The 72,089-nt window shown below is 38.1% G+C and overlaps 3 protein-coding genes across 3 annotated transcripts in view; all 3 read right to left on the reverse strand.

The window, feature by feature from the left end:
* Positions 1–17,351: 17,351 nt before the first annotated feature.
* On the reverse strand, positions 17,352–48,900 carry tmem8b (transmembrane protein 8B; the record flags this gene model as incomplete). Its single annotated transcript, XM_079251232.1, has 10 exons — positions 17,352–17,687; positions 23,552–23,668; positions 29,814–29,960; positions 31,402–31,580; positions 32,846–32,988; positions 35,718–35,841; positions 36,146–36,242; positions 42,765–43,147; positions 47,883–48,151; positions 48,896–48,900. The coding sequence occupies 10 exons, from the start codon at positions 48,898–48,900 to the stop codon at positions 17,352–17,354; spliced, it is 1,800 nt and encodes a 599-aa protein (XP_079107358.1).
* Positions 48,901–49,821: 921 nt separating this feature from the next.
* LOC306764194 (post-GPI attachment to proteins factor 6-like) lies at positions 49,822–53,599 on the reverse strand (the record flags this gene model as incomplete). Its single annotated transcript, XM_079251233.1, has 4 exons — positions 49,822–49,959; positions 52,437–52,644; positions 53,023–53,261; positions 53,582–53,599. 4 exons carry the CDS (start codon positions 53,597–53,599, stop codon positions 49,822–49,824), a joined length of 603 nt encoding a protein of 200 aa, XP_079107359.1.
* Positions 53,600–63,724: 10,125 nt separating this feature from the next.
* The window catches only part of mccc2 (methylcrotonyl-CoA carboxylase subunit 2), a 14,619-nt gene continuing 6,254 nt past the window's right edge, over positions 63,725–72,089 (reverse strand). Inside the window, exons 12-17 of the mRNA XM_079250724.1 lie at positions 71,949–72,025; positions 70,154–70,220; positions 69,776–69,932; positions 69,149–69,263; positions 66,125–66,210; positions 63,725–64,218 (exon numbers count right to left, since the gene is read on the reverse strand). Coding sequence (XP_079106850.1) covers positions 64,101–64,218; positions 66,125–66,210; positions 69,149–69,263; positions 69,776–69,932; positions 70,154–70,220; positions 71,949–72,025 — 620 coding nt within the window. The 3' untranslated portion in view covers positions 63,725–64,100. The remainder of the gene's footprint in view (positions 64,219–66,124; positions 66,211–69,148; positions 69,264–69,775; positions 69,933–70,153; positions 70,221–71,948; positions 72,026–72,089) is intronic.

A 72,089-nucleotide genomic window follows, 5' to 3' on the forward strand; every position in this document is an offset into this window, starting at 1 on the left:
CCACAGTTTATCAAAATTCTACAGTGGACTGGCTCTGTGCGCTAATGAGCAAAAAGGGACCCCTAATGAGATAAATAATAAGTTTGTCCTCCCCACACCAATATAGACTAGATAAATGTTTCCATTCCAACTGGACCCTTTGGGAGAGCAAATGTTACAGTGATAAATATTATTTAAATTTTGTGGAAGCAAATTTGCTTGAAGCATCTCTACCACTTGTTTTGGGTATATAATACTTCACAGTGTTTGTCAACCGATCTGTTTCCAGTTTGGACCATTTTACAATTGTCATAATTAACTTTCATCTCAACCATTTATTATAATGACTGGTTTTTTTTTTGGTTTTTTTTTATCACCGCCCCATTTTGATGCAATGGTATTCATCACCATTTTTAAATATGTTTTTTTTTTTTTTTTCATATGTGCATTAACAGTAATGGTGATAAAGATTATGTATCATATTGATGTCTGTTTGTGTCACATGTAATCGACTGCCTAAAGTTTGTTTTTTGTTCCGTGGAGATGTCTGATATTACGGCTGTTATTGACATTAAAATGCAATATCATAAATTATTGCTAACTTTTTAAAAATGAAATAACATTTTATTTATTAAACTCTTTAGCTGCCCTGCAATGGACTGGGGAGCTGTCCAGGGTGTGCCCTGCTTTTCACCCAAAGACTGCTGGAATAGGCTCCAGCTTCCCGGCGACCCTTAATCAGACTAAGCGGTTAGGATAATGAATGAATGAATGAATGAATGAATGGATGACTGAATGAATGAATGAATGAATGAATGAATGAATGAATGAAACTGTTTAGCTATGTCTGCTCTAACTCAAAATGATTAAATAAAACAGATGTCATGTGTAGTTTTCCAGATATTTTTGTTTTTTTGGCACAACTCGATCCAAAACTATCAGTATCAGTTATTATCGGTATCGGAAATTAAGAGTTGTACAAAATCACTTTGTTGGATATCAGAAAAAAAGCCAATATCTAATATATATTGGGCTCTATTTGAACCATTTTCTATTCCTGTTCTATTTCTTTTATTCTTTTAAGTTTTTTTTTATTTTTTATTATTCTTCCATTTTTAATGCACCTCTTAATGTTTCTTTTGCAAGCTGCTTTTAATGTAACACAAAAGATGATGTTTTATGTAAAGCACTTGTCTCAAAGGTGAGACAGGATATACAAATAAACATGCCATGCCTCAGCTCAATAAGCTGAAGTGCAACATGAAGACCAAAACTTACCCCAGTTTGACAAGGTAAGTGCATTAAAGTAACTGGGATCCCAGAGCACCAATTTTCAGGTTATGGGCAAACCGGATTATTTCTAACTAATGCTTACATTTAATATTTGATAAGAATTGCTTGAGAAATCTTAACTAAGGGAGAAAAAAAAAAAAAAACATGCTTGGGCAAAGAATTAGCTCAAATAGGTCAAATCCCACTCCAGCATTTTGAACTGAGCGAGAATGTGACTTGTCATAAAAACAAGACACTTACCCAAAACTCATCTGCCGTCCTCTTTATGTGCTGTTTAATAATGAAGCAGGGATTTTGATACCTGCAGCAGATGACATTTTAGTCTCCTGACAAAAAGCCAGATAAGATGGTTTGGGATCAGTTGGACTGCAAAGTGATAAACCTGCAGCAGGACGAAACGTCTTAAAATGTTGCCTTGTTTGATCATTAATGTAAAAAAGAAAAAAGAAATCAGTAGATAGTCTTGAACTATAAACAAAGTGCAATAAACTTGCATGGTGAAGTGCTGCTGCCAGTTTGGTCAGTGTGGGTGTAAAATTGTTTTTAACTGTGGTTCATGCTACTTGTACTTCAGTTTGCATTGCTCTTGCAGTAATAGCACCCCTGTGATGAGAGCGTAGCGATCAGCCTGTTTTCATGTTGGTTTTGCATCTGTGACCATCTCCCTATCATAGAGCCTAAATGGCAGCCACAGATGGCAACTGTGCCTCACAGCTGTTAAATGTGATGCTTTTACAACCTTGCCTATAAGCTTGCAGTCCTTATCAGCTCACTACTCTACAGCTACATGAAAATCTTAATTCTTAGTCTGGGCATTTTACTTTTTTTTTTTTTTTTTGTGCTCTGGAAAAACTCCTTTTACAGCAGCTGGACAGTGGTTATATTTGGGGTCATTGGATATTAGGAAAAAAAAGGGTTAAAGAAAACACCAAACCTTTACGACAAAGAGAGAAATTGTGCTCTGCTGTTTTCCTTTAAGGCTGGATTTATCGACTTCATTGTGGCAGCACTGAATCAATTTTATTTCCTCTTCACCACTCTGTGATTCACACAAACTCTACTCTGTGAAAAAGACTCACCATTATTCCGAATTTCCTCGATCAGTTTTGCTGCTTGCAAATTTAATGATGCGGTCCCCATCATATTTTGCAAAGCAGCCATGAGTGAAATGTGAATGTGGAAAAAGTGAACTAAGGATGCACCTCTGGTGTGCACTTGCATTCATTACCACTGCAGATAAAGTGAAATGATCTATTCTCTCTGCTTGTTCCTCCCCAGTATAAAAGGGTTACCAAATGTCTGCATACTGTGATGTACTGGCTGTATTTTAATGCAAGAGTTGGCTGGTAGTAACAGTTAATTACAAAATTATGTGTGACCTCTTATGCTGTCTCAGTCAGTTTTATCCTGAAGCTGTGCATCTCCAGAGAGCTAAAAACAGACTAAAAACATTGAGATGACTCTTCCTTTCTATTCACTAAGACAGTGCTTTTTAGATTTCTTCTACAGACTGAAGAATCTGTGTAAGAACACAAATTCTTCAGAAAAGATATTACTGAGGCACAAATATATACTTACCTAAGTTAATGTGCATTGAACTTTCTGAAAGCATGGCATTAAATAAAGAGAAAAAAAAAAGAAAAAACAAATATTTGTTCCATTTTTAATCATTCTGACTGATTCAACTATGCTTTTCTAAAATTGTATTTCAGCCATAAAGCAAAACCATCATTTCAAAAAGACGTGTAAGACTGTAAGGATGGATATTATCAAACTCGGTTTTGCTACAGAATACATCCCAGTTATGTCCCCAGCCTTTACTGGCTTTACCCCAGCCATTTGTGTTATAATAAAGGATTTAAACTTGCTATTTCACCTCACTTTATTCTCTGTGCTTGCAGGCACATTTGAATTACGCATAAGGTGAACTAACAAAAAGGGGACCGATGGTGTCAAAGACTGGAAGCCATTGCTTTAACAGAACGATAACATTTACCTCAAAAATACTCAAGAGATTCCAACAGAGAACAAAATATGTGAGGATGCTTTGGGACCTTATCATGGATGCACTAACTGGGAACCATGGACAAAGTAACAGATGCATGTTGGTTGTATGTTGTAACTCACAATATATCTTTCAATTCAATTCCATTCAACTTTATTTGTATAGCGCCACTTCACAACAATGTTGTCACAGGGCACTTTACATACGCATCATTTCAAGCCAATTCATACATATCCTATAACAGAAACCAACTGATTGCATCGAGTCATGACTTCGATCCAGTCCCCCATCCTGAGCTGCACACGGCGACAGTGGGAAGGAAAAACCTCCCCTTTAACAGGAAGAAAACCTCCGGCAGAACCCCGGCTCAGGGAGGGCAGCCATCTGCCTCCACTGGTTGGGGTGGAGAGGACAGAAAAGACAGATCAACATGTACAACTGCACTTATTCAGGAAGACCTGCAGAAAAGAGGAGAAATAAGTTAGGGACAGAAATACTGGCATATATTTATACATTAATATATTCGAGAAATAGAGCGAGGTACTTCTCAATGCATCAGGTAACATCCACATTGCTACATAAGTAAAGGTTGGCTAGACTACCCATAACTATAAGAGCAATAAGCATAACCTGGATAGTTGGGTCCCGTACATGCAGACTCCAACTCAGGAGACGCTCATATCCTAACTATAAGAATCATGGAAAAGGAAGGCTTTCAGCTCGATCTTAAAGGTGTGGAGGGAGTCTACCTCCTGATATAGCTAGCAAATGTTAAATATATAGTTTATTTGCTCTACTTTGTACGGTGTTCCTTGGAATGCTTTGAAAAGATCGCATAAGTCGAGCATCCTTCTCTTTTCTTTACAAATAAACTTAGATGCTGGTGAGCTGTTGAGTCTTGATGTGCAGAGCTGATGCTCTTATGTTGTCCGATTAACTGAGCAGTATTCTCAGCAATGATCAAATGTAGCTTGTCGCTGAGTCTACAGCAGGTAAACCACATTTCCGTTACATCGGAAAATAAACTCCATGTTCCGGATTTATTGGATTTATTTGACATTATGCACTTTGTGCTTATTGGTCCCCCTTGCAAACAAGACGGCACATCTCAAGGAATTTTCCATAAATAAATTTAAACTAAATTGAAAAATATTATATGTGTTTTTGGAGCCTTTACTACCAAGTGACACACGAGGCACAATACAACTTTTTTATCAAGGACATTTCAGCAAAGTTTTGTATCACGCAGCACATTACAAGCTAGCAAACAAATCTAAACACAGCGGCCATTTTAAATGCAAACCATGGCTAATATGGCAAAGAAACACAAAAAGATATTATAAAATGAAGAGAGGAAAAGAAAGAGAGAAAGGGATGAAACAAAGATAAGAGTCAAGATGAGACTGGTAGGTACAGGTTTTATGTAAGATGGATACAGAATTAGCCTTCAATGGAGGAGGCGAGTCTGCAAAAGTTTTGTAATGCGAAAAGATCGGGGCATGCGATAATCCTAACCCGAACTCTAACCCTAACCCTAACCTAACCCTGCATCTAGAAATGCTTCAGAACTGTGAGAGGTTTTAACTAATCTGGTTTGAACTCATAACTCACAATAATACATTGATTAAAGTGTGGCTTCGCTTTAAGGAGTCAGATGATTGAAGAAATGGTAGTTGCATTCAAAATAAAGATTTGAAAAAAAAAAAAAAGAGGACAAGAAAAGCGGAGTGTGTTGGCTGGTTGATCAAGCATGTAAAAGATTTCACAGCTTCCTTTACTGCTAACAGTTTCATGTCAGCGTTTGCATCGTCTCGATTAGCTGCTAATGAACTTGTTTTGGCTCTTCTTTTTTTTTCTACCACTTAACTTTTTTTTTATTTTTTTTTATGGCTCATTTCCAACATAATTTCCACCTGCTCATCCTAACCAGATGTCACACCCTCAGCAAACATCTTAGCTGCAAATCCTCCTCAATACCACAGAGAGCTCATTCTAAATGAGCACAGAAATGGAGGGGTGCATGGAAGATACTGTTACATGGAGCCAAATTTATATATCATTTTATTTAAAAGCCAAAAAGTTACATTTTGGCACTCAAGGCAACTTTGCTTCCAGCAAAGATTTGGAAAATTGCCAATGTGCGTACTCTCTTCGTGATTTAGAGGATAAAATTATGTTCCCAGCCACTCAGAAATAAGAATAAATTTGTAATGACAAAATACACCTTTTCCATTCATGAACCCACAGCAGCAGCAACAAGCTGTACAGAGCTGACCAGAATCAACCCAGTGATTGACCCAACCTCCTGGGCTCCCTGTCCCTCAACTCCCACTGCAATATTCTGAGCCCCTAATTGGGAAGTCTGTGGGCTTGCAGCAAAGACTGAGCCAATCAGGATGTCTTCCTCTCCACAGGAGTGGAACTGCATGCTGGTTGTGGAGCTTGTTAAGGCATAGTTACTGGTGGCATCATTGGAGCAGCAGCACACAAAGATACACACCAGACATACAGCACAGTTTCTAAAACCACCAGCTGTCTATATGCTATTAGAAAGCACAGGGTGGAAATTTTAGGTTGAACATTTGAGGAAAGTCCATAATATCATGTCAAGATGTTTTGTTGTTTAGATATATTTTTAACCTTACAAAATTGTGCAATGTTTAAATGAATCAAATGAAAATACCTGGTTCTGGAGCCTGTAGACCTAACCATGATGTTATTAATAATAAGCTCTTTGGCTCATATCAAAAGGACCATTTAATGGCTTTACTTAAATTAACTCCACCATGAGTAACTTCCCTCTGCAGTTTGATTAATTCAGCTCTTTTTCAGGTTTGGAATCTGACTGCAGTCAGGAGAAGTCATCAACCATCAGATGTCTTCTAAATGACTTTGCTTTGCATCCAAGTGGCATGATCTGTTGTGTATACACCGGGACAAGTGTGTGTGAGCTTGAGAAGGACTGATGCGCCACAAGAAAATTCTGAAAATGAATGTTTAATTGTCTTATTTTAAATGTCCAGTGAGGAAAGTCTCATAAGGAGACAACTCATCTGATCTTCTTGTGTTCTTTATGCACAGTTCTGTATGCAGAGTTTGTGGTCAGTGCGGCAGCAAAGCTAAAGCTCTAACACCCTGTAAAGGCATAAAGACATCGTGCCACTGGAGGATTGTTACAGTGTGATATTTCTGTGGGCCATACAGCCGTCTTTAGAAAGCCCCCAGACATGCCTTTTAAAAAATGGGAAGCTTTCAAATGTCAATTTCTTTCTCCTATGAATAAATCTGGACTAGTGTTTAAAGAGGCATTGGGGTCCATTCTTATTGTTTATTTACAGTATTCATTAAAACATAAATGAATGGACAAGTAAATAAATTACAAAAAAAGAAGAGATTTACAATATTTTGCTGCAGATGTTGTGTGGTTATTTGTTAGAGATTGCAGGTCAGTTTTAGCTTCACTTTGACTTACAGTTTTGACTTAAAAATCAATACTGTACCAGACAAGGCCATTTTCTGACTTTCCTAATAAATTCAGACAGTTAAAGAATTTTCTCTCTCTCTCTCTCTCTCTCTCTCTCTCACACACACACACACACACACACACACACACACACACACACACACACACACACACACACACACACACACACACACACACACGCACATATACACTTGCCTACCTTTGCCCCTCAGGCTCAGCAACAACAGACACATCATGCACAAAGTTAGGACTCATTTTTGTTTTTTATTTTTTCAGGGGTAATTAAAGGCACAAGTATTAGTGAACTGCAAGCTGCAAAGCTTTAGAGAGGAGTTGCAGTGATTCATTTAAATTCATTTTGGAAAACTCAGACCATATAAAAATGCATGTGCAACAGGGCTAAGTGTAAACATGCTGTGTCTACACTTTTTAGGGGCATCACCATTGGATCTTTCAGCTGCAGGTGTTTTAAAACCCCACATTTTTTCATACTGGCCTTTGTAGATTAACCTCACAGTCTTTTGTAACTAAATGAGTTAATTTTGGATGACACACAACCCCTCTGTAGAAGCATTACATGAAAAAAAAAAAGCTAAAATGTGTGAGAATGAGATATGCAATATGTTACCACCTAATAATTAACTAATAATACCAACATGATTTCAAGATGAGAAACATGTAGTATTGTTTTGCTGTACATGCTGAGCGTCATACTGTACTGCTATCTTGCCATATGTTGTGGTTATACACATTGTCATCTATGAAATGCACTTAAATCAGCTCCTTTAGTTGCACAGCTTAAGCTACAAACAGAAGGTAGAATAAGATGCATTTGACCCCACATTAAAAGTGAAATCCACACCCTGAGAAAGGATTTCCAAGTTCTTGCAAACATAGTTATCAAGTGGTCATAGTTCAACAATCTCGTTCCTTTGTGTTTGCACAATAATTTCTCCATTATAACCCAGTTACAGGTGAATAATATATCTAAAGAAGGTCAGACCAATAAAATGTTGCAAATAAAGATTCTGAAGTCAAAGGTTAGTGGATAACTTTATACCATCCAGTTGAGGACCCCGAGCTTGACTGAAGTTTTGTTTGTAACATTTTCACTTTATGAAAAGATTACAGCACAGGTCACATCAGTCCAACAGTAACAGCTGACAGCCAGAAGAAAAAAAACCTTGTCATGCTTCTTCTTTAACTGTAGGAGACATCGCAATCATCTGTAAGGCCAAATCATAGTAACTATGGTTGCTATGCAGTTTCAGACAGGTGGAGAAATGGAATCCTCTAAAACTGAATCAAATGATGCATTTTACAGGTAAAATGTTGCAAAAAAAGATTTTTTTTTCTTCTTTTACCTCAAGTATTAATTAAAGTTCGCCTGCAGACTTTACGTACTTAGTGAAATACGCAGAGGAATATCAACCTTGCAGATGCAAAGTTTGATAAATTTAGTTATTTTAATCATGTAATTTAGATGCATTTTTATAGCTTCACAACACACAGCAGCTGCTACAAGCCTGCGTGTTGTGTGCTGGTAGGTTGACTATTTAGCATAATGGATAACACCCCTGCAAGCAACGTGGAGGCCAGATGTCTCTCATGATGTGAAATAACGACCAAAGAGCAGGAGGATATGATCTGCTCTCCTGCAATTATAACACAGGAGACATTTAAGAAAAGCTCCACGCTAACAGACATATGGTTTAAAAATGGAAACGAACACAGTGGGCTGGATTTTATCACCGTGTGCAATAACTTGGTGCTAATGTGATGAGCATGTACAAAAACAGACCCCTTGAATTATTTCTCTAGGTCTTGAACAAATAAAATAAAAATGACACTAAATTATGGATTCAATTTAATTTAGTCATTGAAACAACTCAAACGCACCTGCCTTCAGAGCTCTTTCAAAAGCAATGGCCTCCAAATGTATTGGTCCATGTTGCTAAGACAACAAAAACTGGAAGCATGTAAAGCAGCTTGTCTTATTCAGGAGGTGGAGGAGGTGGATATCACCGTTGCATAAGATGAAACACAGTGACGTTAAACACAGGGATACATTCGCTGGTTTTGAACAGAGTACAATTAGATAATAATGATCTTTGTATTTTGACCAAATGAAGCTGGATGTTTTTTGGCAGCAGAAGATATTTATGAACAAACTTCAAAGTCAAATGTACACTCTAGTGTGAATTCTAACTGTAAATAGAATCCCTTTCATACCAGCTATTTCGATATGTAAAGATCTTCAATTTAAGTTTTCGGGTTCCTGTCAATGATTTGCATAAACTCTTGAGTCTATCTTTTCTTTAGCAGCCAATTCTGGACAAAAATACAGCTTTTTGAAATCTATTCTACCTGTAGTGTACTGTTTTTGTACCCTACCTGGGCTTAAATAGGAGAACATTTTTTATCTTTTTAAGTTCTTTACCAGACTCATGGGCTTCCAGTTTTCTTTTTTTTATTTCAGGACCTAAAGAGCTCTTTAGACTTGGCTTGATATCACTACACTTAAAAGTGCACGGAGCTTCCTTCCAGATGTTAGGAAATAATTTGGACAGACCACCTGTCGCACCCTGAAGGGATTCATTGGCAGCTAGTCTGGGAGTTTTGATTCTGATTTCATAAATCTGGAGGTATGATTACAACACCAGGTGCGTTTTTTGTTTTTTTGTTTTTTTTAACTGCTCTGCGTTTTTAAAATGTATTTACAATTAAAGGAAGTGTGAAAATTCAATCAGATGGGCTTTGGTGCATTTAATAATCACCATTTTAAAGAACATAGTGTTTTCTTGTACATATTTACCAAAATATCACTATCCTTGCCTAGAAATAGGGTTTAAATTTAATTAAAAAGAAAAGAAAAAACAAAGAAATAATCATTTCCAGTTTGAAGTGAGAAACAGGTGTGGGTTTCCTCATGTAGAATGATTCGTCAATCCATTCACTTCAGTCTTCTTTCTATGCAGCTGTGTTACAGTAATGCAGGATTTCATATCAAACCATTATAAATATAAGTAACAATAAATTATTTCATGAGTACAATTTAATCAAAATAAGCTTTCTTAATCTGTCACCTGAAATTTGAAGCTGGATAAAACTTCAGATTATTCTGATAATTCTCTAAAAGGTTGAAAACAGTTGTTGGGATGCTAATTATAACCACTTTAAATGAAAGATGTAAAACCCTTTCTGACCTCAATGAAATCATGCTGAATTGAAAGCATATCAGATATTACATGAATGTCTTTATTACTTAGAGTGTTCTGAGTTAGCCTGTAAAAAATGTGAATAATTATGAAACAAAATGAAAGACTCGACTTCCCACCAGTAGCATTTTTGACACTCTGCAGTTATAATTTAAGTCCCAGTCATTTTGCAGCCGGAGCCAAACCTGAGTCTATGTTTCTAGGACAAGCACACTTTGTTCACATCTCACAACATTATTGTATCTTAAACTTTGAGCATCATTTGCACTTTACAAATCTCCTCAGCTTTTTACTGTGTCAAAGCCACTCGTCGTTTTGCTGCATGTGACAGATGCCTGTGTGGGGGTTTACACATTGCATATACACGACATACTTTATTAAATCTCCCAGCTCTGACATTCAGCCAATCCCCCTCTACACAGAATCTGAAATGTAGCATGACCTTTGTGGTCTCATCAGACAGCCTGGCTGTCTGCTTGATGTGTTTGGGTGCCCAACGTGCTGACAGGAATCAGGAGGAGGAGGAGAGCAGAGTCTAAATCAGAGATGGAGCTACTTATTCAGATCTACCATGTTTAAAGTTTTTTTTTCTGCCTCTTCAAAACCCTTCTGTTTAGAAATCAATTCTATACATGTAAAAAAAAACCCAATCTAATATAATTCCTTCAGTATGGATGAATGTGGTGGATATGCTTCTAATGTCCATGCATGTTTGTCCTTAATGAGAATCTCCTGTTCCACCTCACCTCAAAGGTGCCTTGTTGGATGGGGACTTGGTGACTGAAGGCCGTTGGAGTACAATGAACTCACTGTCACGTTTGAGAAACCACTCTGAGATGATCTAAGCTTTGTGACATGTTTAAATATCCTGCTGCAAGTAACGTAGTACACTATGGTCATGATCGGCAACAACCCCACAGCATTTATAAAATGCTCAGATTCTCTCAAGGGGTCCAAAGTGTGCCAAGAATATATCCCTCACTGCATTATACCACCACCATCAACCTGTACCATAGATCCAAGGTACTATGGCTTCATGCTTTGATCTTGTTTACACTAAACTCTGACTTTACTATCTGAATTTTGCAGCTGTAATTTAGACTTATCTGGATGTTCCTTCTAGCTTTACTGTTAGTAAGGCTAAAATATAACTTCAAAGTGAAAAAAATCACTACAATTGCTAAATAATAACATTTAATACAGTTAGAACAAAACAAAAGCTACATTTAGGTTAAGGCTGATTTTAATGTGATCTTGACTGACTGAATATGGAGAGAAAATTTGAAGAGGTAGAACTTGTAACCAGGTCTGAGTATCTCCCACTCAGGATAAATTTATATACAATCCCCATCTGAGAGACTTGAAACTCAGATGGCTCTTTCCCTTCTTAAAGAATACTTTTACTTTTGGGTTTTGTGCTCAGCACAGTGTTTAACCTGCATCCCCGAGATAAAACACAAGAGTCTTTACTTTCCCTTCAGCCTCCAAGCTGCTTGTCTTTGCCCTCCAACTGATGAAGAAAGAGCTGCAAAAAAGTAAATTAATTACTGCTTTTCTCTCTTTTTCCTAACTCATAATGTCCCTCGTGGACATTAACCAATCTTTCATTAATATTTAAAGAACAGATTTTATGCCCTCACAGGGAAAATGAGACCTGCTACTGTCTGCAGCACGATTTTAGTTAACGATTCAGATGCAGGAAAGAATCAATGTTTTGCTCCTTCATGGTTACATTGGTGCTCTAAATTTGATGTCTTCATGAAAAAGTCAACAATAAAAAAGAAATAAGAGTGTTTTATTTTTTTTTTAGTTTGTCTTCTTTTTCCACTTATTGGATTGGTCTGCTCAACATGTAATTGGTTCTTTATTAACTCAATCCAGACAAACCTAGCATCATTATGGGCTGACATTTGTGCCCTGGGGTGCATCTGTTCTGATGAAATGGGTTCATATTTCCTGGTTACTATGCAATCATGCAGAACAAACAGTGGACTTGATGACTTTCACCAGATGGATGCCTAAACTATTGCAGACTGACCAGCATGTCTAACTGTGAGAAACAGACATTGTTGGTTAAATGCATCCGTTGGCTTCATTTTTTACAATTCCAACCCTTCTGGATCAAAAGAAGACTCATTACTTTACCATCCAAAAGTTTTTGACCCTTTTCTCCTTTGACCACATGGTGCATGTTTCTGTTGACCTTGCACAGCAACGTGCTAATGCTGCATTTCAGTCAGAGCTCCTTCTTTGGGATGTTAATGATGTGGCATTTTGCTGACGGTAGGTCATGGAAAGTTGCAGACTGAACTCTTCATACTGGGCACATTTTCCACATTTTGATTTAGTCGTTATCATTTTAAAGGCTGTTTGAGCTGTATTCAACAGTCCTTCTGCAAAATGAGTTTCTTCTTGTTTGCTTTTACAACTTCTCTACTGAATAGTGAAATGCTGAAATAGCAATGATGGGTCTGCATGACTGCTTCGTAATTTTGCCTTGCAATCAGTCCACAGTGATGAATTGGGCGTTGAACCTGACTGAAAGAAAAAATTTCAATTACCAGAGAAAAAGCAAAACTGATATGTTCACCTTTTTTCCCAGCATTCTGTGGCGTCTGTCACTAATTTGATCTGCATGAACCACTACCTTCAAAATCCTTTTAGTCAGGTCTGAGCGGATTCAAACTTGTCGTCACAAAGTTGTGCAAGTTTTATCTGGGCTCGTTTTACACATTTATGGGAGCCAACATATGCCTATATTCTTCCTGCATATCAGCAGAGCAAATGTCATTAGGAAGTATTTATTTGAGCAAGTCGCCAGTGAGGAAGGGAGAGCGTTCGTTGCCTTTGTGCAGCAGACTCCAACAGTTTCACTAGCTGTTCGCTGTAAGTATCACTACTTATATAAACTTCCTGGTGAACTCATGGCCTGCTTAGGTTTTGAAATTAAAACTGGTTACAGTTTAAAAGAAAAAATAGCACAGTTGTATCACAGAGCTGATTTTTAGTCCACCCTCGACACAAAAAGGTCTTTTATATCTACTTTTTCTGTGCCTGACCTGGAGTCATTCACATGTCCATTAGTGATTCATCTCCTCCATCGAAGGGGCTTCGTTTCAGCTGTCCAGAAAAGCATGTGTCATCAGGTGTTTCTTTGATCAAATTTTAATGTTTCAACTCATCCGTCTTACTTAGTGGTGGGTGTATTTCAACCACCTTTCTGCTGGTCATGCCTGTAAGCTTTTGTCATCTTGTACTTCTCATCAATCCAGGTAGATTACACTTCTGAAATACGGCTGGACTGTAGAAGAATCCGTACTTGTTGGCTTCAAATTTAGTTTTTCTAAAGTCTTTCATAGTATATTTGCAACATTTTTTTTTTCAAACTTTTTAACTAATAGTTAAGCAAATTTTGTGTGGCATCTAATTTGCGTTTTCTTTTAATGTTTTCTATGAGATAATTGTGCCTTTTCAATCATCTATCTATCCATCTACCACATTTCTATGACTTCTCTGAAGTTGGGTCACAGGAGCAGTTGTTCAAGCGGAGAAGCCCAGGCTTCCTTCTCCTTGGCTACTTCTTTCAGCATCAGGTAGATGTCCAGGAAGCATCTAAACCAGATGCACCTCATCCAGAGGAACAGTGGCTATAGAGCCCCTCCGTGATGATCAAGGATCACACAGCTCATGAACATCGTAAAGGATAGGAAGTTACACTGACTGTTAATCGAATATCTCTGCTTTTTAGTTCAGCTCCTTCTTTACCAGAACAGTCTGATGTAGAGCCAAAATCACTGCAGACACCACACCGATCCAGCTGTCAATCCCACTTCATTTTTCCCCACACTCATGAACAAGACCACAAGAAATTTGTACTCCTCTAGTCGGGACAGGATATCATTCCAGACCTGGAAAAGACACTTCATCCTCCTCAGTGGAGAATGAAAGGCTGAGCTTTTTTATTTTTATCAATAAAATGTTTCTTTGCTTAACTTTTGTTTTAATTTGAAATTAAACATGTACTAAGAATGATATAAAGCTTTTTCAAGGTGTTTAGCAGTTTACTTGAGGAGCAAATCCAGTAAACTATCAAGTCTATGTGTTCTACAGAATCTATCCTCCATTTATTTAGCTTTCTTTCTTTTTTTTTTTTTGTTATTGCTATGTTTCATCTAACTGAGAAATACATGGGTGGGCAGTGTGAGGGCTCAGCATCTTGCCCAAGGCTGTTTCCACATCTGAACTGAGGAAGTTGGGGATTGAATCAGCAATTTTCTGAATGAATGATGACCACTTTGCTTCCCAAACTACAGCCATCCACAAAGTAGACGCAAGAAAAGGTCTGAATCTACTCTTCCCAAATTCTTGTGCAAGTCTACCTCAATTCAGTTGCATATTTATTCTTTATAAGCATTTTGCTTTTGTTTACTCTCATCTGTCTCCAATACAAAAATCTGACATGGTATTCATGAGCACATTGCCTATTAGAAAGCAGTCTATTTGTGAAAAATGTTTTTTGCTAAATATATACACCTCAAACAAGAATCATAATCTGAGGCTTTAAGATAGGATAAAACAGACCAACATAAAGCAGGCAGTATGTGATAGCAAGAGCCAGGTGGGGGGAAAAGTCCAAAACATGGATTTTGGCACCATGCAGCTCATTACATTTCAGTCCAGAGCAGCATTTCTGCACTCAGACAGCAGAAGTAACCCAAGGAAAATATCCATGCAAATAAGCTGAGCACAGAACCCTACCATGCAGCAGGTTATGCCATTTCAGAGTAATAATCTTGTTATGTTAGTCAAGAATTCATGAATACAAAGAAGGTGCTTGCTTTGATTTTATGTGTGGTTGGAGTAAAGCAATAGCCAATGTTTGAAATTTCAATATCTAAGACCTTGTCATTTTGGTCTAATTTGTCTCCTTAAGTACACTCACAGGCCTTTTTAATCACTCCAAGAGGTGTACTCTGCACTTGGAATATTGATTCTCTTATAACATGAATTTCCATTACTTGGATTTTTATAGAAGTAACAACAGAGTTACTTTAATAATGTGTCGAAATGTGTGCAGCTCCACAAAGTTTTGCACTAAAACCAGAATCTCCCCTTATATAAATATATATATATATATATATATATATATATATATATATATATATATATATATATATATATATATATATATATATATATATATATATATATATATATATGGTTATTTTTCTTTCAGTATTGAAAAGATTCATCAAGATTAATGCCTATTGAATGTTTTTCAAGGATAAAAGGAAAAGAAACTGGGCCAACAAGGTCAATGTAACTTCCTATTTGCAGAGCTGAAGAGCACAACACTAAGAGTAGGTTGTGTGGGATGAACCGTGTTCACTTAGATAATCCTCTGTATAATGCAATAACTGATGCATGATTCAACAAAATCATTAATATGAGACCTATTCTGCTTGTGTTCTATTTAGTGACACCAACATCATCACACCACAGATATTGTGTCCACATTAAGAGCCTTTGACAAGAGAAGCAAATGCAAGGACTTTCTATGGCCTCCAATGGCCTCATTCCATCACAGTTTCAAAGCTGAAAGGACGCCATATGAATAAAAAAAAAAAAAAAAATAGAACATTTTATTTAAAAAAAAAAAAAAAAAAAAAAAGGAGACAATTATCTGTAAGAGGGTTAGCTTTTGAAAAATCAGCTGGAATGTTTTTTGCAAACAGAGAATAAAAAAGGATGCCAGTGTAACAGGTGATAAGTGTGCATGTTGCGTGGTTTATTAGCCTCAAATCTTATTCACATGTTTGTCGATCCTTATTGGAATGGATAAGAATTTCTGGGAAATGTGCCTTTCTGCTTTGTTGCCAAGGGAGATGAATACTAATCTCAGTTTTGTTTGTTAAATTCAAAGCCATGTCAACCCTGCACCTCCAAAGATTTTCATCTATTCAGTCTGAAAGGATCCCTGCGTCTGTTTTCAGACTTCTGTTCTCAGCCACATGTTTGATGGTCATGCTTAGTGTTTAGCATTAAGGAAAGCAACCATTTATTCAATACAAAAGAGTGAGTAAACAACACACTTCCCAAGCCGTCAATCCATACCTATGAGACCCACTGGCACTTTTCCAATGTATGATATTAAGCCCAAGTCCGATAACCACAAACCTTCGCACTGCAGTGTGTGCACTTGCTGAAATAATACATTTTTCTCATCTGTTCTGAAATAATCTCATAAAAGCAAAGAACTGGCTTGCACAAGGGATGATGGATCGCACCTAAAAGGAATATAGCAGAGAGTCATAAAACTCTCACAGCTCTGCTTTTTCTTCCAGAAGAAGAGAAAGGCCACATATCGACACCGTGCTCTGAAGCTGCCTTCATGCTGCTGCTGTGTAGGGGAATTATTTATTTCTTGCTCTATTCCTGAGAGGATGCTGTTGACAGCGTCTCATCTCACTGTCTGAGAATCACAAGCCTCCATTAAGGCCAGGAATTGCAATGTGATGTCTTTGTGAGAGATTTCACCAGTCGCACGGCATTTAAAAGCTCCAAATGCAGCAAAGTAACACCGAGGCAAAGAAAGAAAACATTTATTGTTCATGAATGTGGTATCACACAGGTCCTGCCAGAGAAGAAGGAGGAGGTGAAGTCTTGATTTGAGGTCTCTGAAGTGTTTCCCGCCTCCCCTCTTCTCTTTCAAGAACTTTGGGATTTCTCCTTCCACCAAAAAAAAAAAAAAAAAAAAACTGAGCGTATTCGTGTAAAAGTGATACATTGCAGTTGCAAAAGACAGTCTAACATTCCACATGACAACTAGGTTTTACATACGTGATGCCCACCGTTGTTTATATTGTTATAAAAATTTACAGAATAACATTTTGTTGTGTCTCAGTGCAAAAGGTATCTCTCAAAAGAATTTTCAGAAAAGCCGTGCCCTTGATGAATGTCTAGCCGTGCCATCCCCCGCCCCCTCCCCACAACCCCCGTTTACCTGTGCCCCCACATTAACGGTAATGGCCTGCTTACAAGACCAACAATAAATAACCAACAGAAGCAGTTTTACAGTCACCGTCAGATAGCAGCAGTGTTTCAGCTTTGACTTTAAATACATATTCACAAACAAGTGTGTCACTTACACCCACAATTCATCAGAACTTTAACTATAGATAATAATAATTACATACGGATCGTAATTACCATGACCATTACAACAGAAAAAAAATCCTGTGCGTCACATCAGGATTTCGATATTTACATTGTTGTTTTCAAGTTCTGTGGCTTAATTTCCCGTGTGTGAATTTTCCGAGTAAAAGAAGGCAATGGAGTGTCTCTAAGGTAAAAGGTCGGGCGTGGGAGTTCATCAGCTGGTGCAGATGCTGTTGATGGATATGATGGCTGGATCCACCAAACCCAGCTCCTCGTGCTCATTCACGCACAGCTGGTAGCCGCAGCCTCGCTTACGCTTCAGCGGGGTCACCTTGGCATCGGGCTTGGCTCGAGGTGGCAGGAGGAAACCCACGCTCCCAGCGATCAGCATGTGCCAGATGCTGTGGATGTAGAAGTAGTTCTCCTCAGTCTCCACAAAGGCGTACAACGCCACGGCGGATGTGGCGATCATGGTGCCCGGGAAAAGGAAGAACACCCATCGCTTCCAGGTGGGAGGGTAGCATCGCCGGCGACGGATAGTTCGCACCGTCTGATTGGACAATACACACACACACATAACGTTCTGCATCACTACAGACGTATGCACCTGCAGGTATCAAATGAATATTTACACTAACATGATATTAGGAGGGTACATATGATACGCTCCATCAGGCCCAGCATGCATTTATAAAATATGAACTGCAATATTTAATACTGTTTTACTAATGTAACAGCTGTTCTACTGACATCATCCCTTAGTTAAAAACCCCAGAGATCTGGATGCAGTTTAAACAGAATATGATGAAGAACAACAGCAGACTACTTCAGATCTTGCTTTACAGAACAATTCACAGTGTTTTCAAATAATAGTGTTCTCACTGAATATTTTCACAACAATGAAAATTCAGTCCCTGCTGTTTAATTTCTGTTTTAGACTTAAATCTGAGGATCTACCATGATGGGTTACAACGTTGGAACTTAGCACCATCTTACAAACAAGGAATTAATTGGATTACTAACCCTGGTACACTACTTCCACTCAGCATTCTGCACATTGAGACTATATTTTTGGACTGAGTGGGGGCTACAATTCCTAAGACGTTCACCCTTTGCAGTAACCTTTCATCTGCTAATTAGCATGCCAAAGTTGTGTTTCCTGTTAATATTTTTCTTTCTTTTTTTTATTTTTTAAATGTAATGCTGTGCAAAGCATGTAAGTCCCTGGATCAGAATTATGAGAATGTGTTATGTGGTGACAAAGGAAAAGATTTTTGAGCAGTTTAGCAGGAGTATCTTTGCAGCATGTGGGGGTGAATAAGTCCTTATTATGTGGACTTCTGGACTTAACTTTGCAGACCTTATACAGGATGTGTATATAATAAAAAGAAATCATCGAGACTAAATAAAAGTGGATTATCAAAAGAGAACAATAAAAGCACATTTGAATGTGCAGTTTCTTTTTTATTTAATGTACAATAGTTTTTTTTAGACATAGGTCATTGGAAGGGAAGCTTATACATAGACTCATTAAAAATAGAGATAAATGGCGTTCTAGTGAAGCACCATCAGGTGAACATTTTACTGAAGGAAATTTATAAATCCACTGTGCTTTTATTGTCTGGAATTTGTAAACACACCAAATGTTTCAAAAAAATCCATTACACTAACATAAGATGGATGTGTCTGGCCAGTCACCCCTTTATTCATTTATTTTTTCATCTCTGCACTTGTTTGGTTTTGGCAGTAACTGCATATTATGTCTCCTTTTGCTGAATGAAGAGACTATGCTCAGTCTTTCTTTATTTCAACATAGTCCACCTAGTCAATTTTTATCAGTTCATAAACACTGATTATCACCACACATAGCTGCAGGTATGTGTGTGAATTGTTGGAACAACAAATTCCTCCATTATCAAGGGAAATAAAAGCTGTTCACGAGTGACAAAGATAACGAGTGTTCACGAGTGTTCTTGCAAGTAATGGCTGTGATTAAGTTATTATGGTTAAGTTATTTCAGATTAACGACAAATAACCTGCGTGAAACCAAGTGAGGGAAAAACATAATTTGTTTTTTGCCGTTTAAGCCCCTTTGGAACAGCATTTTTTTTTTCCTCTCGTTAAAGCAAACAATTTCCGACCAGGATGGTCATTTCACGTTCAAGTCATGGACCTCATTTTGTGTGGAGTATTTGGATATTTGGCATTGACTGATCTGAAACTCTCCCCTTCCTCTTACTGCTAATGACACCCCTGCACAGCAGCAGACGCCGTGTGCCCTACGCTCCACTGATCTAATTCCGTTGTGTCTGGGAACATTCAGAATGCCGAGCTCTGCAGAAACATGACAAGCTCAAATAAAAGGGCTCTTGTAAAAATGCGTGGCGCTCAAACTGAGAGAAGCACTGTTGAAATGCAAACATTGAACGGCTTATATATTATTAACTGTCAAGCAAATCAAAGCATGAGCCCAGGTTTATCTTAAAAACTGTAACGGTGGCATGGGACCCAAGTGACTTTTTATGGGAAAGTTGCTGTAAGGAGCTCTTGCAGCAAAGATAGCTTGGTGTCATTAGGAAGATTACATTCTCAACAAAAGATGGAAAACCTCCAAAAGGCAACAAATTACAGATTAGACATTCTTCTAACATGTCAAAAATGTTTGATCCTATTTCCATCATTTAAACTTTCAAAGTAATAGAAAACAAAAAATGGATTAGGGAAAGAGAGGATGGCTTCTACAAATGGATAATCATCCTAAAAACAACCTTAAAATCCAGGGTGGATTACATCGAGAGGCGTAAACTGAAGGTTTTGCCATGGCCTTCACAATCTCCTGACCTCAACATAATTGAAAGTCTATGGATAGACCTTAAAAGAGCAGTGTGTCACAGACGGCCCAGAATCTGAAAGATCTGGAAGTCTTTTGCAAGGAAGAATGGGCGAAGATACCTCAAACAAGATTCGAAAGACTATTGGCTGGCTATAAAAAGTGTTTACAAACTGTCATAATTGGCAAAGGGCAAAGAAAGAGATAAAGAGAAAAAGAAAGAAGCTCAGTGTATCAGGAAATGTCCCTCAGCAGTCTAAACCTATAGCAGCATAACTAAGGGATGCTAACCATCCCTAGCTATAGGACTTATCAAAAAGATAAGTCTTCAGCCTAGTCTTAAAGGTGGGGAGGGTGTCTGCTTCCCTAACACTAACTGGGAGCTTATTCCATAAGAGAGGGGCCTGATAACCAAAGGCTCTGCCTCCTGCTCGGCTCTTTGAGACTCTAGGAACCACAAGTAAGCCTGCAGTCTGCGAACGAAGTACTCTACTTGGTATATAAGGAACAATGAGGTCTTTGATATATAGTGGTGCCTGGTTGTGGAGGGCTTTATATGTAAGGAGAAGGATTTTAAATTCTATTCTAGATTCAACAGGCAGCCAATGAAGAGAGGCTAAAACTGGAGAAATATGATCTCTCATGCTGGTTCTGGTCAGGACTCTGGCTGCAGAATTCTGGATCAGCTGAAGGCTTTTCAGGGCATATTTAGGACAGCCCAGTAATAGAGAGTTACAGTAATCTAGTCTCGAAGTAACAAAAGCGTGAACCAGTTTTTCTGCATCACTCCGAGACAGAATGTCCCTAATTTTGGCTATATTACGTAAATGAAAGAAGGCTGTTTTAGTAACCTGCTTAATATGTGGGCCAAAGGACAGGTCAGGGTCAAATATTACTCCAAGGTTTCTCACTGTAGCACTGGAAGCTAAAGTAATGCCATCCAGGTTCATTACAAAACCGGAAAATTTAGCTCTGAGTTTTTCAGATCCAACGAGAATTACTTCAGTCTTATCTGAGTTTAAGAGGAGAAAATTTCTAGACATCCAAGTCTTTATGTCTATGAGACAATTTTGTAGCCTATTGGGCTGATTTGTTTCATCTGGTTTAAAGGATAAGTATAGTTGAGTATCATCTGCATAACAATGAAAGTTTATTCCATGCTGTCTAATAATTTTGCCTAAAGGGAGCATATATAGCGTGAAGAGTATTGGTCCAAGTACAGAACCTTGAGGAACTCCATGACTTACTGTAGTTTGGGAGGAGGACTTGTCATTTACATGAACAAACTGAAGTCTATCAGATAAATATGATTTAAACCAGCTTAACGCTGTACCTGTAATTCCAATCACCTGTTCTAGTCTTTGTAACAGAATGTTATGATCAACTGTATCAAATGCAGCACTAAGATCAAGCAAGATAAGTACGGACACAAGTCCTTTGTCTGAGGCCATAAGAAGGTCATTAGTAACTTTCACCAATGCTGTCTCAGTACTATGATGAGCTCTAAATCCTGACTGAAACTCCTCGCATAAATTATTTCTGCTCAGGTGGGCATGTAGCTGAGCTGAAACTATTTTCTCCAGAATTTTGGACATAAACGGGAGGTTAGATATAGGTCTATAATTTGCTATCACCTCTGGATCCAGAGATTGCTTTTTAAGTAAAGGCTTGATTACAGCAGTTTTAAATGATTGTGGTACATATCCTGTCACTAAAGACATATTGATAAGATTTAGTAGTGATGTATTAATTAAAGGGAAAATGTCCTTAAAGAGGCTCGTTAGGAGAGGGTCTAAGATACAGGTGGATGGTTTAGATGAAGCTATTATTTTAGTTAATTCAGAGGGTTGGACAGGACAGAAACTATTTAGACACAAGTCAGATCCTGGTTCTAAGGATGCTTCGGAGACCACAACAGGCTCAACATTATAGGTAGAAGGAAGAGTATTGTGAATTTGATCTCTAATAGTGTCAATTTTATTCCTGAAAAAATACATGAAATCATCACAGCTAAGTGAGAAAGGAATACATGGCTCCACAGCGCTCCGGCTGTGGAGCCATGCTCCCCTCTAGGAAACCACAAACCTTGTTTTCAAACTCATGTCAGAGGTTTGGTCTTAAACGCTCCATTTTTTCCAACAACCCTGCCTGAAAGACTATTATTTTTTTATCTTCTCAGTTCAGGGAGCACATTATGACTCAAAGAGTCAGTGAAAGTACAAGCAGAGTTATAATGGAACTACAACCCATGACTAATGCCCAAAGCTGGAGAACTTTTTTAAGCCTCCTCTGCGCTGATGTAAAATAGCTTCACTGGTCAGAAACCAGCAGTTTTCAACCACGCACGTGTTCCAGCCATCTCTTAGCATAAATGACAGACTAAATGCTTTGACACAGACGGTCATGGGGGAACAATAGAGGGGGCCGCGCAGACATGTCTCATCTGCATGTTTGAACAAGCTTGACCACAAATGTTAAAACACACATTAAGTATTAAGTGTTTCATCCGGTGAGAAAATATCCCAGTAGAGCAATTCAGGGCCCATGTCAATATATAGAACGAGGGCTCATGGCCATCAGTGATAGATCGAAAACACCCACCCAACACTGCCAACCTCCAGATTATTAAAAAGCAGTGTGGGTATTATTCTTTCAGTTGTTCAAACTTCCAGTTTGGTGCATACGGGGAGAGGGTGCTGTTCAGGCTGACACGTTGTCACCATCCCATCCTGATGCCGACTAGTCGTTGTGTACACTGGTCAACAGGTGGGGCTGGAGCTGGAATGCATACCATTGATTAAGCTGTGAAAGCCTGTGTGTAATGATTTCCCTCCTCTTCTTTCTTTCCTCCCGACCAGAACCAGCCAGACCATGTGCTTGCAGAGCCAGCTCGACAACAGCTTTTAATATTTCCTCCATTTTCACTTTCCTTTCGTTTTGGTTTGATCTAGGTTAAACTGCTGGTTTTACATTAATGGATTAGTCCCTCATTAGAAGAGAGGCCCTGATCCAACAGTCCACTGCGGGGCTGGTTTGAGGCGTTGGCCCACTTTTGTTTCTGAAAAGGGTCTTTGGTTTGTTCATTAGTTCTTGGACTCTTATGAAAGAGTGCTTGCTGATTTAGGGGGTGTAACAAATTGTTAAATAATGAATATAAAATAGTTTAATCAATAAACTAATTAAATAAATGAGAGACGAAGCAAAAAGAATAAGAATACATGCATATAGGAAAAAGTAAAACTGGCTACATTTATAGATAAAAACGAATACAAATAACAAAAACCAAAGTAAGTTTTGCATATGTTGGTGTGTTTACATGTTAAAGTGGTGACATGTTAAAGACTGCTTCTGTCTGCACTCGCTAAATCAAGTTTCATAAAAACACAGTGTATGACAATGTAATAGTTAAGCGTTCCTCTTTTAGAAATGTAACTTGATTTATTACAAATATATAGCACATTATTCTAACAGATCAACTCAATTTTGTTTTTACAGATGCAATGGAGAATCATTATGAAATGACACCTATAAATGACCAGTATGCTGCCACTTTAGTGATCAGCGAATATATAAATTTTCCTTACCCACGCTACGGCCATGATGCCCAGAGCAAACAGACTGGGTCCCAGCAGGTTCCACAGACCGTGACGATCCAACTGCAAAGCCATGGACAAAGACATCGCCCCCAGAAGATACAGCACCTGAAGAAAATCCACATGGATCAATGCCGGCTTTTCATAAACACTGTGAACATCACGACATCACCGGGGGACTGGAGGATGATTGTATAGCCAACAGCTCATCTCTACTACTGCTTTGCCCAACCTGCAAACACGTCTGAGAAAATGGTTTTGCAGTTACTCATCTCATCTCTTCAAAATGATGAATGATTATGAAACCACCAAGCGTTGATTTCAGGAAGGGACATGCTTTTTAAGCTGCTGTTTATGTAGCAAATTTTACTCTCTCAGCTTTAGTTACTTGATAGTTATTTTTAGTCATCTTAATTTAAAACTTTATGATCATTTTGTTTCTTTTTGTTACATTCTTTTGCTTTTTTTGGGGTTGTATTGTTTTTCTTTGTAGCGTTTTGTGTGTTGTGATCATTTTGTGTATTTGAGTCTTGTGCATTTCTTTATTGTTATTTAGTTTCTTGCTGTGATCATGCCCTGCCTCTGTTTTTATTTTGTGTGTTATTGTCAACATTTTGCTACTTTTTTTGTGATTGACTGACTTGTTTGGCTTATTTTTCTCCCTTTTTTTGTCATTTTGTGTCTCCTTATTGTCACTTTATGCATTGTTTTGGGCATTTTGTTGCTCTTTTTTGGATTGTTTAGTGTCTGTTGGGTCATTTAGCTGTTTTCTTTTGAATTCTGCTTTTTCTAACAACTATGCTTTTTTTGTCATTTTGCACCAAGAGGAAATGTTAGTGTGTCAGCCTGAATCATTAACACATTCATTAATTTATTTATTTATTTATTTGATAGGGACAAATATGCTCCATGAATGATGTGACATACTGCAGCATTTTAGCCAAGGCTAATTTTCAATGCCCGTCCCTAGTTGGGCTTTTACACAATACAAAAAAATATATACACAGTACATTACATTGTAAAAATAAAAGTATATACACATATGTGTAATTACATATACATACAAAACACAAATATGTAAGTAAACACCAAAATGTAAAATTAAGTGAAACACATTCAAGGCTGTCAATAAAAATCTGTCAGAAATAAGAACATTGTCAATGTATTCAAACAAAACCACCTTCTTAACACCCACACAGAAAAATGACACACTAAAAGTGAGTACAGTCCTGATTTGTCTTTAGCCAGTTCTTAAGTCTGGAAGAAAAACATTTTAAAATCCAGTATGGTATTAAGGTCTGTTGGGAGTGAGTTTCATAACTCAGAACTCTTCACAGAGAAGAATGTCTGTCCAAAACTAGTCCTAAAATAAGGGATCAGGGACCACACATGTGGCTACTTTATATTTTGCTCAGTCAGGTCACAGCTTTATGGTCATTTGACTGACTACCCAGCTAACAATGCTGACAGGAGAGTTAAAAGCCTCCCATTATGTAAATATGCCAGCAGTTAAATCTACCAGTGGGGAAATATTTGCTATAGGACACTGGTGCATCAACTCAGCGATGCTGAAATGCCAATGGGTATTGTAAAGCACTTGCAGAGTAATGTGCTACACCATGGTATAACAATGAACACTAATACTTACAATAGACCCTATTAGAGAAAAAACATATTTTATTCTTTTTTGCCAAGTTCACATTTGGACATAAATTCAGAGGATAAAAGAGATAAACTGACAATGAAAGAAGCTAAATCAATACGCTGCACTCGCATAATTTGGAGAGAAAACCGTGATGTCTGCGGTGTGTATTCTTCTGGCTGGTGGGTGGTGTGAGGGGGAAATTGGAGATTTTGGAGCAGGGAGGGGATGACCTGCCTGCAGGAGAATATTACTAATTGGCACAGACCACAGAGGAGAGAAGCAGCGTGTTGCAGCCTGAGGACTCTCTGCAGCCACAGTCATCAGTCATACTGCGCTGCCAGATCATACACAGGCACCCAAACATGCATGCATTGTACACAGGCATGAACGCTCTGACACTCAAAGGCAGGTATTTTTACTGTAATGAATCATTGCATGTCATTGTGATGGACGAGCTTATAAAATTCTGGTGCAAGCCTATTTTTATCTGCCACATGTATTTTCATGCTCACCAGTATACAGTAACATGATCTTGGATGCTTTCTGGGTATGTGTGGGTTACAGCATTCCTAATGGCAGTGCCACATTAGCCTCAAATACTTCTGAAGTCATAAAAAAATGTAATTAGTATGAATATGGGTATCTCAACTTTTAAGCTAATCTCAGAGTCATTTATTAAATGACAGCTCATGTAGTCTATTAAGTATTTAATAGCATTGAAGTCTTATCTTAGCACCAGTCCTTTTATGGGTCCTTGCTGTGGTTTTATTGGTCTTTACACTCTTCTGACCTACTGCCTTTATTTACTGCTACTATGGCTAATAATACAAATAATTGTTTCTTTGCCGAGATCTTTGTTGATTGGAAAGTCTGTGTTGAAACCAAAAAAGGAGGGGAAAAAAGAAAGAAAAATAAATGTGTTCACTTCTATTTTCTAAAACTTGTGGAAAAAAATTCTAGTCAATTCTAGTAAATTCTAAAATTAAAAAAAATATCATGTTAAACAAGATTTCTAAATAATATTTCATGGACTTCAAATAGTAATTTTGGGCTTTTGTCATAAACGGGTCTATTTCGTTGTGATTATGGCTATAATTAGAGTCCAAGCTATACTTTGTATAGCTTAGGCATGAGGCTCAGACTCCCCATAGATGCCATGTGTGGCTTTAGTTTGTCTTTGTATTTATATCTAAAAAAAAACAAAAATAAAAATGGAAGGATTAGAAAACAGAAGAAGAAACAAGTTGTTTATCTGGTTAGTTTTGCAGGATTGATTCTGATGCAATAACCTTTGGCAGGTTGAGGCAACCAAATGACCTACAGCTTCTTTCTGCGCTCAGATGTCCTCACATGATACCGCACACTTATTTGTGAGGACTTGAAGGTCTTTCTGGGTCCAAAAGTCACATATGTTCTGCACACAAACACACACACCCACTATCAGATGATGTTGCCCCCTCTACCCTCTACAGCTACTCTGGCCATAGACATTAACAAATGTACACACCACATACACAATGTCTCGCTCAAGTACACAAACGCGCAGGTCCTCTTGCCAGTCCTGACATGTGCGATTTGATTAGTGACTGCATACTGCAGCACTAAGCAAAAATGAAAACCCTAGAGGACAGCAGATGTTCATATTCTCCCTCCCTCCACACTCTTCTCCTTCTCACCCTCCCAAGCACACACACACACCCTCTTGTGTGTGTGTGTGTGTGTGTGTCTCATTTATGGACAGGGACACAAATTTACACTTGCACACACACTCTTTCCCTCAGACTGCTCCATCTTGGTGTGCAGCCAGAGGGTGACCCAGGGAGAAGGTGCACCTGTTAGTGTTTATCCTGTGCAATATGTCAACAACCAGCGAATTTCCAGCCACGCGTCGCTGCTTCTACCACACTGATCTTTTCATTACAACGATGAATTTGAGGCATATGCATGAGAATTGTTTATGGAGACTTGTAATTTCTTTTTGTAAAAGGTTTGCTCAAAAAGGTCTAGTTCCTACAGTGGGAATTAGTGGTTGTCAAACAAATCAAACATTTGCAGAGCTCTCCTGAATGGCTGCTCTTCCATTTGGAGAAATAAGCCAATCAGAGCATTCCAGCGTTGGTGACCTCAGTTACTCTCCATGCAGTCAAACTGAAGTGCCAATTAGTTCTTGCCTGCAGCAATTTGGAAATATACTAAAAAGTTTGCAAAACACATTTGATGTTAAATCCATTGACAATGTGTTTGCCGCATCTTCAGTTATAATAATACTAATTTTAAATAAATTATTTTAACATAACAGTTTCTTTAAATGGCTCATTCACCACTGTAACCAGTTAATTAAAAAGAGAGCTCGTTTGTCATCCTTCCTGAATTTTCCAGTTCTTTGTTGCTAGTAAGCCTTCTGCAGAGTCGCAGCGGGGGGAGGGGACAAATTTAATGGTATGTGAGATCTATTTAAGGTTTCTGTGAAATTGATCAATTATATCATTCCCTAAAACACTGAATGCATGACAAGACCCGTCTGTTGTGGAACCAGGACTTCCAGGCTGTTACACGCTAGCTGAAAGCTTTTCAGTAAGTTTTAAGCGGAGAACTGCTCTAATAAACCGAAAGATGAACTAGTTAGGTTGTTGTTCAGAAACAGCAGATCACTGCCAATTTATTAGCCATGCCTTTTTTGGAGATTAATATTTGATGAGAAGTTGAAGGCAACTGCAAATCTGATGCATAAAATCAGGGCTTTTCAGGAGAATTTTCAGCCGCTCAGGCATGGCAAGACAGAAATGGTTATGAAGAACATTAAGGTCTATAGAAACTCCAAATAAATCACAATATACATCTCTTAGACTGGTCTAATCATATATAAGTTTTTTTTTTTTTTTAATCTTATTTGTCTTCTATGCACAGTACTGGTACACGGGCTCACAATGTGGCTTCTCATCTGTAATCTTGTTTCTGGCTTTATTTGTTAAATTTTACATCCTGGTAATCATCCAGACTGGTTATCTTAGTGCTCAATGAGGATGCATAATGGCAAAAAGAATGTGTATTTTTACTTTACTGTTCCTAAATTGCAGTTTCAGACTGTGACCTTATATATTAAAAGCTAAATTTCTCACTCATTATTGCTGGAAATTTATATAAGAGGAGAGTAGCCAAGTAAATTTCCTTTTATTCTTTGTTATGAACAGAGAGACAAGAAGATTTGTGAGTCTTGATTAACTACTGGTTTGAGACATAAAATCCATGACATTATTGACCGTATCAGTCTCTTTATGTGATAGCATTGGGCTATTTAGATGCAGGTCACTTCCATGTTAATGGTCTTGACAATGACAGAAAGAGACACAGTAAGGGAACAATATTTGCCAGTGAGGCAGGATTGGGCTGAACACTTTGTGAGGGATGATGCATGAGGTCAGTCTTCTTTCTGTAACATTTCACATTGAAGTGACAATCAATATTAGCCTGACAAGTACGCTATGGTTGCGTAAAACATACTTCTGATAGATGGGCGCAGTTAAAAAAAAAAAAAAAAAGTATTGCTTCTCTACATGTTAAAGCTTGTTGAAAAGTCAGTGTGATAAATGGCTCTTATTGGCTTTTCAAGGATTTTACAGCACTTACAATAACAAGAGCAATTGTTGTCAGATTTACAAAATATTATTCACTTCACCTGGGCTCAGTGTCTCCGAGTGAGTGTGCGTCAGAGCACCAGATGCAAACCATCTTTCCAGACCATTTTATTCCCTATTTATTTGGCTCGGATGTTTAAAAAAGGAAGAAAGAAAATCATTAAGTGCTTTATCTGATGACGGCATGTAAAACCCTTCAGCAAAAACCTTCAGACAGCGATTTTTTATAGTTATTCACTATAAGGACTGAAAGGATTTCAAGGAGCCATCATTCCTTGATGAAAGAGGAATTATACACCTCAATGCATTTGTCATTGCTAACACTAGGGTATACATTTCTAAATGACTAAATTTAGATGCATAACAAAGCATTTGAATGTTTAAAAAGATTAGCTTTCCCTTTTTGGTCCCGAACACCCACTGACTGCTATCTTTAAACTGGTAAAGACAGAAAATTAAAATGAAGATTTTACTTCATTTTGATTTTTCCTGATATTGTTGTTAATATAAAATGAAAACTAACAGGAATGATAAAGACTTTATTAATCCTAGAGGATTGTGTTTTGCTAAATTGTTACAAGGTGTTGTGTTTTTTTTAATCATCATCTCCTGTCAGCTTCGATTTGCCTCATTTCTTCACTAGCGGTACAACCAGCAGATTGTTCATCTGAATTCAATCTTTTCTGTTTGAACTTATTGCAAAAATAGTTTTCAAGCTTCTGTTATTACAAATCCAATCATCTGTTGATGATAGGAGACATGGTTAAATGGGAATGATGGTTTTAACACCACAGCAATGTACAGGTTTTTAGCTTGTGTTTTCAACTTAGTTCTACAAGATTCCTATATTTTATTGTAAATGTGTGATGTCGGCAAAGTAGCAAATATATTTGTTCTGAGAACCAAGATAAATTACTGATTATGCTTTTACAAACATATTATTGTGTCATGATGTGGGAATTTTGTTCCGCACCTGTTTGATGATGGACTTTAGCCTTGCCATAGCAATGACAGTAACCCACACGGACATGAGTGACCCAAGGAAGTCGCAGAACTGCAGGACATCATACTCCATGATGCAGAAGACCACAATACCTGGTTGATCACATGCATGGTAGAACTGTGGGAAGACATGCAAAAGAAAGGTCACACCACCTGGCAAACATGTCAGAAATTCATACAGCAAAGCTCTTCTGAAAAGAAAATGATCCAATAAGAACAAAACTTTGCTTTAACTTAGCTCAGCTTGAGAATTCACAGACATGTCATTAAAGAAACAAAGTGTTTGCTATTCTGACCTGAACGTCCATGCAAAGTTCCAAACAAAACTTGAAATTTATTCTCCCTTTTCAACACAGAGATCCCACAAAGTGCACCATAATAAAAACACATCTGAAGTAAAGAAGGAAATAAGATGAAAGAACTACGGCAATTTATACAGGATATAAGGCCGATTTAATCTTCCCTGTCTTACAAATTAGAGCTATGAAACTGAAATGGAATTTTGATTGTTATGAAATGGTTAGAAGAGTTATGGATTTTTGTTTAGGTGTATTTGAGTATACGGTAGTCAGAAAGTCTGCCCTTCTCCCTTAAAACTCCATCTCTCATTATGAGCCTGTTTGATTTCCACTTGAAATCTTTACGTCAAGCTCAATAACAAAACAGCAACTCTGACTCAGTCTGGTTTTATTTTCTGTCTCCCTCCATTATTTACGATTTTCCACGACCCTGTATTGGACTAAGATAAAAGAAAAAAGAATGAATTCATGCTTTTGATTTGGCAGAATAACAGATGTTTTTTCCTTATCTTACACAAGCCAAGCAAAAAAAAAAAAAAGTCAGATAGTGTGTTTAACATTTACCTAAATATGTCTTATCTCCAACACACAAGGCTGTTCAGGCTGTTTCTGACGTATAGCTCAGTGAAGATAAAAAAGCAAATACCACTAGTTAAGGCTTGTTAAACAGCTAATAAGGGAAAACACGCAGCAGTTTGACTCAACACTTTAGAAAAAAGACATTCATTTCATGAATTGCAACATTGCCTGCAGGTTTAACCATCTCTGAACCTGATATTAAAATGGATCATTCATAAAGAAAAGCAAGCATAGAATTAAATTCTATGAGCCGTCTGTAACAACTTTCTATTTTCTGAAAACATCTTTTCTTGTTGTTTTCAGGGATTTGACAAATTAATTTAAAACAACCAAAATAAAAGAATAAGAGTGCTTGCTATCAGCCTTCATTCCCACCTTTTTATACATTCATCACCAATGATCAGCGTCGCAAATACGCGTGACTTCGCTTGCCTGTTTTTTGAGTTCATGTGCTTTTATGTGCACAAACAATATAAAAAAAATGTACAATTTTATAAATATATAATTCCATACCATCTAAGGTTTTAAAAGTAACCAAATAAAATAAACCATCCACAAATTTCTGTTCCAGTCCCAACACACTTTTTTTCTTTCATGTTTAGAAGCTTTTATATGTAAATCCACAGACATTTGTAAGAAATAAATTATTTCAGTCACAAATTTCATGTCAAAATCACTCACAGTAGAGAAGAACATGGTGAAGATGTACACCGAAGCCTCCAGCAGGTAGTGGCTTCGAATGGCGATGGCCACTGGTGGGACGAACATCAGGTTACTGAGACAGAGCAGAAGAGTGGAGAGGAGCTGGAAACTGTAGGAGTAAGCTTCCGAGTTGTCCGTGCATCCCCAGCCATTCCAGCCTAACACGCACACACACACACAAAGACACAGTCAGAGTTGAGGCTGGTGTAAGAAAGAAGAGATCTAAGGAAGCTTTGGTGTTTGAAAATCTTTCCTGCACTCTGAATAGCCTTTAGGAAAGTACACTAAAACACTAGTTTATGGAAGAAATACTTTCTTGTAAAAGTAACTTTCCTTTGAATTTATGCACATTTCTTGCAATGCAGAAAAAAAAAAAAATGAACATCTTGACAAAATGTATGAAACAGAAGCCATCCCTGGAAAAAAAAAAAAGCATCTTCCATGTTAAAAAAATAATACAAAAACAGGTTTGTGTGGAGTAGTTCATCCCACAAGATAGAACCTGTTAGAGGCGGCTCTCATCTTTTAACACACCCCTGTTTGCTGCATTGGATCCTTATCAAGCGGTGGACTGGATAAGACATAGCGGATTAAATATTTGTGAGCATTGTTGAGCAGAGATTTTGCTGTGTGAGACGGGCCGAAGGCGAGAGCTGGGTGACAACGGCCTGCCAGGAAGCAGAGACACACACATGAAGTATGATGACGACTTTAAGCGAAGACAAACAGGCTCCAATAATAGAAGATCAAAGAAAGGATTTTAAGAAAAGCCTTAGAGGACACGCTTTGTTTAGTTTCATAAGCTCATCTGTTATTGAAAAGTTGCTCATAATTGAGAGCGTGTTTTATTGTCTTATCAAAACAGCTTTCATTAGATTAATACAAGGCCACATTGGACAGAGGTATGTAGAATTTAATTGCGGCATTGTCAGTTCAGTTCTGGAAAATTACTTATGCCACCCCACCTGGCTCTCTCCCATCTTCTTGTCACTCTGTATGATGTATTTTCCAACAAATTGGAAATTCATTGCAGGGCTGATGACCCCATTCCCTCAGAGAAAGTTTCATATCATCATCTTGCAAGCTGAGAAATCTTTTCACTGCTAAAATACAAGTCTAGTCATTAATTTAGAGTCAAACTTTCTGCACATCATTGACTGCTAATTAATAAATAATGGCATTGTCAAATATATCACAATAATTACTTCTCCACCGCTATATAACAACTTTGCAAGGTTTGTTTGCAATTGACACTAATACTGAATCCGAAGAAGACAACCGTAGACGACCTGATCTGAATTTAGCTCACAATGGGCACAAATTCAGATCAGCAAAGTGAGGAAAGAGAGAGCTTTTCATGTCAGCCTGACAAATACACTGACATTGTACTGCACTGCTTCAGGCTCTCTACAGAAATCGTTACCTGCTTTGCATTCACACGCAGCATAAAGGTAATTGTTGGTGCGCAAGAGCTTGCACTGTCCATAAGTCCCACAGTCGTTGATGCAAGGAGTCAGGTAGGAGCGCATGTACACCTCTGCAGTAACATTGCTGCAAGGCTCGAACCTGCGAAAAGGTTAAAGATAGTAAGGTTATCACCATGGAAAAGTCATTTTTTTCCACAGATAATGATGTCATGTTGTTAATCTCTGTGTTTAAGTCAGAGAACTGTGATCATACTCTTTCAATCATTTGGCCATGAACATTGACACTGATGATAAAAAGTAAAAGCATTTCTATTCCTTTTATATTTCAGCTATCATTTTAATTGCTGGTTTAGAGTTGCAGCTGTAGCTGTCTATTCTACTGTAATTGCCAACTTTCTTTTTCCCTTGCAAGTCCGACAAACAACCTGATCCAAGTTTTTGGGCACACAGGTTCAAAGCCAATTTTGCCAGCAGTGATGATGCTGAAATTTTCATCAGGTGATTGTGCAGTGTGACAGGTGATTAAATTTTGGGATCAAAATCTCAGTTTGTCTCTGTCAATGACCATTTCTACAATGAAAGAAAAAAAAAACCAATGACTGTCATGCACACACAGAACCAACATTATAGAACCATGGCAAATTTTCATTAAAAGTTGCTACTCTAACAAATTTAAACGGTAAACATGGATGCAATATTCTACATAAATGTCATTGTTTGCTCATTTTCATGGTGACTCTCATTTATGACTCAGGCAAGGGTTGTTTACACACTAGAAATATACGATTTGGGTTTATCTTATCCAGTGGTGCAGCAAATATTCTTGCAAGTTCCTTGGACCAGTTTGGATTTCATCCCTTTAAAGCCTAAACCTGGAAATAATGGGCAAAAAATTCTTTCTTTTCTTTATACATGTGAGGTGTTTTTGGGTTTTAACAAAACCTTAACTTCCATGCATGCACCGTGTATTACCACGTTACATAGCAGAATTATTGTAGTGCAGAATATTTCCACCAGGGATCAGAAGACAAGTTAAGTACCAGATGATTACAGGAATTTTAGTTTTCTTGCCATAAAATAATGCAATAGGTCTCAGAAAATGCAAAAGTGATTGCCTAAGTTTTGCCTGTTTTATACGAACCAAGAAAAAAAAAACAGTTCAACTGGTTTCACCTTCATTAAACCATCTGTCTCTACCAACTACACTCTTATCTATTGAAAATGTATTTCTATTTTCTATTTGTCCGTAGTTGTAGCTTTAAGAAACAACACTACAAGCCGTCTTCTACATCCATGGATTAATGTTGAATGTCCAGCCTAGTCTGCTCAGAAAAGACCGCAGACTAATTTAGTATGTGTACGAGTGTGAAATCTCACACATAACAACGTGAATGCTGTCACCATTTTCTTACTTCAGCTTAGCTTATGTGTGAAGATGAGTACATGTCCCACACCATCTGTCATTATCTGTTATTCAAATTCAACTGGAGCTCTCAAGAGGACCAGAAAAAAAAAATCTACTTAATTTCATTCTGTTCACATTTTTTGGGCTATCAAAGGTTTGACATAACAGCTCAATCTGCTAAACTGCTAATACTCAAAGCGCATGAAGAAGCTTTGGACGACTAAATTGAAATATTCTCCCAAAATTCTCCTGCCAACATCTCTCACAGTGATTTAAAACAATCCTCTGAGGGTATGAAAAAGAAAAGAAAATACAAACTTTGTCCATCTTTACCTAAATGTGGAGAAAATGTTACAAGATACCATGAAGTATCTACAAGTCCATGACCTGTGAGAGTTGTGCCCTTCATAAAAAGCACAGCATGATGAGGACAATAATCATCTTTATTTATAAAGTACTATCGAAAACAAAACTCACAAAGTTCAGGCTCTTGGTTTTGTTTTCTGTACTGAAGCTGGAAAAAAATATAATCAACACCTTTTACAGCTGCGAAAAAACAATGTTTTTCTTTGACATTTGAATAATATTAAATTTATATTTGTTTCTGAAAAGTTTTATTTAAATTATTAAGACATAGTTATAGAAATGTAAAATCTGCTTTTCAATCCTCTTTTGAGGAGCGATCCATAGCTCAAATCAGTCCTCTGAGTGACAGCTGGGAGACGACGTGGCTGCATAGCATGGCTTCTTCATTAAGATGCTGAATTATTGATTCTGGTAAACAAAATGCTGGCTGTTATTGGAAGACTTGTTATCATATTTTCCCTCATATCATACATCCTATTCTGCAGTTGTTTTCCTGTATATGACAGTGAATATTGTCTCACAGAGGTTGCTGTGGGGTGTTGGGACCAAGCCTAAGAAATGATTATAAGGGTGTCAAAAATTTATGAGCAACAGCCAACCCCCTTCGTTTTTGTGAATTTCTGCTTGTAAATCATGTTTTTCAGACTTTCTGGGTTGAGCACCTCCGAGAATACACTTAACACACTTGTTTCCACTTTAAAGGAGCAGTTAGATATTTTGGGAAATGTGCTTATTCACTTTCCTGCCAAGAACTGGATTGGAAGACAGATACCCTTCTCGTGTTATCAGAAGGATTATCGTCGAACAGAGTAGCATATTCTTGTTTTTTGGAGGGTGTTGCTTCGTTTGGAGGCAGAAGACTCGATTTAAAAATGTCATGATCATCTCCATCATTAAGAAAACAAAGCATACTTATATAAATGTGTCAAATTATCCCTTAAAATACACAATAACTCTTTTTTTTCTTTATTTTAATCGCTTTTACTGTAGCTGGATTAAGTTCCCCAGCGACACATTATTTTCTCTACTACACACATTATTACAAATAAGAAGAAGAATACATTTTATTTAACATGGCCTTTTTTAGGGCCTCTTACCCATGTTCAGTGGCACATAGGGAGCGCAGACTGAGGTACCAGGTGCCTGTTTGTGGGTAGGGAATTCTCAGCTTGGTGATATTAGCAGACATGTTCAAAGAGAGGAAAAATCCCGCCACTGATTCTGACGAAAAAAGTCACAATACAAAAAAAATATTTTAAAACTGATTTACACACTAAATAGCTAATCTTTGTTTAGGTTATTGAACCACAAATATATATATATATATATATATATATATATATATATATATATATATATATACATACATACATACATACATACATACATACATACATATATATATATATATATATATATATATATATATATATATATATATATATATATATATATATATATATATATATATATATATATATATATATATATACTTTTTTTCTTATCATAGTTAAATGGGACACACCTGATTCACAATTCAGAGAGGAGTTTTCCTGGAAAAAAAGAGGCATCCCATGGTTCAGGCAGCCAAACACTGTGAGATTGGCCCCTTTAAGCGTCGACTGCATGAAGAAACACAAGCAAACGTCAATCATGCGTACAACCATCAACCATCTGCCATCATGTCGGTGAGCGACACTCTTCATGATTACCTCAGGCCTCCTCAGACAGTAAACTTTAAAACTAACAAATCAAGTGAAACCACTCTCCCCCTGTCTGCCACAGGCACCGAAATGAAGATGTTGGCAGTTTATCTCCTTAAAGCATCAATTATACATTAACACTCTCTTGCATGAAAAAAAAAAAAAAAATCCAGGGGAATTATTCAAGCGTTTGGAGCTGCATGTGCTAATATAAAGTGGCTCATTCTGCAGAGATGTGAACGGAGACCGCCGCGCAGTTCCTTTTTGGTTTATCAGCAAAAAGGCAGGAGGAGAACACATATCAGTGATAAAAAAAAGAAAGTGGATAAGTTCATGAAGCATCAGCATGTATTTGAGCACCTCAGTTGACACTTCAGAGTTTTAAAAAAAATTCCCTTCTTACTCATAGCGTCCCTGCCTTTTGGAGTGAAAAGTGGATGCAGCAGAGCGCTGAGGTGAATAATAAGTAAAGTTAGAACTGTCCAGCTAAGTTACTCAACTAGAATATGCTCCTAAAAATCAGACAGAGTTCTATTTTAGACAAGACTTTAACACAATGAGATTCAGCACATTTGCTTTGTTTCCAGAGGGAAATACACTTGATGGTGGGGATGGCGTTAGGCAATCATTTTTGGAATAAATAAGATTTCTATCGCCCCCACCCTTGCACAAAATGAGCATAATGTTTTTGCCGGGAGTTGGCAAAGTTGTCGATTAATGCAATGACTAACAAACACTTTGGCAGGTGCTGAGATTTCAGACCTCTTAAACTCACCATCTGGCCTCTTACTCTCTTGGTAGTAAGAATAAATCATGCCTACAAGCATTTCGACATGATTCTTCACCCTTTCCTCCCTGCCTTTCGCCCTGACTCTCCCCTGCAGCTTGAAGTTTTAAGGATTAAGCACAAAAAAAACTTAATTGCAGAATACTGAAAGGCAAGTCTACCATACAAACGGGTCTAGGGCAAGCAAAGAAAAGCACCAAAGAGCCGAGTGAAAATTTAAAGGATTTCATCCAAACTAGAAAGGTGGCGATGTCACTGTGATGGCTGATCCGCCTCTCTCTGGTTATTTGATGGATTACAGGAAAATTAGCACAGAAATCTGAGGAATGTAGCAGGTAAGTCGTAATGGCACCTTGAACGTTCCCCCGTGACAGCAGCAGACACGCATATCCATGGCCCACAGAGGATGCTAACACGCTTACTCGTTTATTCTGTAATACAGCCATGAAGTTGACATTTAGAGTTAAATGTCAATAACAGTCACAAAAAACTTCAATAAACATTCAAGATTAGCAAATTCAGAGAGTTTTGCCGATCTTCCGACTATTTTTCTTGCTCAATCAGCAGGTCAAATTTTTCACTTGAACTGCTGCTTTGTTTCTGAACATTGGCTGAATGGATCTGCGTTCGTTCTCATTCCCTTCACTGCTGCTTGAAGGGGGTAAAGAACATTCATAGGACTATTTATACTGAGAAAAAATCTCTTCATGATACCTTATCACATTTTTATTTCAATCCAATGCAAATCCAACAACAGGAGCGTACTGTTCATAAAAACAGCAGAAAACAACATACATAAACAAATTACATTATTTTGGCATCATATAGTGATAATCTTGACCTCATTTGAAAAGTATTTCTTTGGTGTCAGTTTTACCGGTTTAAATTTGCCACATGGCTGGCAGGATGGTTCAGGACCTTGCAAGCTGTTTTTGCAGATCTGTCTGAGTCTTAACACTTTGCACTGCTTATCGCTCTACAAGTGTAGGCCATCCTGATAAGGGCAAGCTAAAAAAAGAGGTACAAAAACTGCTGCACTGAAGCTCTGCACCCTCACGATGGGAGTTGTGTTTGGGTATTTCTCAGAGTTGATGTACTGTTCAAGCAACGCTATCTAAAGGGGGGGACCATTTATTAGGTGAACAATTTGACAAATGGTTCCTTGTGCTTGCTCGCAATAAACAGCCAGGTTCACCCGGAAACAAGAGGAATTAGGAGGAGGGATTATCTCATGATATAGTGATTATTTTGCAGTATATAATGTATGATCTTTCAAACGTATTATCTGGACAACCTGTGTACTGTAGAAAGTAACTCCTCTCGGCCTATCTGTGCAGAGCTGGAATGAAGATTTCCTTGATAACTCCTGCGACTCCATCTGTCTTCCATGTTTATCTTTAGCACTTCTGCATCTTAGCTCCTCAGAAACGGGGATTTTAGTTATTCTTTGCTGTCAGAGAATTATGTGATGTCTTGTCAACTTTCATAGCTTCAATGGGGTTTTTTTTAATGCTTGCAGATGTACAACACTATGTAATATTGTTGTACAGGTTGCTGTAGTCATCTCATTTAACATTATGATTTATATACTTAATGCATTATGCGTTATGTTGGTTATGATGGCTATGTGAACAACAGAGGAATAATTCTGTCAGGAGGGCCATCTACCAACAAAATAACAATGAACATTTCACTGCTGTGGAAAATGCTCTGTATAAACACGTCTTAACAAGCACTCCAAGAGCATGAATACATCAGCTCTGATTGCAAAAATGGGGGGAAAAGTTTTAATGAATGCCAGTTTCTTTCCATTGTGTGTTTTTTAGTTTTGCATCAATTTTTGAGGCATTTCTGTTCTGAATGTTGCGCATTCTCGTTTACAGACTATTAAAATATCTCCTCCATGGATCAGAAAATGATTAAATGGCTTATTTTTTTACTTCCATATATTATTATGATCCTAGACATCCTAGACACATCCTTTGAACATATGTTGCTTAGCAACAATAAAGATATCTTTCTCTGGCTTTGATTCACCGTTTTCATTTCACAGAAAATAAATCAGTCGATCAACATCTTTTTTTTATTCTTACTTATTCATGTTTTTTATATTTATATATTCATGAATAAGAGTATTTTTGTTAGTTTTTCTTCTATTCTCTATATTTTTTATTGAATCTTTGATTTCCACACATCTCCTGTGTGAGGAGAGATGGTGTGTCTGCATCACCGACTCTCCTAGCTCTCGCCGACTAAAAATAAATATGAAAATAAATGAATGTGTATATAACATGGCGACACGAGGACCCTTTCAAGTTCCACAATTTGTCATGTTTCAGGCTCACCTTAAAAATAGATCAAGTCTAAACAGAAAAGACCGAAATATCCTATTTGCATTAAAATTCCAGCACGTTGGCACAACTTGTAACTGAGCTCTGGGTGATTCTTCAGATTCGTCTACAACATGACTGCGGTCACATCTTCATAACTTCATTCACTGAACATTGCAGTGTTACAAGCAAGAAGGCACCAACAACAGACTTCCTGATTTTAAAATGAACAGACTTCTTTCACTGGGCAATTAGTAGTGAAGGATTTTGGTCTGACAGGTAATCAGCGACCTAATGATCGCACTGAAAGAGATCCAAGGTTGCTTGTTTAGTTAGATGACCCTCACAGAAGGACAACCACCAGAGCAGCACTCCACCAGTCACGCCTTTATGGTAGAGTAGACAGAAACAACACATTCCTCCCTAAAAGGGACATGACAGTCCCCTGGGCAAAATCCTCTGATCTGATGAAATGAAGATGGAGCTATTTGTGCACAATTGTGTGTGTGTGTGTGTGTGTGTGTGTGTGTGTGTGTGTGTGTGTGTGTGTGTGTGTGTGTGTGTGGGCATGTGTGTGTAGGGGAGGAAACCAGGCAGAACATCACCTTATTAATCCTACCCCTACAGTCAAACATTGTGATGGCAAGATGGCAGCTTTTATTGATATTTTTTCTTTATCTTGTTTTTTTTTTAATATAGAGAAATGTTATCTAATCTCTCTCTGGAAAAGCAGTGGAAAAGGTTAAAACCTGGAAAAGGTTTTAACCTTTTTCCAACCTTTTCCTATTCATTATTCTGAACTGTGGTGAAGGTCTACATTTACAAGACAACAATCTGAAACGTATCACCAAGACAGTGCCAGGGGAGCTTGAGGAGAAGTTGGTGAAAATCCAGGAGGTCTGAACCTTACCCCCATAAAAGCATCTCTGAGAGAAGCTGAATCTGAGAGCCAAGACATTTTAGCTTCATCATTTCTGCTGAGAAGAATAAAAACCCTCAGAGGAAAGCTTGGGAGATCATTCTCAAAAATTTCTCAATCCATACTGTTGCCTAATCTGCAAAAAGGGATTTGAGTTTTATATAAATCACATATAAATCACATTATATATATATATATATATATATATATATATATATATATATATATATATATATATATATATATATATATATATATATATATATATATATATATATATATATATATATATATGTGTGTGTGTGTTTGTGTGTGTGTGTATTACTCTGCATGTGCATTACTTCATGGCCGATGCATGATATGCATTACCGGATCATATTTACTTAGCTCTTTTTTTCACATCATCTGCAGGTTCTACTTAAAGATAAAATATTTTAAAAAAAAGTAAAATTTAAAGAAGAAAGCTTCATTTGTTTAAATTTATGAAAATTGTAAATTAAAATGTTTTAATAAAAAATAAATTACGATAAAAGGCAAGTGCAAACATAAAATACCAACAGTGCATTCAGCATCGCCGTTTAAGATACCAGCACTCAAATACACCTTAAATGTTACTTCCTGCACTAGCACTAAAAAGAACTTTGAAAAATGGCTCCACGGTGATTAAATCAATGCAATGCCACTCGAGGTATCAGTGGAAATAAAAGCTATATGCATTCCTTTCACACTCTGGCTCACAGAGTGATGCAAGGCAGACGAGCTCCAGCTATTGTCTCCAAAAGCCTTGTAAATCTGCCAGAGTCCCCCACTGGCAGCGGCTGACTGAATTCGCTGGCTGAGACAAGAAAGTGACAGATCATCACTGAAGGGGGAGAAATCTGTCCATAGAATAATATACCATGACACACTGTCTAAGGAATACAACTTGCAGCGTTCAGAGCAATCACACCCAGCCAGGTTTCATCACAGCAGTCCATCTCTGTGATCTCTGCAGAGTTAAAAATCAGCAAAACAACTCAGTTATGACCACAGTGGCACATCGGATGAGAGGGGTAAAGGTCTGTCCCTGTGTGCATAATGCTGCAGGAAAACACTCGGTGACGTTACAGGCTCTCCTAACAGGATGAAACATACATAAATGTGGAGAAAATGAACACTCAACAGAGAAAAGATCAAAGCTGCCATTCAAACTACGATGATCTCTGCTCATGGCAACATCAACCAGGCAGTCAGTAAAAAAAGAGAAAAATTAATTACAGGAAATTATTTTCATTTCCTTATGAGTCTATAATTAGATTTTTTTTCTCTCTCTCTCTTTCTCTCTCTGACATTTTGGGAAGTAGGGCTGTTTGCTTTCTTGCCGGGGGTTAGATGAGAAGATTGATTATCAATTTCATCTCTTTGTGTTCAGCGGAGATGAAGAATGCGTTTAGCCTCGCTTATCACAAAGTCAGGAGGCAGCAACGCACAGGCTGAGGCTGCAGCTGCGGCTGCGTTTTAAACCATTTAAAACCTGTAATGTCTGGCTGCAACCGAGATTATTTCCATCGATGACTAATCTGAGACTGATTTCTCAATTCGTTAATGGATCATTCTCTCTATTAACTCTGAAAGTAAGACTTTTTGGAGCGGCTGGATGAAAATGCTAAATATGGCCTTGACCAACAGATCTTCTGAATGAAGAGAGATGAAACTGATATCGGTCTAACTCCTGGGAAGACAGCAAAACGGCATATTTCTTTAAATGTCAGGACATTACTTTGAACTAAACAATCAAAGATCTCCGTTTTAGGCTTCCTCCTCTACTTATTTCATCCCTGGCTGTCTTGAGTCCTATTAGGAATAAAAATGTTTAAAAGTCTGAATGCGAAGCTGAATCTTTCCAGTTCCCTGCAAACCTTCAGAGCTGCTGCAGGTTCATTCCTAATGCCATCCCTATCCGACAGACAGATCATCAGAGACCTGTCAAATCCTGCTTGGGTGATTGTTTTTTTGTTTTGTTTTTTTAATTTTATTTTATTCACTCTCATTCAGAGACATATGTCACGAGGCAAACATCGTCGTCTGCTCCAATGCAAACTTTCAGTTCCAACAGCAAAGCCTTTGACCATACGTGCATCCATATTTAGCAGTCTAGCTTAGCCAGACACTTTGTGGGACTAATTATTCACCCCTGCTAGCTGGGGATTTCCTCCTCACTAACTGTTGCATATTTACTCCACTGATTACAATCTGCTCTCATGCACTAATGCACGCACCATGTGCAGGATAAGGGGAAGGGTTGGGGGGGGGGGCTATACCCTGTCTCGCAGCTTAAACAAGTTTCTTTGTCAACAAGCAATCCTGAAGAATTTTGATTTAGGTGTTAGGCATAGAAAATATCAAAGTAACATGTCAGAACTCACCATGTTTAGTTTGAGCTCCATGTTGAGGACCCCTCCGCTGTCTAAAACAGGGATTAGGTTGATGGCAAACACAGCAGCCCTGTCTGGTGGAATTGAAATATTTGGACCAAAGAAGACATAGAAGTGCACAGAGAAAGTGTCCAGCTCATTGCGCAGGGTCGGACGTATGGGCCAGCATTTGTTAGTGTCTGCTGTGGGGGCGAGGTAAATGATGCTGTCCTCTGAGGTGTGGAGGTGACTGGCGTTCTGAGACAGTCCGGGCAGCGCTGCCATTAGCAGCGTCTCAGACAAGGAGAAACCCATCGCTGTTCCAAACGACTGAGGCATGTTCATGGAGGAGCCTGTCTGTGCTCTGTCCTTTGACAAACTAGGCTTGGAGCAATCTGTTTAAAAACATAAAGAGGATATCAAACACATTCCAGCATTAGTAAAACATTTTGGAGATTTTTTTTTTTTTTTTTTTTACTGGTTTCACAATGCACCTTGCAACATTTTGCAGAATAAAACAACTAAAACTCTTAAACGAATCAGTAAAAAAAATATATATATAAAACAATTGTAGTGTTATGCATGATAAGGAATCAATCTAACAAAAGTCTAAAATGATCGCCTTCAGCTGCCTTCCATATGGTAATCAGCAGAATTTAGAGCTGTACACAGCGCCTTAATGAGACAAAGATTCACTGTAATTGCAAATAGTATGCTCCATCTCAGCACAAAGAAACTCACTGCAAAATGGTCACTGATGGCAACTGGCAAAATACCATCAAATACCATCAAATACCACCAGTCCCCAAGGGGGTAGAGCATTTTTCAAAGGCTTTACTAACTCAGCCTCGTTTGCATGAAGTTGTCTCTGAAAGAGTGTGAAGTATTTTGACATGCATCCAGGCTGCTGGAGGACTCCTGAAAATACTGGAATACCACACAGTGCATGCATAAGACCAAAGTAACTTTAATGTAGAACAAGGGTAAAATCATAAAGACTCATGCGGCATAAAGAAGATGCATATGCAATAGCGTGAGTGGGTGGCTGGGGAAGGAGAGGCTATATAAAGGTGTTTCATAACATTTATATTTAAGAAAAAGCCGCTTCATTTTTATCAAACATCAGAAGACACACACTCCCGTCAGTATCCAGTCGTTCAAGGTCAAGACACCTGCAGTGAAAAGACTGTTGATACAACAATAATGAATAATAAATTGCAACCTACATTGACAACACCCTGACTAGCCGAACACTCGCTCGTAGATTGGACTGAATTCAAAGAAGCTCGCACATTTCAATTTCTGACACAGCTCGTAACAACAAGAACCAATATTATCGAGCAAACACAAGAAGGTGAGAACTCCAGATGGTGTTCTTCCTGAACCTGGGGTGTTCTTCAATTCAAATCCACAAAAGGTCAAGTAAGATCTGCCTGGCAGGCAGGAGAAGACACAGAGTGTGAATAATTAGTGTCTGTGTTGCCATGGTGACAAAGTGCACTGTACAGTGTGGAACAGAGGGAGAGGATCGCTACATGGAAGTGGACTTCCCACAGATTTGAGAGCCATCCCTGTAGGAAGAGCATAAAGAATATCTCCGCTGTCCACAACCCAAAAATGGCAAGCAGCACTGAGGCATGGAATCACTGGCCTCTTAGCAATCCCTCACGAATCACTTCTGTTTGGGCTCCAGCCTTCTTCCTCAACGAGCTTTTTAATGGTCCAATAATAACTGGCTCTCCCTTTTCTTCCCCCAAAAAAATCAATTTCTGCCCTACATATCTGTTAAAAGCATGAGCATTGTGGACACACTTCAAGGGTCGTTTGGAGATGTTTGCAAAGATACAAAGAAGTTATCAGGAAACTTTTTTTTTTTTTTATTAGTAAATCCTAAACTGCAAATTGTGCAAAACGGTAAGCCATTGTCTCATTTAAAGGTGGGGTATGTAAGATTTTCAGTGTTTTCAAAATAAATTAACTAATAAAATAACTACAATCATAATTACATAGTTTTTTAAACATGTAGGTTCCAGTCTCTCCATATTTGATGCGTTATTGAATTACAAGTTTAATTAATGACAAATGACAAAAAGCACTTTTTCTTTACTGGTAGGCAAACATTTAAGAAGGGTCTTTGTCATTAATTAAACTTGTAATTTAATAACACATCAAATATGGACAGACTGGAACCTACATGTTTAAAAAAAACTATCTAATTATGATTGTAGTTATTTTTTTAGTTAATTTATTTTGAAAATATTGAAAATCTTACATACTCCACCTTTAAAGACTGTAAATGTCTGGATTCAGGATACAACAAAACAATAAAAGCCAGGATGCTGCTTAAAAGTCATTGAAAATAGAATCTGATTCAGAGCTTTTCTTTAATTGAAAATAGTACAAAGACAACATATCAAATAGTTAAACTGATTTTTTTCACTTCAAATTTAACAGCAGCAACACTTTTCAAAGAAACTGTGACAGTGGAGCGTTCAGCTGTGTGTTGCATCACCTCTCCTTATAACAGCACGCTAAGTGTTTGACAACTAAGGAGACCATCTGCTGTATTTAAAGTGAAATGTTCTTTTGTTCAGCCTCTCAACTGTTCTGAACCTCCTTTGTCACAATTTTCATTTCATATTGCAAATGTTTGCAGTAAGAATAAACTTAAATTGATCGGAGAAGATGGCAGAAATCCCCCTCTTATCTCCGTACGGTAGATATTTACCTTTAATTTATGGATGCAGAAAACAGCCGTGTAATGACAATGGTTATCAGAGGTTATCTGGTTATCTGAGCTCTTCCTGTGATTTCCACTCAGGAATAATGTTTGTTTTTCACAAAGTGCAGCCTGAGGACCTGCACACCACTTCCAGTGTATGATTTTTCTGCTTCCTGCTCATGCTTAATTTAATTTTTCAATAATGACAGTAAAATTTGGAAATTCTTTTTAATTCTATTTTCAGAAACATCCTTGAATTGCCAAATAAGTAGCACATACAGATTTTTACATGTTACTGAACCCGTCTCTGTTATTTTCTAAAGGCACACAGCTTCTCATAGATGTTCATGTTAATTCAGCTTTATTTATATAGCGCCACTTCACAACCAAGTCATCTCAGGGCACTTTACAGACCGATCAATTTGAGCCAATTCCTTATAAATTGCCTAGTTAAGGCAAACCAACAGATTGCATTGAATCTTGGCTTTGATCCAATCCCACATCCGGAGCATGCACGAGGCGACAGTGGGAAGGAAAAGACTCGAAATTAACAGGAAGGAGGAACAAAGCTCAGGGAGGGCAGCCATCTGCCTCGACCGAAAGGTTACTGACCTGCTGTCAGTTAATTTAATTCATTGTGTGATGATTCTCCAGGTGTTTTTATATTGTGCACCTTTTTCAGTGTCATCCTTATTTCAACCACTTCACATCCATCCATTTTTCTATACCATCTTAGTCCAGTTCAGAGTTGTGGGAGCAGAGTATTTAAAATGTGTGTGTTTTTTAAGCTTTCAATATTTTACATGTGTTCCATTTACTACATTTACCATTTACGTGTACTGCCCATTTTACTTAACTCTACATTTAGCATAGTCTCCTAAGTCCCTGGAAATGAATCTGTATGAAATCCTGCACTGATCCACTGTGAAATCAGGTTTAATTTATGAATTCAAGGCTTTTTCAACATCACCCAGCATCTCTTTACATTTCACAACCAAAGCAGTGGGAAAAAATATGATGGTAGCAAACAACTCACATATTTTAGTGATGGAAAAAAAACAAAAAACATTTCAATTAACTTTTAACTAAGAGACATCTTTGGTTGATGGGAAAAGAGAAATACTATCTCATTAGGGAGGCATCCATCCTATCCCGGTGCTTGAGACAACTCATCTGTCTGCTCTTAATGTGGAGGACAAATAACTCTACTCTGAGCCTTCCCGTTCCCCATCCCCCCAGATAACCGAGTTTCTCACCCCGTTTCTAAGGGAGACCCCGGCCACCCTGCGGAGGAAACTTACTTCGGCCACTCATATTCATTGTTTCATACCCACAGCTTGTGACCACAGGTGATGGTGGGAACATAGATCGACCAGTAAATTAACGGCATCACTGTTTGGGTCAGTTTATCCACCAAGGCAGACCAATGCAGAGTCCAGCTCACTGCTGACGCCGCAACCATCCACCTGTTGATCTTCTGTTTAAACATTCATGAAGAGGAAGGACCTAACTGGAGATCTGGAGAAGACACACCACCCTTCTGAGAATTGTGGTCTTAAATAGAGGGGCCAATTCTCATCCACTGTCACCTTGTTCATGCTCAGGATGGGGAATTGGATAAAAGTCCAGATTCGATACAATCAGCTGGTTTTCTTTAACTAGGCTATTTATAATATGTCTGTAAAGTGGCCGGAGATGACATTGTTGTGAAGTGGTTCTATAGAAATAAAGCTGAATAGAATAGAATTGAACTGAGTCCCAAGCACTTCGCACTAAGCTGCAAATACTCAGGATTAGCTCTTGCTATGAATCAATTAAGGATATTGATCAAATTGATATCTAATTACAAGTAAAAAAAAAAAATAAACAAAAAAACACAGAAAATGCAGCCATTTAAGAGAAGTAAATAAACAATTATTTGTTAATGTTATTATGTGAAAACTTCATATTGTGAGAACAAAAATCCATCACTTTTTTAAACTCTGTATAGTTTTGCTTTAGACTTGGTGCATAGTGACTCCAAGCAATGATGTCTTGTGTGAGCTGATGTTAACAGAGTGAGTCTATTGCCTGACTTTGATTTTTTTTTTTTTTTTTTTTACTCTCCGTTCATGCTGTTAAATCCTTTTAAAGTTTATTACATCTTTTCACTTTCATATTTAGCTAAAAACACTGCTGCTCTACCAAAGCTACAGAGCCTGGATCTAACTTCATTAGGTCAGTAATGACACAGTATAAATCTGATTTAGAGATTTAAAGCAAATTTGAGTAAACAAAAGATAGATGATGCTCTCTAACTCTTGAAATGTTGTGTCATCGCTGATCAAACTGAAAATTCACAACAAGCAAGAAAAGAAGGCAGATAAAAAGGCTGATCAGTCAGATTGATTCCTGTTAAACACACTCACCTGTGACTTGCACCCCGATGCGGAAGTAGACGTCAGAGTTACTCAGATACCTCTCCACCAGGATGTAGTACCACTGCTCCCAGGCAGGAACCAAGGTGACTAATTCACACGGGTTCCACTCCCTGCAGTCGAGGGCACTTGAATTATGCACCGGTGGCGCCCGCGCTCTTATCTTCAGCACCACAGGACAACTGTCGCTGCTTTTGTTCTTGGTGCTGCAGTTTACCAGCTGAACCTTCACCTTTGATATATAATTGGGGATGAACACCCTGCACAGACACATGCGGAGAGGTTTTAGGCATCATACAACACTGGAAAATGTGTGCAAACACTGAACGCTTCTGTCCTTAAGATTTATAAGGACTGGTTAGAAAAAAGGAACAAAAGAAAAAAAAAAGCACATCCTGCTGTAAGGACACTGCTAACTTGCAAACACTGGAGGTTTTAATCTAAACACATGCACAACACTATCAGCATGACATCGGTATTAGATAATAAATGCTTTAAAATCAAATATTGGTCTCAGCCAGGGATTGCAGATAAGGTCAGATTTGGCTTGCTTGTGCATCCCTAAGGTGCATTTCATCTCTTCTTCTCTTCAGTCATCAACACTTCCACAACTAAACTTAGCTCAAAAAGTAAGGAAATTTGGGTTTGGTCTATTATTTCTTCTTTTTGATAAGACTGGTTGCTGTAATAAGCATGGTTGGAAATAGTTTTATTTACAAGGTTTCATTTTTGAGAACTGTTCTTCTTGTGGACTGATTAACACAGCTAAATGTGTGGGTCCTGTGCCTCATTACATGTGGCAAAATCCCCTGCAATTGTATTTATTCATGTTTTGAGCTGCTTTGTGGATTCGATGATTGCACTCCTCCACAGTGATGAGGAGGAAAAAACATATATTGACCATTTTTACACTTTATTTTTTTTACAGTCAGGGATTTTGGTACATTTTTACACATTTAGCTGTGTTGTTTATTCCACATAAGCATGATCCGTACAAGTTATACGTCATAGTGAAGCTGATTAATCAGCCTTTATCAAAGATGTTCAATACAATGAACATACAATACAATTCAATACAGCTGGTATTATTAATGGGGAGAAATAATTTACCAAACAAAAAGTTCTATAATTGTTTGTGTTAAGTTTATAAATATGAAGTTAACAACCTTCAGCTCTTTGGATATAAGGCACCTTTAAGAAATCAGTGTGTCTCCTTATCACAAGGCCAGAGGAAAATGTGAAAAACTGCAGCAGAGTGGTCACCCTCTGTGTTTTCCAAAGTTTACCTTTCAAAATAAACTCCCAATGAGGCTGCTTGGAAAATCTTCAATTCATGCCCACCAAAATTAAAGCGACAAAGCTCTGAAACTGATTATGGTCAGCAGCAGCTTCTTCAGTGGGTGTGCAGTGCTTTTCAAGCTGCATAAAAGCTTGGGAATAAAATGTGTCAAATGAATACATATGTGAAAAGCAACCAGTTCAACTCCTTTCCCATCATTCTTTCATGCATTTACATAATAATGGCTTCTTTTTCCTTTCAGCAAATATACATATATATATATATATACATATATATATATATATATATATATATATATATATATATATATATATATATATATATATATATATATATATATATATATATATATATCATGAAGAACATGGACCTGGAAAAAATTCCTATTGCTCTGCTCTCAAGAATCAAAGCAGGAGAGCGGGAAGTCGATAAGGTGAGGAAACCATAATCACGCAGAGAAATTGCGAGACCAGCTTATAGAGTAGACTCAATGGAAATCATAACTTAAAAGGCAAACGAGGAGTTGGGGCTGCAGAAGTGAAATGCTTTCTTCTTCCCTCTCATCTTTGTGTGTCGTTTTAAAACCAACACATTCTGTGTTTGGGGAGGATTTGGAAGCACACAGAGGACTTACTTGTAAAGTGCAGATCTGTTATGGACCGGGATCATCTGGTCGATGAAGTAACCAGGATAAAGCACTGAAATCCCAATCAGCCTCTGGACGATGAGCTGCGGCTGGAATAAATACTGGCATTCCTCAGACAGACCCTACAACGACATCACAGCAGCAGTTTAAACAGTGATCTTGTGGTAAACTTACAAGTACAGCTGTTTTTGTTTGTTTTTTTTTTAACTGGTAAGGAGAAGATTACATATCATTCAGACTGGCTGAAAATTCCTAATGGACTGTGCGCATTAAGCCTGTCAGCCTCCTGAATTAATATCACTCTGTCCTCCTCCTCTCTGCCACGCAGTGTAGCAGGCACCCACTATTTCACTTGTGTGGCTCTGATCCATTAAAGCTGTGAGATGAGCCAAACTGACAGAATGACTTAAAAGCCATGAGACCGTGCATTGTCGCTACATACGATCTGCTGTACAAAATGTTTGTAAAAAGAGAAGAAGTACCTGATTCATAAAGACAGGTGCGAATGCCAAGCGAGGCTCCTCACTCATGTCAGCTGATACTAACCCCTTCATGCTCAGGCAACAATTACTGAGTCGTGTCATTATTCTGACAGCTGCCACGGTGACCCTTTGATTTATTGCAGCCTCTCACTTCCACCTGCACATGTGTTCCATGGAGCAGGTTGCATTTTAATTTCAACTCATTCAATATGGGATTTTGATGGCCAGTGTTTTCACTGTAATGCGTTCAGTATCATTATATTTGACCAGCCTCATACCAAAACAGATATTAGCATCCATTTATTTCCTGCAGAAAAATCAGTCTTGGCAAGCTGTTAAAGCCTCTTAAACTCCATTAACGCCATAAAGCACTAAAACTCCCCAAAGAAACCCTGACTAATTCCATTATTTTAGCTCCTTCGGTCAGACATGCCCACAGAGGCTGTGCATTTTCAGGGTCAACTCTGGGGTATACAGTCAGTTTCCAGTCTATTAGGTGCACCTGAACAATCTCATGCAATCCATCGCAACACTGCCGCAATAAATGAAACCTCAGAGCTTGTGTGCAGCTCTGTTGAACACAACAGTCATTTCTTTTTAGCCTGTTGTTTGGGTTGTTGTCTTGTTTCTGGATTGGATTGTCAGTAGACACCCTTCAAAAGCTAAAATAACAGAATTTTAAATTAATTCATTCATAGCAGCCTGTTAAAGTTACACAACATATACGCTGCCACGACTAGTTAATATCCATTCATAAAAAAAAAAAGGCTAGGGCATGCTATAAAACACTAACCCTAATACGTTGCTTAATGAGCATCATAAAACAGCAATTGATTTGTTTGAATAATGGATACAGAAAGAAGAGCTTATTTTCAGCTTTTAAGCATCCGGAGCCATTTTTTTTACTGAACTTGCACAACCCCTTTTACTTCAGTCTACAATTAATTGGCTTCCCTGTAACCTTGACATGACATCAACTGGATGGCCCAGACTTTCATGAAGTCATGCTAGCGAACATGTTATAGTAGAGAGATCGATGCGATAACGTTTGATTTTTTTTTTTTTTTACAACTGCTTACCAGCTTTCTCATTTGCACAGAGCTCAGAGTAATGATTTCAAATCGGGACATGATACCTGGTGTTGAAAAGAGAGGTGTAGAAAGTATATTTCCTTTTAACTTTGTTTAAAAAATGTAAGAGTAATGAATGAGTACACAATTATATATTGAAGTAAATCAAATTTTAGGAAACCGTGAGAAAACAGTCTTTATTTTCACTTGCTAAGTCCTTGCTGATAACTTCTGAGCTCAACTGATTGTTATGAATGCAGTGTGCATCCCTGTGCTCTTCTTGTATTGCTTCTAGTCATGTTTCCTTTCTGAACTGAAAGCATCTTGTTTGCTAGAAAAAATTGCTCTATCAAGCAGAATTTGGCGTCTCCATCTATGCAGTGTGTCATTGGAAGCTAGCCACATTTTAGCCACGGCGACTTTCATCCCCAGTGCCCCAACGCAAAGCAATTCTTTTGCACATTTGATGCTGATGGCAACTTCTGATGATATTTTTGATTGTTGTGTACTCAAGGTGCACTTTTGCCAGCTTGTGGAAACCACAAAGGAAGCACAACAGAACACCATGCCAGTGACAAATAAATTGCCTGAAATGGAAATCAGCAGGTGTTTATGCAGCCAAATAGGAGAACATGATGAGATGAAGAAAAACTCTCTGACACTGTTCTGCTTCTTTAGGCTTTGCAGCACAAGCTGGAATACTAATCCCGGCAACTACTTACATCATATTTATTTGATTTTTGTCATCCATAAAGGGGAGCTAAGCAACCGTAAAGAGAAAATTTCGGAGTAGATCTCATTAAAGTTATGTTACCAGTCACCACAGGTGAAGGATGAACAACATAACACTGGCCAAGCGTTTAATTTGCTGCTTTAAAGAGCTAATGCTGGATGGGGAATTTTTACATTTTAGCCAAGTTAACTGCATGACTGCAGAGACGGCAATATTGGTCTGGTGGATCAATAACCAGACAGATTTATTCACAGTATGTGTTTGTCAGTGGAGCTCTGGTGAGTCAGTTAGTTGTGATAAATGCTCAGCCTCACCTTGACTGAGATCTTGCCTTCATCCTTGGGTAAATGTGCGGCTAGGAACCAGTCTCCAGGGAGAGGGCTTGTCACGTTGAACGCGCCTGTTGTGCGGTTGGGAAGAGTCCAGGTCAGAGTTACAGCAAACGACCCTGGGACGACTGTATCCCGAGGGAAGCGGGTATACAGGGGGTTGATTACTGGAGGAGCTCCAGACCTGAAGTACCTATTAATCACATAGCCACAGTTCAAATCGTTTTAGTCCTTACACTTTTATATCTAAAAAAAAAAAAAAAAAATTGTCACCTGCAAAATAGGAACCTGCTCTACAGGAAAGCTGGCATGAGTATCAGAAGATAGAAATATGATGATTAATATTATGACAAATGCATAATGCAGCTAATGTTTTCACAGCCACTCCTATATTTGACAGCATTACTAGTAATTGTTTGCCCAGCTCAAATATAACCAGCTGTGGCAACCTTTTTCCCCACAGGTTGCTGGCTGATTCGAGTCTAATAATTCCCATTAAAGGGAGAACACTTCAGTCAAGAACAAAAGAAACCATTTTCGCCATCTTAAAAAAGAAAAAGAGTAATCTTACACTGTCACATTGCGGTTTGGGCAGCTGTCCCCAAACGTGCCTCCTTGCTCCTTGAAGGTGATGAGGTTCCATACAGCCATCATGGTGTCATCAGGCACATTGAAGTGAAACAGTTCCACACTGGCAAAGGAGTTGAAAGCATTCAGCTTACGAGGCGTGCGGGTGAAGTATTCAGTCACCAAAAGGCAATCTGTGGTGAACAAAGCCAGAGGAAAGTCTCCATAAATATTTGGAAGAATCTTAATGAGGGAAGCAAAATTATTTTTTAGAATATAAAGCAAAACAGTGAAATGCTGGGGCAAAAACGTCAAGCTCAAATTTTAACATATGAAATGCTGACATTTGTTGTGTTTATCATCTCAGTTTAGCATGTTCCTTTTTTCACATGCTAACTTTACAAAGCTAATGCTAATGCTGCTGAGCAGATAAGCTGCTATTCTTACCAAGTTTACCAGATTAAATTTTAAATTTTAAATTTGGAAAATTAATTAGGTTTCATATTCTGGGAAGCACAGGTGTTTGCGCCAGATTTTACAGATCAAGGAGGTTTTTGACCTACCGTACTTCCTTCAGCCATGATCAGAATTTTCAATTAATATCTAGATAATATTAACTATAACACACAAAAAACCAAATCAATAATTCATCTGTATTATTTGCCAATGCGTGGTTTCAGGGATGGGGCTAGAGGGATGGCCATGGTGGCGGCGGCACATGCCACCTCTGAAATCTCATTGGACACCCCAGGCGCCACTTCAGGTGATTGACAGGTTCCCAAAGAAAGAGGAGAAAAAACGACAGGCATGTATAACCATTGTCTCTACACTAGTTTGAAGTTAATCTTAAAGTAATTTCCCAAAAAAGATTTTGTCCCTCAGCAAGAACGAATAAGGCTAACAAAATGCTAGCCTGAAGATACATTGCAGTGCTAATCTAATTATACTGTGGTAGTAGATTAGTTCTGAGATAATATGAGGAAACCATGTCATATTCAGCTGTCACTGTGTGTAATAAGCGACTACACATCAATTAAATTGATCAATATTTTCCCATTGATGCTAAAAATAAACCACAAAGATCCTCCAAGAGTACCCCTGTACCCAAGCTACTTAGCGCTTATGCTAGAGCTACATGATGCGGATTAAATTAAACAAGAGGCTAGCAAGGTTGCTAGTTGGGTTTTAAAGGAAGCTATGACATGAAAATGTGCAGAAATACAGTATAAGCCAGTGTTTTTGAAGATTTTATTACTCAAAGTACACCACAAACCAAAAGTACTTTGAAAAAAAAGCATCTATTAATATTATAAAGTCCACCTTGAGAAAGTTTCTTGAATAGAAATAAGATAAACACAAGAGAAGGAAATTTTGTGATCTTTATCCCAGACATGGGCCTGAACACAGATTCTTTTTAAATTGGAGAATTCCTTATGGCACACTTGATTATCTCTCACGGTGTGCCACAGCACAGTGGTTGAAAAATACTGGTAGTACCTATAATCAGTCTGAATTTGTACAGAAATATAAGAATGAAAAGAATAGGGGGATATTTCTGACTTATTCTTTAAGTTTAAGGATGCACATCAAGTTTAGACAAACCCAAATGATGAGCTAGCTACACATTTCATTGTGATCAGACACAAAGGCTCTGTTTAGCACCTCCACCAGACAGTCTTTTTTTTTTTAATCTTGTTGGAAATATTTGTTCTCTATTGTGCCCACAGTTATTATAGCAGTGTGTATGAGTGTTTGTGTTAGAGAGAGAAATACAATAATTACCTTTCTTACAATCTCAGATAAAGTTTTCCCTACCATCTGGTCTCACTATGTATAAAAGCTCTGGCACTGGGTGGTTTGAAATTAATATTGACCAGTGCTAAACTATTTAAATAATATAGAACTGGTGAACATAGCTGTGAAACATTAAATGTTTCATGCTACATCACTTTGCAATTGGCTGCATGCGTCCAACGAGGGGTTTCCACATAGTTCCGAGCGGCTGCATGTGTTAAAGCAGAGCTATCTGTCTCACATTACAGTCTGACAGTCACAGTTTGATAAGATATGACAAAAAGTGACTTTATATTTAGACTTAGAGTGACGTGAGCACAGAAATTTCTATGAAAACATAGAATATGTGTTACAAACCAAGATAGGGTGAGCAAAAGCAGCTGCTAAAGTTCTATAAACAAGTCTACTAAATGCATTAACCTCAAAACAGTAACTGGCTAGATGATGGTCTGTAGTCATAAAACGACATCTGTCCTGCATTCCAGAATTTCTCAGTACTTAGTGTCTTCTCTAAACTTACGGAGGAACAGTGGAAACAATATAAACTAGGCAAGCTTTGTAAAGAGAATCACTAAAATGCAATACAAGCACAGATCTGGCATCCAAGCAGAAGCCATCCAAAGGGTTTGAGAAGCAAAACTTAGAAGAAAACTCTTTTTTATTTTTTTCATTTTTTTTAAAATAATCAATGGTCAGTAGATACTTTAAGCTTTTTTCTCCTTCTTTGTGCAGAGCAGCTACGATAGATATCTCAGGATCACTTCAACCGTTACCTGGAGCTTTAAATGCTTTTACGAGGAACAGCCAGGTAAGCGGATGCCCCACTACACTGCTGTGGACCATCGGACTGAGACTCTTACTTCATTGCTAGCATGCTCACACTGCATGGATGTTAACAAAGTGTTCACAGACTTTGTTAGTTCAAATGTGACCAAAATATTAAATATCTGCAGTGTGTGATTGGGATTCACATCTAGGCAGTTTGCTTTGCATTACAAAACAAATGAAAAGTTAAAATGCTTAGTGATCCTTGTGTGTTTTATTTAAACTGATCTCAGATCTGTCAATCAGGTTGTTGCACAGATATGTCACCAATATTTCAGAGCAGAGTACTACTCATTTTTCCAAAGATTTGGACACTTAATTTGATTTATTCGGTTGCTTTAAATCACTCATATTTGGCTGAATGTTCAATAGCACCTTTTTCTGTGATGGGCCATACTCAGAGTGAATTTTGTTTCATCAGATGTAAAGACATTGAAGTCTGGATCAGCCGAACAGGTCGGCCCACACGCAGACCAACATCCATAATCATGCTGCAAATGAGGATGCTCATTAATTATCATTATTTTGCTATTGAAGGCTGAACTCAAAGTAAAAAAAAAAAAAAATACCCTCCAATTTTTCAGCTGTGCTATTATTCTAGCAGAACAGAACGGAGCCATATGGCATCTCCCTCTCATAAGTCTATAATGACAAGTTCCTCCTTGAACCCAGCAAACAGCTGGATCATCTAAATATGCAATCACAAGACTTTACCACCTTTTAAAGCAGCTGATGGAGATGCATGCATGAATACATGCTCATTCGCACCCTGGATTATATCCACCAAAGCTTCTGCATATAAAAGCAGCAGAACAAGTGGCAGGTGTAATCTGCCACATTACCTACAGGAGCTGGGCTGGCATCAAACACACCCAGCGGGTGGGTAAAATCTAGAGGAAACTGTGTGCGCCAGTTAATTGCAACAGCAGCGCACAAAACTTTTCTTGGACAAGTGCTAAACATGAGCATGGAAGCAGATTTCCATGGGAACAACATGAAGGCACCTTGGTGTTTGAGGGGAGAATTTATTTCCATTTCCAACATGTTTTCTTTGTGTTTCTCCACCTGTGGCAACATCTCTCAGTGCTTGAGCACACCTTTTGAGGTTTTATTTATCTCGCTTGTAATTTGTAAGACAAAAACAGACGAACAAAAGAAGGTTTCATGATAGCATTTTGAGAATTTGCAAAGACGCACAACTCGATATAGAAAGCAAGACCTCTGTATTAACGTCGCCGTGTGTTTTGCAAGGGATTCTTCTTTTGCAAGTGAATAAAAAACCAAGTGACCCTGTGCACTTGCAAGGTGCAAGATGCGTAAAGGAAAAAGATTTTTTGAATGCACTCAGGTTTCTGATATTTGTGTGCATATCGAAAAATGGCCTTTCTCTGTTCTACCCGCCCCCTCACACTATAGTCAAAGCTTACGCTGGCTCTCACCTAAAGCATTGAGGCGACCTTGAATACTAAAGATGCAGAATAAGGAAGCGGAGACTGGAAGAAATGAAGCAATCTCGGTGTCAAAAGCTAAAGCCTAATCCTATCCAAAGCTCCCAGCCTTTACTTCGACTCTCATTCAGGCCTTCTTCTGGACCAGTACTTGTATCATGTGTGAGCTTTCCTCACTGTCAAATTCATCTTTGCCCTTTGATTAGTTGATAACTATGCCTGATGTTGCAGACTGAGGAGAAAAAAGGAGGAGTTTGACACTAGCGCTGCTGGAGTCTGCAATGGGCTCACTGTATGTTCTGCTTATCTGATCAGAAACAAATAGATAGGATTTCCTCGCAGACACAGATCCCGCAGCGAATGCTAAAAGTTAATGACATACCGCAGCTGTTTGATAACTAATTAGCCAGAAAGATGTTTCAAAGGAAAAAGTTGCAGATTGTGAAGGAAGTCTGGTTATGTATGGTGATTAGACTATTCAAAAGAGATATTTAAATGTGAATAAATTGCTCATCCCTGTGGTTTTCAGGCAAAGTAAGTCCCTATCTGTCATGAAAATTAAGCGTCTGAACACTCAGGGTGGGACTTTCAGTAAATGTCATGGGGTAGCTGCTGGATGGTGGAATTAAAGGAAAGTAAATTTCCTTCTTTACAATACTCTGTTTATTCTTTAGACTCACATTTTTTTTTATTATTATTATTTCTGTGTATTGTTTTGTTTTTATATCTTTTAACTGCAACAATGATTTCCAATTTTCAGGAGGGGAAAATTGGCTCTTTTTTTTTTTCCTGAGTCGAAGGCATAGCTCTGTTTTAAGGAGTCAAAAACAAAAAGAAGGTGGAACCCAATTTCAGTGACTCATTTTTTTGTTTCCATGTCTGACCAGTAAGACATAGCCATTTATAAAGTTTAACATGCAGGAAATATTGGCCATTATTTTTGCACTGTCCTCTGTTCAGACCATTTTCAGCTGTCACCTATAAATAATCCTTGACTATTTTAAAATATGTCAAATATTAAGACATGCCACACTGAGCATAAAGCAGTCGGGTGTTGTGATCATTTTAATACTGAGGGAAATTATTAGCACACAGACATGAATGATAATGTCTCTTTGTGAAAGTGGCATTAAGCAAAAGAAAATTGAAATTCAAAAGAACAGAGGAGGTATCAGTGATAATCCGACAGCCACATATTGAGGTTACATTAATTCAGAGAGCTGTAAATATGCCAAAATATCTGAATACGGTTGTTTGTTTGCAACATAGACATATCATTTGAAAACGGAGACGGCAGTGTGCTTAAAAGCTTTCTTCCAGCACGGTTCTGAATTCAGTGATTGCTTCGATCTTACCTCCCCTACCACTGTTTTACTCCGGTGGAAGCCTGATACAGACATAATCCTTCTTTTTCTTATCTTTACATGAGATTTACACATGAATACCTCAACCAGTTGACTTAAGTCTTTTTTTTTTCAAGCAGCAGAGATAAAGACTGTTTTCTATTTCTTGACAAAAGCAGCTGCAAAGAAGATCTGTTGGATTAACAAACCTGAAATAGTAAACATAATTTAACTATGACAATCAATAATTTAAGTTTCCTCTCTTATTTTTAGTGAAGCGGCTGCTTCAGCTTGCTTAAAGAAAACACATCCATAAAGATTACCAAACCTATCTTGAAAGATACTAATATTTGAAATGAAATATTCAGTTCATGCAAATCTGCATGCTTAAAATCCACATAAATCAAACAGATAAAAGAAATTTAACACAGTTGTTTATCTGTAAATTGGTAGCCTTCTTTTTTGACTATTGTCTGACACCATTTTTATATACCACCATACAAACATACATGGTAGAAATTCACCAAAACGCTGAGAAGGGGGTGAATAATCGGTTTCCCAAAGCAAAAGAAACCAATGGACTAAAACAGCAACAAGTCTGCAACATCCTCAGACAGACCCATAAAGTCTTCTGTCAGCACAGTTAGTACAACATGTCCTGCATGTATGGATTTATTGTCTCACTAATTCAACACTGAGCTTTTTATTCCACGCCTTCCTCCCGAAGCAGCACAGACGTCTTGATGGAGGGACTTATAAAAACACGGGAAGAGCATCCACACTTACTGTTTAAACAGACAAATAACCAGTAGAGAGGAGATGTATAGTAGCCTCGCCTCAGTGTGAAATAGAGCTTATAAAATCCCACTTAGACCAATTAATCAGCTTGGTGCTCCAATTGTTCAATTAAAAACCAGAATCATCCACGTCTAACTCAAACAATCTTTAATTATCCGACAAATATTGGTATTTCTGTACCATACTGCGGTGTCGCAACTCTACTTTACGTTCCACAACAAACAAAACAACGTCAAACAAACGTACTGAAAGTCAAGAACAATCATTTAGGGGCTTCTGTCAGTGTGTCGCGTGCCATAGTTAACAGCAAGCCTTTTCTTCCCAAGCGACACGCGAGCTGAAAGCAGCCCTTGCTGCTGGGAACCGTGTTGACAGTGGTCGGGACCCCAGACAGCAGCTGAGGATGCTTGGGAGACTGAAGTGGAAGCAGGGACGGGATGCGGCTGGAGCTGCTGGGGAGGATTTCAGCACCCCGACTAAAGGAACAGCTCTCTCTCTCTCTCTCTCTCTCTCTCTCCGCAAGAATGAAAGCAACACGAGCTGCAAGAGAAGCACTCACCTCCAACAGCGCAGAGATAGATGGAAAGAAGCGCGAGGAGCCGCGGAGGGCTACATCCCCAGCCCACACAATCCAGCTGCCACATCGTTACAAGCCAAAGATTGTGTGAAGGGGCTCCAGCCCGGGTGCCGTTCTCAGTCGCTGTGCTGGTCTACATTTTTTCACATATTTGCCAACGACCAGCTGTTTGTGTATGACGTCATTGAGACGGTGACGGGACAGCGCCTCCTCTTCGACTTTGATTTGACAACCTCAATATGTCGGATTGTTTCATTGGGCCTCCGGCCCTGTCAGTCTGAGGACGATGCACACGTAGATTGCACCACTAGGCTCGTCACTTGGGCGTCCGGGGCCACCGCACAGCAGACAACCGAGGCTGCAGCTTCATCCCTCCAGGGACCCGGGACAGAAAGTTGGCTGAAATCAAGGACTTGAAGCTCCCATGAGGGCTTTTTTTTTATTAAAAAAAAAAAAGGAAATCAACTTTCCAGATTACGCACCACCTCGTTGTTCTCCCTCCTCCCAGTATGATTAGAGCTGCTTGGAAAGAGGGGAAGGATGTGATGTTACATAGCATTTAAATCATTAGGAATGTATTAGTGCTGCCTGTTTTGGCTCTTGAAAGAAAAAAAAAATTTCAAATAAACAATACATATTGGTTAATAGTAATAATAATTCATATTCCACCATGTAAATATGTATTTGGCTTGTGATGTTGTTTTTATACATACTTTTATTATTACTAATGTGTATATTTGTGTTTTATACATATTCATATTTGCTGTGATGCCTGTTATTTTTTTCTTTTCTGCTGCTTTTTGCACCTTATCTCATACCAAGACCGACTGTAACTTGTGAATTTCTCCACTGTGAGATTAAATAAAGTCTAATGATCCTCCGTTATTTCCGTTAAAGTATAAAGGTTTACATGTAAACGCCAAAATACAACAAAACAGCATTCACTGAAATGAAAAAGAAGGGAGATCAGTTAAGCTCTTTTACTTTATCCAGTTTTAGTCAAATAAAAAGTTGTGAAAAGTCAAAGCAATTTATCATTTTAAGCATCTCTCCTGTTCAGCATGTGTTATCAGTTGGAAAAAAGAAAAGAGAAGTCATTGTCTGGGTGTGCATCAGACGATAAACCATCTCCTTCCTGGAGCATAATGACTCACATTCTGGCCTGTGGTTCAGTCCAACATGACTCATAACTGTCCAAACACATTTGTTTAAATGTTACTGAGCTCCTGAGTCAAGGTTGGGTATGATGTGTCATGAATGGATCATTAAACTAAATGATTACAACTCAACAAAAACCTAATTTATTGAAGTTGATGGTCGTATTGAGGCTGATTTTCTTTAAAAAGTTTCTCTGTCTTGACATATCTTTAGCTTACACAGAAATAAAGCAGCTGCTGGATTGAAAAAAAAGAAGCAACAACTTGTAATGGAAGCATTAGTCTCTTTGTAGCATCATTGGATTATTAATGTTTAAGCATCAATATGTTTGCAGCATCTTAATCTTGTGTTGACTGCTGGAGACGAAGGTGGTTTGAACTACTTTATCGACAGTTTTTTTAATACCACAATAACAGATCATTCAGAGGGATGATTAATGGAAGTGAAACCAAAAAAAAAAAAAAAACAAAGACAAAGCTCTGACGCACAAATCTCATTTCAGCTTTATAATCCTTGATTTCAGTGTGATCCTCAATCAGTTTTGCTTTTATTTAAATTAATCCTGGAGGTGTGTTTAGAGTGGAAGGTCTTTTTTTAATCTGTTAACTTTTACACATTGGCAATGTGGCAATGAGAACACACACAAGCACACACACACACCGTTTCATTATGATTGTGTTTCATTGTTATCTAAATGCCACTTAATAATCCTGTGAAATAACATGAGTTAGAATAGCCCAGTGTATAAAAGTCAGATAACTAAATGTAAGGTTTAAAATATACATTTTTAATCACAAAACTAGGCTCTTTGGTAAATTAGTTTACAGCATCACATGCTCACGAAATTCATTTTAAGCTTCTTCTTAAAAATAAAAGAGACATAAATTTGAAAACTGCATCTTTTAAAATGTGTATATAATATGTTATTGATGTCAAGCAGAGAGTTTGGCATCCTTCTCTGGGAGGAAGTAAGACGTTTATGTCATATTTCATGAAACCAGAAATCAGTAAATTAAATGAAGAAATAAAAATAAAGCTGAAAAAAAGCAATTGGTATATTCCTAAGTTGTTTAAATGATGAAAGGAGCATCTTATTTTTGGAGTGTGAGGTTGTTTTGGTCAACCTGGACACTGAAAGGTTTCATCCAAAGAATTAAGAAACATGTTTATTCAAATGTTGCACAAAGAAAATCATTCTTCAGAGTTTTTTTTTTTTTTTTTACATCTTACAATAAAAGTCTGTAGACTAAAATAATATGGTGACATTCTCCCTGAGCACCTGCAGTACAACCTGCCAAATTCCCCTTATGTTTGTTTTTCTCATTCACACAAATGGCTGTACTGCACATTATGAATAACCAATACGGTGTTAACTGCACTCTAAGGTTACCCTGGAGTTTTTCTCAACGCCGCGAATTACCACATTTATTGTGTACAAAACCATACACGGAAACCTGCATCGTGTTCATAGCCACAGTTGATGGCACCTTCTTCCTTTCTCTGGAACGTCGCACTGACGTGATGCATAATGGTGAAGTCTTTACAATCATCCAAAGACGACTGCTGCTGATGCTGTTGCCTAGGAGTCCAGTTTGACACAGTTAATAGGAACTTTTAGTAGTTTCAGCCTCATAATACCATTAAAAAAAAAAGACATTCATCTTAAACATAGCTGGGAATGACTGTTTATTTGTCACAGAATCTGTCCCAACTCCTTTTTAATACAGTGTGTACAAAAAAAAAGGCTGTGAACCTTGAAGGCACATCAGCAGGAGAGACTGCCAGGTATTCTGGCGAGACAAAAGGATAAACTCAACCTTCTGTCAGAGACCTGGACGCCACCCAGTGAATAATTATTGCTACAATTAGAAGCTGTCAAAGATCATATCTGACAACAAAAGACGGCATGAATCACACATTATTATAACCTGTGGTTAATCAGTTTTCTGGCTTTCCACCATGTTTCCTTTATCACAGCAAAAACATGCACAACACTGCTTCTGAATCATTGTCTCAATATCTGATTGTTTCTAAATATCTATATGTTGAATGTCTGCCTGGTAATGGCTTGCTCAGTGACATTTGGTGCAAGAGGATGTAGGCATAAACAGCGAACCACTTTTTAAAACTGGTTGGAACATGTGTGGGTGGCACACACATACACATCCTCCATGCACATCATGCCCTGAGTTATTTCTGCTCTCCCAAAGGTGGGCCTCTTCACAGCCTCAGTGTACCAGCAACACAGTCATCCACACTGGAGCATGAAGGGCTTCCAGTTAAGCACTTTAACCAGGATCCATGCAAACATGCAAATCCACCGCTGTACCAAACCCCTGGCTTCTCTGAGTCCTTCTGAATGTACCCCAGTCACTGTCCAGGTGCACTACTCCATAAAAAGGTGTAAAAGCAATAGTTGTTCAGTCAAAGAGATAAAACTGACTAAATGGAAAACAAAGACAGGGAGGAAAATAAAAAAGGTTGCAGCCACTTTAAGTTAAAAGCTCTTACTGTGTGGTGAAGCTTTAATAAATGACAGTTTGAAACGACTCCACTGCCTATTTGTACCAGTTACAAACCAGAAATAGCACAATAACCAGTTTGAAAACACAGTAAATCAGCTCTGAAAGCAAGAAAATAATAAACCCTTACATGCCGACCCCCAAACAAGGTACTAAATCTGGTATTTTTGGCTAAACAGTGCCCTCTTATGAAGAATTGTGTTTACAAATGCACAATCAGGGAGTCGAGAACAACACGAGAAACATGAAGGCATTTAAAAGTTTTTACCTCTTATTTTATTATCCTCATTTACAGGATGTGATAAAAACAAACCACATCAAAATGAAACAGATATGCAAGTACACTTTCATTTACATGGGAACAGTAACAGTTAAGGCACAACTTTACAGTGGAAATGTCCCACAACCACATCCAATCACATTCCCAAGTCTCCAATGTGGTGTGATTCCTCGACTGTTTTTTTTTTTTTTGTTTGTTTGTTTTGTTTTGTTTTTTAAATCATCCATTTTTTTTGCAAGTTTGTTCCTCTTAATCTGAAAAAAAGCATTTAAGTCTACAAAAATTAGTATATTACAGCACAACTCGGAGATCTGAACCTCTATAAGCTATATTAGTGTTACATCCTAAAGACTCCAAAACGTGTCTTCTGTGTTGGTGCGTTGAGAGCGGCGCTGAGGCTCAGTCCCAAAACCATCCGAGTATCGGCAGGATCGATGATGCCGTCGTCCCACAGTCTGTGAAAATGATGAAGAGCTTTATATCATTAGATGTCACATTACACCTCACTTATATGATGCCTTCAAGCACTTGAGCAGGCCTTTAATCAATTACTGTGGTGATGTGCTCTTCTTCCTGGATAACATCTTTTTAACTCACTGGGTGAAGATTAACAACATTTCTTTACTTTCCAATCTGGATTTAAGATGAACCAATCACCAAGATTCATTTTTCCAAATTTAATGTGTAAAATCCTTATTCTAAATACAAATGCACATCAGTATGATGCAATCCAGCAACCTCTTCTGAAAAAGAAATAACATCATATTTCTCTCTGTACAAGTCTATAGATGTAATGGATTTTACATGACTTATCAATCATTATTTTAATGGTGAATATATTAAAATATGCAAAAGAATTGTGGGGAAAAAAGGTCCCTTACATATCAAAGGACAGAAATCAATTTAAATCACAGCTGACTTTCAAAACAAAACAACCAAGAGAGTTTAATTATTATTATTATTTGTATGTAAATACAAACACAGTTATATTTCTAGGTTTGGTTATGACAGCCATGTACTAAAACGTGTCTGTGTCATTCTTTGCTTTTCTAACTGCTTCCATCCTACATCTCGGTAACAAACGACAAGCACAGCGAGCATGTGAAAACACCTCACAAGGCTGCAGCTGCTCGCTGTTCTCCGACTCAGGCTGAGCAGAACAGACAAGACCTTGCTGTCGTGGTGCTGCACTTCTGACTGATAATGCATTTCATAATTATTATGATTTTCCTTCGGAGAAACTCAAGAAATATGGGCTTGTTTATCAACTGTGAAGTGAGTTGACAGGTGTAAGGAATATACTTAGTAGACGTGATGAGCAGGGAAGTGTGTAAACAATTAAAAATCATGTATCTTTATACAACAACTGGATCCCATATATCTCCTCACTTAACCAGGGTTCTTCTGGAAAGGTCATCAGGGACCAAGTTTTAGCAGTTTCCCTGTTTGCACTAACCTAGCCCAGATTAATGGCTCATTAATCACAGGTTTGCACTGATAATGAGACGATCCATTTCCTTTAAATTGAATGTGCTGAAACAAGGAAGCAACTACAACCTGCTGGGCAGTGGCCTTCGAGGACTAGGGCTGAAGAACACTGCAATAAACGAATATTCACAAAACACATTTAAGTCTAACCCTGCTCTCAAAGCAGATGGTTCTGATGCCACTGAAAGAAAACACTTCCTCATTTTATTTTGCTTTTCTTTTTAGCTTTGTCTCCTTTCGGAGTTTGAGGTTTCAGTTCTTGACAAATGGTTTCTTCCAGGCTGTCCAGTCAAAGCACAACAGAGCATTTCAGACAGAACTTGTTTTTTTAAACAACAAGTACATAAAACCAAGCAAACCATTTCTGGTGGGCTCCAAAATGACATAAAACTGCAAGCAAGCTCTGTGAGCTTTACACAACTATAAAGGAAGTTTTCAGTGAGACTACTTCACAGTTATATTTAATCTGTTTAATTATAACAGTATCACAGAGAAGCTACAAAAACACAATTTTCCACCATATGATATTTCTTAGAACTCCATTGTCTGATATGTGCTTTCCTCACAGACACAATGATCAGAGCCCACAGGACAAAATGAAAGGCAAATAAAAGCAACAGGACATCTGAAGGAGACAAAACACACTTGAAAGAGATCACAGCATCGCTCCTCATCCGTCAAGTTTGTCTGGTGCTTCTTAGTTCTCAGAAAACCAAGATCGCATTGAGGGTTGCAAAAGACTTCAAATCATTAGAACAAGTCCATCTCTGTCAATACTGCTGATGCAGAAACACTATTACACTTGGTGATCTCCTAATATACATACACACACATATATAGTCAGATATATAATACATCATAACAACGTCCTACCTGGCACTGGAGTAATATGGACTGCCTTCCTCCTCAAAGCGCCGAACAATTGGTTCCTTCATGGCAGCCTCTTGTTCTGCTGTGAACTGTGAATAAATGGTGAAAACACAATAAGGCTATAAGGAGCTGAGCCAGAGGCTTTCTAAAGGTTGTCTGAATTATTGAAGGTGCGCTGAAATGTAAAGCTGAAAGCACAAAACCGTTTCATTTGTCATGAAGGTCAGTTTCATCTGTTTAGAAATAGTGAATCAATTCTTTGAAAAAGGAAAACGATGAAAACCCCCTGAGTGAACGCTACAGCTTGTCAGTGCTTTTGGTCTATTTTCGCTGATGTGAGTGAGAAGTAAATACCAGAAATACGCTTAAACTTAAAAAGAAAAAAAAAATTTGCAAATACCACACAAACATTATAAAGCTGCTTTAAAAAGAGAAACAGATTCAACAAAAGCACTCCGAAGTTTTGACTTGTTTTTGGGCTCTTCTCCTACCTTGTGAAGAAGATGAAAGTTGAGGAATGCAACAGCATTTTTTCACCAGAATATACGTTGTGTGTTTGTAGACGAGGCTCAGTTTCAGATTGAACAACATGCACACTGGCAGCTAAAAGTGGGCTTTACTTATAAATAAAGTTCAAATTTGCACTTAAAAAAAGAAGTTACGCTTAAAGCGAGCCTGTGATCTGCACACTTCCACAATATTAGATATTTTACCATAAGTTATTACAATAAAACCTTAAAGCTGGTAATATCTGATCTATGATTGTTGTAATAGTTGTCCTCAACATATTTCAAAGCAATTCAGTACACTACCATCTTCCAGGAGACAACCATAGACCTTATATGAAAGATGGACGGAGCCTCCAGCGGTTACAAGTAAAGCCTATACAGAAGTGCATAAAACTGCAGTTCCCCCCTTCATCCACTAGGGGCTGGCTGCCAAACAGAGCAAATTCCCATAGACTCCCATGTTAAAAAGACCAACTTCACAGCAGAAATAAATATGTTTACAGCCTGGTTCAAAAATCCATTTTAGGTTTAATAGGTCAGGTTTACCTTCATGACAACTGTGGGGGGAGTGAATTTTTTTTCTAACTCGCCCGTTTAAAAGTAATTCAATCTTGAAGTTCAGCATATTTAGGGGCGTGCCCTTTTGATTGACAGGTACCCGAACTCCCGCTTTAAGTGAGAAGAACGGAGAACAAACGCGGTTTTTAGCCGGTTAACAGCGTGACTTAGCTTTAGCCCGCTTACCACCGTTAGCTGGTTAGCTCCTGTTATCTCTGGGTTAGCTCGGTTAGCTCTTAGCTATAGGCATCTTGGAGTTCGCTCGATGTCAGTCATCCACCATGACGCTTACAGCCCCCTCTCAGCTCCATCTCTTTGCCCAAACTTGTATTTTCCAGGTGACATGACACACATGACCCTGCCAAGTTGCAATGGTAGGCACTGCCCACCGAGCTTTAATTCAGCTCTTCAGATACCCATGGGTGACGTCACGAAGGCTACGTTCATCTCTTTATACAGTCTATGGTGACAACCCGGTAACAATGACAACACAAAGTGGTGGCATTACACTGCATTATCCTGCAGGTTGTGTTGTAGCAATTTCTGATTAGCATGAGGTATTTATTATTTTCTATTCTAGTCCTCACAGTTAGACTGAAAATGAACTTGCTAACCAGCTTCAACATCCATCAGTGTAATTTATTTTGTCTGCAAGTTGTTAGTTGTCCATTTAAGAACTCCGTTTGAGAAATTGTGGCCTATAAATAAGTTTTTCTTCACAGAAAAAGTGATCTGTGCACTCTCATGTTGCAGTACCAGCATTGAAAATTAGCACTGTACGCACCCTGGTGATTGTATTCCCATTGACTCTGTGAGAGTATTACAGTGTATAGTTTCAATTGCACAACAAAATTGTGTATTTAACCAGGTAAATGACTTTTGTGTGCTTTAAAACACCACAAAAGAAGATTAAGTTGGTAGTTGCGTGTAATATTCACCTTTAACAAAACAAAACTTCAGTAATGCAACTTTCCACATTAGTGACCCAATAGTTGCATCACAACACAAACAACCTTAATCAGATAAGAATTTACAAAGCGGTGATGTTAAACATGCTCTTCAAGACACATTGTATGAGTCCAGTTTAATTATATAGCACATTTCAGACATCACACGCAAACTCAGTGTGGTTCAACAACATAAGCTCCAGTCACAAACTATACAACAATGGCTGCAAAGGTTCAGGTAAAACAGTCTGAAAACAAAGCTAGCCGATAGCGGTGCCCAGAGAGGGTTAGAGCAATGTGAGTGTACTTATATTTTGCTGACATAAAAATCTGTAATGATCAGTGTGAAATTGAAGCCCAACCTAACCAACCCATCCAATGAGGACAAGTACTGCTACCCAATCAGAGACAAAGAGTTGCAGTTCAAATCTTTTACTGCATTGCGGGGAAAAGGACTTTCTTAGTCCTCTGAATTCAGTGAACAGGAGATTTGGAAGTGTGTGTATTCCAAAACGAGTGGGTATGCGCCAGTATATTTACACTGACATCTGTCTACTTGTAATTTGTAACTTGTTTATGACTTGAAAAGTGTGTTTAGCATGCTTAAATTTAGTCATTTAAACTGTCAGAGCATATTGACAAATTAAGTTTTTAAAAGAAAGGATATACATAAAATGAGGTTTCAATACCATTTTATGTTGAGACATTTTGAGCATCATTAAAGTACCTGTCATCTGGGTACTGATGTGAGGCGTCATTCTGAAGCAATTACGGCATTGTTAATACACCCTTAACAGCACACCTGACACAGTTTAATTACAGCCATTTGATGAATGCGGTATTCAGGACAAGTCATCACTTTAAGGCTGATATCATTTTACCCTGCCATGTCACAGCATTTACTAAAAGAAAAGAGTCTCCCATAATGTTTATGCTTTTGGCAGCAAATCAACCAAAACCGATTTATGCCTTTCCAGTGAGATACAGATGGGACGATTAATGTAAGTCATTACCTCCTTTCCCTCGCGTGCCCTCTGATCTTTCGTGATGGTAGCCAGGACCGTCGCTGCCTGCTCTCCGCCCATTACTGAGATTCTGGAATTTGGCCACATGTAGAGGAATCGGGGGCTGTGAAATAAGACTGATAATCAATTTTCTTGAACCCCAATAATTACCTTGATAACAAGAAAGCCAAATACAAACCTACAAAACTAAATCATCATTTTTGAAGATTTTGGACTTCCAGTATCAGAGGATAAGAATTCAATATTTTATGAAAGAAAACCTGAAAATGAGACTGGAGCAGCTGATGTCAGCTAGTTTATAAATCTTGGGAAACTACTACTGCTTACTTATAAAAAACTGTTGTTTAAAAAAAAAAAAGTGATCAAAGCTCTTTATAAATGTTGCTGCCAGAAAGCTTTGCCTAAAGTTGATATTTTGGTTCTAATTTATGTTTGCAGCTTCCAGCTCCGAGTTGCTGCAAATACAAAAGGTCATTTCCACTTACAAGCAAGTAATCAAAGATAAACTGATGCATATTCATTAACAAGCTCAACAACATGAACTGAATCTTTTCCTAATCTTTTCTAACTGCTGGAACAAAACTCCCAACCGGATTCCAAAGATCTTCTTCATACCTGTATGCTCTTCCGCACATGCCGTAGTTTCCTGCACCATAGGAGCCTCCAATGATAAGGGTAATCTTAGGAACATTGGCACAGGCCACGGCAGTGACCATCTTGGCTCCATCTTTGGCAATTCCCCCTGCTTCATACTCTCTTCCCACCATGAAGCCTGAGATGAAGATGAAGAAGCAAGACAGCAGATAAAAATGGGGTCTGTGAGTTGTTATCTCAAGTAACGGGCAGATTTGTACATCATACGATGTGGTAAGTTATGGTTTCAACTGTGATATCATCTTTTTTCCTATTATGTGTCACTTTGCAAGAAGCGGCTGAATAAACAAGAAAATCGGTGATAAAAAAGCTTAAAGATGTAGAATAATTTACACCGACCTGTGATGTTTTGAAGGAAAATAAGAGGAATGTTTCGTTGGCAGCATAATTCAATGAAATGTGTCCCCTGAAAAGAAAAATCAAGCTATTAATATATATAGTATTTTGCCTTCACGGTGAAACTGCCGAGAGGTAAAAACTCACACACGTGCTGTTGTTACTTTAAATAAATGATAACGTGGCAATGATTTATTTTTCTTGGCGTCTCAAGAAACAAACAAGAAAATAAGGTTCAAATGAACTGCCTGAAGAAACAGAGGTGTAAACATCTAACAGCAGATTTATTCAATCCACGTATGTCTTACATGTTAGACTGCTTGAAGTAGCATCTGGGCAATAGCTCACTCAAAATGCTCTATCTTGATCACATCTGGAGTTTGTGCTCTCACACGAAGCTGTAAACGTTGACTGAGGAGACGCGTCACTTGATATCTGGTAAAAAAAAAAATCCAGTGAAAACTGCCTGACAATTGAGCCAGGAGCCTCACCTCCAATCATCATCTCTGTCAGAGACGATAAAAACAAAAATCCATTCGGAAAGGAAATTGTCCGTTGTTGCACTTGGTAGATTTTACTTTAAATATAATGGAAGTTTATGCCATTCAGCTGTGCCAGTAGGGGGAAAAAAGGTCAATGCACAAGCGATGCCAGAACTTCTCAAACAGGAAAACAAGGACAAAGCTCTGTAAAATGCTTCTATAAACAAAATTACTCAGGTATTTTCTTTATTTTGGCAGTAACTTCTGTGGGCTGCCTTTCAGTGGAGCAGCCTGCCTTGCACTGCAAAGCGTAAACAGAGGTTGGAGCCAATACCAGAGACAGCTGACTATTAACAACTGTTACCCAGAGAAAAATGATCCATCAGTTTGCTCCTCACTGTGTGAACAACAACAGAGAGCTAATTTTTTTCCCGTGTTACTGATCCTTTTCACCACCACAAATATCTGGGGAGAAGCTTTTAAACAGCCTTACAGCAAGTCCAACAGAAGCTCAGGCCTGTCTTAAGTGATGACAGCATGTCTCATAAATGCATCTTGAAACGCAGGTGCAGCATTGATTTTTCTCGAATATGCCCCTCAAGCATGTCTCTTCCACATCTGTGTCTATATGAAGCGCCGTCAGTCCTTTTTGACAGTAATTACACCGAGATCGCCTGGGCTTATGCTGTCGTTTGGAAAACCTCAGTGAACAAAAATGGATCGAAGAAATCTTTTCCGAGTCAAGCTTGTAATCTAATTTAAAACGTGTTTGGAAAAACTTATTAGTCTATAATCACGAATTCAGCTCCTCATCTTCCCTAAGCCTGTGTAAAGATCAGCTCTGCTCACAGCACACTCGTGTGCAAATTAAGTGAATTAAACAGAATGAAAATGATGATTGTCCCTTGTCTGTGGTTTCTAAATGCTGTTTTCATAATTATATTCAACAGTATCCTCACAAGATGTGACAAAGTGTCATTTAAGTGCTTATTGTATGCTAAAAACTCTGCACATTCAGTATGAAGGGTCAGTGCAGAACAACTATGAAGTCTAATGCTTCTGTATGAGAAAACTATTGGTATTCAGTTTAATAAAACAAAGACTCTCTGTACGGCCAACCACACTGCTTCAATGTATGCTTCTAAGTCCTTGACATTTTTAGAAGCATACAGCTGTTATAATTAAACGCTTACTTCTTAATGTGATCATGGGGCTCAGCTTTTATGCGACACAGATTTTAGCACATTTTTTATTTCTTTAAAAAAAAAAAAAAAAATTAACATTTACATTAGTTTTGGGTAATAATGGATAAATACCTTTTTTGCTGATTCTGAAAACAAGACTCCATTGTTGCCAATGATCCCAACTGGGTAGCCAAATATTCTTGAAAATCCTGCAAAGGCATACATTAGAAATGAAAGGGTAATAAAACAGGGGGAAAAAAATAAATATGTAAA

This window comes from Telmatherina bonti (assembly GCF_933228915.1).
Source record: "Telmatherina bonti genome assembly, chromosome: 13".
NCBI classification, from domain to species: domain Eukaryota; kingdom Metazoa; phylum Chordata; class Actinopteri; order Atheriniformes; family Telmatherinidae; genus Telmatherina; species Telmatherina bonti.